Here is a 71,716-nt window from a genome sequence, read left to right on the forward strand (position 1 = left end):
TCATTCTCTCAAACTTGGGTCCTATCCTATTCCTTTACTGCTTTATGCTGATGATGCAGCTGTTCTATCATGCTCTCCAATGGAGCGCAAGCATCTCCTCTTTGCTTTCATTTCCTATTGTGATGCAAATTGTTTCTTGATATAGCAAATCCAAAATCATAATATTTTCAAAGTCTTGGAAACCAAAAATTGGTGTTTCAAAGGGAATAATATTGAATAGATGAAACCCTTTAGATACTTGGGGGGGGGGTGTCTCTTTTCAATATAACTACAGCTGGACAGCACAACACAAACAAGTGGTTACTTTGGCAAAGTGTAGCTCATCTGTGGTGGTCAGTTTTTTTAATGTGAAGGGAAACCAATTTGTTCCAGCTGCCATTCACATTTTTAATGCCAAAACAGTTTCCCAGGCATTAAATGAGATCCCCATTTGGATTAGTGCCTTTAACCATCAGCTTGAGCAAATCCAGGGAATGTTTTTATTATAAATCTCGGGAATTTCCCAATTGTGTTATTTGCACTGCAATGTGTCTAAAGACGGGAATGCACTTGATAGAGACTACGGCATCGGTGCTAACCTTAAAGTTTTGGCTGTGCCTGCATTTCAGGGCTGAGCCCACAAGCTACATTCATATGATGTTACCTGGCTCCTTTATTTCCAAATGAAATGCCAGATTCAGTGGAAAATACAATTCATAGATGTTTCCCTTGACTCCCTTTTTATGCTAAATAAAATGCAGGCATTCAGAATCTTGAAATGTAGGTCTTTAGGTATTTTTAGAAGTAGAGCCTTTGTTCTCTTGTACATAAAATATGCTCCCCACTAGCTTGTGGCGCAGAGTGGTAAAGCTGCAGTACTGCAGTCGGAGCCCTCTGCTCACGACGTGAGTTCAATCCCAGCGGAAGCTGGTTCAGGTAGCCGACTCAAGGTTGACTCAGCCTTCCATCCTTCCGAGGTCAGTCAAATGAGTGACCAGCTTGCTGGGGGGAAAGTGTAGATGACTGGGGAAGGCAATGGCAAACCACCCCATAAAAAGTCTGCCCTGAAAACGTTGAGAAAGCAACGTCACCCCAGAGTCGAAAATGACTGGTGCTTGCACAGGGGTCTACCTTTACCTTTTTAGCTTGTGATATTTTCCCAGTTTATGGGTTACCTGCTGTTTATTTTTCCCAGATTACTTTACCTCTGCTATGCTGCTCTTCTATGTTAGCAATATAATATCATATTAACCACCAGTAGGAGCAAACCATGGGTGGGAAAAACCCAAAAGCAATAGGGGCACACAAGAAACAAAAAAACGAGCATGAGGAATCACCCTAAAACAAAGCTGGTCAGGAAGTAAACTGTAATTCCTTTAAGAACTTTAGGTCTTCTGGAGTCAATAATCTGAGCAGTATTGATCTGACTGGCCAAAAATTAAAGTTCTCTTTTTATCATCACCCCGCTTTACCATATTAAGACAAGAATCGCTCATGGGCTATATGGGAGAACATAGGCTGACAAGGGGGAAGCCGCAGGGTACAGCGTTTTTCCCCCTGTAATAGAGTTCAAACCATCATCTGAATCACTAATTTGTAAGCTACCTTGCTCCTAAAAGAAATGTCGTACAAAGTTCCATATTCACTCATTGTGAACAAATTGAAGAAGAATAGTAGAGTTCCTTGTGGAGATATATGGACATGGATAATAATACACAGGCATCATTTTGTAGAAAAAGAGGTGCCGGATCTCATTAGCACAACTCATTTGCAAAACTCATTTGCATATGCCACACAACCCTGACATCTCCGGAAGGTGTACTAAATTAAGTCAGCTCAGCTTCTACTTTAAAAGGCTTCTTGAATTATAATTGTCATTTAAAAAAAAAAAAAAAAACGTTATTCCCATGCAATACTCCCTCTAAGCTGTGGAGTCTTGTGAGCAATAATTCTGCTACATGAACTTCTGCCATTAAAATTGTGAGCTATTGCACAAATTAGTTTTCTCGGGGATGATTTTTCCTAAGCTAAGACAAAAATGTGTGAGCTGGAGGCTAAGAAAACCTGTGAGCTAGCTCACACTAACTCATTTTAGAGGAAACATTGCTCTCATCATCATTAAAATTACTTTCACCTATGCGGCTACAGTGGCATGATGAAGACTTCCATCCGTCTACATTATATGTTTTGGTTATATTTCCTTTTTGTCTGAGTCTGGTAGGCTTGCCAATCCCCAGGTCCCAGTGGGGGTTCTTCCATTTTCCCAGGCTCAGCTGGCCAGCGGGGGGAAACCCCGCCCCCAGAGGACCATGTGCCTTTCTACCTCCGGAGGTTTCAGGATCTGATTGAAAGGCTTCCTCTTGGGATGGTGTGTCTGTGCTACTTTGAAGAATTTGGCAGCAACTCATAAGTTGAGAGGTCAATCCCTCACTTCAGAGTTGCCAGAAACAGGGGGGGGGGAGGGAAACATCTGCTGAGCACTTCATTATTCCCTATGTGGAGATCGATTCTCATAGGGTATAATAGGGAATTGATCTGGAGGTTTTTGGGGCTCTGGGGGAGCTGTTTTTTGAGGGAAAGGTACCAAATCTTCAGTATAGTATCTAGTGCATCTTCCAAAAGTACCCCCCCCCCCAAGTTTCTAAACAATTGGATTAGGGGATCCAATTCTATGAGCCCCCAAAGAAGGTGCCCCATCCTTCATTGTTTCCTATGGAAGGAAGACATTTAAAAAGGTGTGCTGTCCCTTTAAATGTGATGGCCACACCCTTGTTCCTGGCTCCACCCCCAATGTCTCTTGGCTCCACACCCAAAGTCTCCTGGCTCCACCCCCAAAGTTTCCAGATATTTCTTGAATTGGACTTGGCAACCGTAGTGTCTGGGGAAAAAATATTAGAAAGTTTGTCAAATCTCAAGGCACAGCAAAATTCTTATGTGGGGAGGTTGAACAATGGAGCCCAGAAGCAAGTATTTTTGAAAGGGTGGTGTTAAGAAAGGAAGAACAGAATAAAATTTGAAGTACCGGAGCTCTGCTCTTGTGAGCTCCTGCTCAAAATAAGGCCTGATTGTATATTGTTTTTTTAGCTTTCCCTACTAGTCTATATCTTCTGGCCATGCCTCATTATTACACGGTCCTTGCTATTTAGTTTAGGCCGCAGGATAATTATAAAACATTTAGGGGCAAAGATGCAACCTAACAATCCAGCACCAGAAGACAAAATGGAGAAGATCTCCACAGCTACCATATATTTGCCCTTGGTGCTCAGATAGGATGGAACAAATGATAGCCAAACACTACAAAAAACCAACATGCTGAAAGTGATAAATTTGGCTTCGTTAAAAGTGCTAGGCAAATGCCTTGCAAAGAAAGCAACAATGAAGCTCACCAAAGCCAACAATCCCAAGAAGCCCAGAACACAATAAAACATGACAACGGACCCTTTACTACACTCAACCACAATTTCCTGAGCCAGAGAGTTCATTTCAACATTTGGAAATGGAGGAGCAGTACATAGCCAGATGATACAAATAACTACTTGAATGAGGAAACCCGAAACAACAATGGGAAAGGCCAACCTTCTCCCCACCCATCTCTTCATGCTGGATCCTGGCTGGGTGGCCATGAAAGCCACAACCACAGTTATGGTTTTGGCCAAGATGCAACAGATAGCCACTGAGAAAATGAGACCAAAAGCCACTTGTCGAAGAGGGCAGATGACTGTCCCAGGCTGAATAAGGAATAATAATGATGAGAGGAAACAGAAGAAGAGAGAAATTAGTAGAATGTAAGAGAGATCGTGATTATTCGCTCTGACAATGGGAGTGTCTTGATGCTTGATAAAGATTCCAAGGGTCACCGCAGTGATCAGAGCCAAACAACAGGCCAAAAGACACAAAGTGATGCCCAACATTTCATAGAAAGAAAGAAAGTTTAAGCGTTTGCGAAGGCATTGATCCTGCACTTTATTTGGATACTGATCTTCTGGGCATTTGAAACAATCATCCATATCTGAAAAGTACAACAAAACCTATTTAAGTCAAGCATAACATCACTGTGCCTTAAATGCAATAGCAAGAAAAGAGCAAGTCTTAATATTATGGTTTGGATCCAGTAGTCTTTGTCACTGGGGGAAACGAAGAAGGGATTCCCCTTTGGCTATTCAGAAGACTATGCTGTCTTTCAAGGGACCTGCATAGACAACAGGCCTGTGTAATGGCAACTGCAATAAAGAGGCAGAGTAAGCAAGATTTAATGAAAAATTTGGTTGGCTGGATCAGCCTTTTGCAAAGCGTTTTTCTTAAATAAAATGAAATTATAGTCTCTCTATATACAAAACACTATCTTCTTGATTCTAGCAGAAGAGGGACAAGAATAAAGGTATTCAGAGTAGGATATTCTTAGCAGACCTGAAGTGATACGCTGCTAAAATGGAAGTGGGGGTGGGGGGGAGGCTACTGTTGAATAGGAGCAAGCAGTCAGGCCTAGTTAAGTCATGCCAGTCCAGTAGTATCAAGTCACCCAGGAGGGAAATGAGGAAAATGTAGGTGAGGCTCCAGTTGTTAGCTTTGACTATGAAAGTATCATGATTTTAATAAAAATTATCAATACAAACACTGTAGTCAGAGAAAAAGAAAGGATATATGACACTAGAATAATTCCCAAAGGTTCTTCATAAGTCAGAAAACTAATACTCTTGGGGAAACATTCATTCTGGGCCTTATTTGGATATTGGTCTTTGGAGAATTGGATACACCCATCCATGTCTGAGGAGAAAAAAACACAAGCACATCTCAGAAATAAAATTTTAAAAAATAGGCTAAAAATTGTTCTTTTGGATATGAGAGCAATCAAATCAGGGGTGTTTTATAGGGAAGAAGAAGAAGAAGAATTGCAGATTTATACCCCGCCCTTCTCTCTGAATCAGAGACTCAGAGCGGCTTACAATCTCCTATATCTTCTCCCCCCACAACAGACACCCTGTGAGGTGGGTGGGGCTGAGAGGGCTCTCACAGCAGCTGCCCCTTCAAGGACAACCTCTGCCAGAGCTATGGCTGACCCAAGGCCATTCCAGCAGGTGCAAGTGAAGGAGTGGGGAATCAAACCCGGTTCTCCCAGATAAGAGTCCACTCACTTAACCACTACACCAAACTGGCTCTCTCAAAAATAAAAGCGCGAACGCAGTCCCCCACTACCACAAATTATGCAGTCGAGTTTCCCGCATTTGGGGAAATCGCAGGGGTCAGCACACCTGGAGTGCAATGGATGAGCCTCACCCTGGGAAAACCTCCTTCGTGATCAAGGTGTCTCCCCTGCCAGGAAATGAATGCAAGTGATCTATGGGGGATAACCTCAAAGGGAAGGTGGAGGGACTACTTAGACCATTTTTATAGTTGCACTCACACCTCATCTGTGAACTTCCCCCTGCCACTGCTGTCTTTATTGCTGATAGTTGCAATTTATTTTATGTCCTTGAAAACCGTTGACTGAGAGGCAAAATATAAATGTTTTAGATGAATTATATTAAATATAGGGAACGTAATAGTTCGACCTGGAAGGAAGCTGGGCGACTCAGGTCAGAACTGCAAGGCCTTACTTTTGAAGCAGCCATTTGAGAAGAGATAATTCGGGGCAAAGGTGTTATACAAAGATGGGATAGGGTAGGTTTTAACTTCAGATTGGAATGAAACATGCAGAACGTTCTCAAAGATTCAATAGGCCGACACAGACATCCTTATTGCAGAACTTCCAGTAGCAGCTTATTTGAGATTTCTAGGTTATGCTTTGTTGGAAAGAAATGGTTAGTGCTGTCTTGTGACCATTTGCTGAGAATTTCTGTCTATTGTCCACCTAATCTACTGAGAGTGTCCATATCTGAAAAAATGCTCCCCTCCATCTGCTGGGATTGCCTGGAGATGCCTTTGACTTTGGTGCCTTTCATGTTTATATATATCTGTATTTTCCTACCTTTCTTATCAGAAATCTTCCCATGTGAACATGGAACACAATCATAGCAGCAAAACGGCTCTCCCTCTTTCTTTCTCTTCCTGTAACCTGGTTGACACTGGTCGTTGCAAAGAGAAAGAGGTAGAACCTGCCCATAAATATAAGAAGTGATACTCAGAAAAATGTCTGGAAAATTTAGAATGTTTGGCTGCTAAGCAAAATAGGCAAGGTGGATATCGAAATGATATAATGATGTTGCTAAGGTTGAAGCTTTCTTTATGAAAATATATATTTAGTAGTTTTTTAAATTCCACAGTTTCTGCCAATGAGGTGCATGATTAGCATATAAAATATATGTGGTTGTTCCCATTAAGTTCTGGGCAATTCAGTTACTTTTTCATGACATATTGAAGTTCAGCTGAGTAGTTGCCTGACTGTCGGGGCTTTGGCCACGTAAAATCCCTTCCTGAAAAGAATTGAACAAGTTTATTTTTGTGCCAAAGAGGGCTCATTGGCAAATGGTTGTCACTTATAAACTCTGCCACTTTGCAGTTTTGCCAGAGCATTTACAGAAACATTAAGTAACACAAATGATCTCGGACTCCTGTTATATTCCTTTTACCACTACATGCTTGTTCCAGGTGACAGTCAATAATGGGTCTTTCTTTTGTATCCTAAATTGTGAATTGCAGCAATTGCTTAGATGCCTTTGATAAGGGAATGTATGCCTCCTTATCCTTCTATAATTTATTTATTACGTTAAGCTTATATCCCGCCCTCTCCGCAAGCGGACTCAGGGCGGCTCACAACATCACATTAATTCCATTAAAAACCAATAAGACATATAAAACTTAATTACATATTTAAATTATTTAAAACATTTGATGGTGCTGTATTAATACAGTACAGTATAGCGGTTCTGAAAATTCGATGGTGACCATCAGTACTCTGCATGGAGCTCTATATAATGTCCAGTGGCAGCTCTCTCTCGGTTAAATGTCGAAGGCCCGTCGGAACAATTCGGTCTTACAGGCCCTGCGGAATGTAGACAAATCCCGCAGGGCCCTTATGGCCTCCGGGAGAGCATTCCAGAGTTCTGGCACTGCTACTGAGAAGGCCCTGGCTCGTGTTATAAGCCATTGAACAGTCAATGATCATGTGAACCTTGATGCCTGTTGCTCTGGGGTGATGGTTAAAATTAAATTTGCTAGCCCTCTCTGGGAGGACTGCAAGGGGAAGAAGGCAGAGAGTGCCAGGACATCATTTCCTGTTTCAGAACAGAAAATGGTATTATGACATTCTTGGAATTTTCAAGTCTCCGTGGTTAAATTCCTAGCATATCGTGATGTCACATCCTGTTATGAAGCAGCACATGATATTTCAGCGTTATTTGACACCATTCCACCCCAATATATTTCCTCCCACCCCATCAATCTAGAGAAGGGGATAAGGACATAATATATTTTCTCTCCTAAGACTGGATCAGTCCAAACTAATGCATTTTCCCCAAATGATTGATTTATGAAATTATTCAGCAGCTGATACCATCTTCACATAAGAAGACTTCACAAAAAGCTGGAAAAGCACAAAGATGATGGCAAAATTACAAACACCCCCCGAAATAAAAAAAAGGCAATCAATTTGGACTATGGCCAAAATTAAGAATTTAAAAATTTTTACCTTAATATTCTTTTTTAAATTGTCACTTTAACTAGATTCCAGTTAAAAAAAAATGAAATCCCAAAGATTGTTTTAAGGTCACTTGCCTTCTGTGCCAAAAGGCCTGCAGTTCTCTCTTACCTGGGAAAACCATTCATGCCACACTAGGTTCTCATCCTGAATTTTTAGCTCTTTGCCTGTCGGGGCATGAGGATCCACACTTCCCACTTTGACTCGAACAAAAGAGTTATTTGGGAAAGTGACCCAGTTTGTAACATCAAATTCTTCAATCAATTCTCCATTTTCATCAAAGCGTACAACATCTCCTACGCTGTTGTTGAATGAGATGCGCCTTAGAAAATAGTTCAGCTAGAAAACAAAGGAAACAGGGAGAACAAAAAGTGGGAAACCTCATGAATGTGTTGCCAAAGATCTCTTCTAGATGTCTCTCCAATGCTTATATATTTGTCAAGATCCAGCTGCAGTAGCAGAAGGCCCACCTAATCCCCTATGAACCTAACCAACCACTGCAGACATCTTCCTGCTTTGGGTGCCTGCTGGCAACTCTGGAGAGGGCCTTCTTGGGTTTGGCACCAAAACTCTGAAACTCTCTCCCCTTCTGTTACCATCATCCACCAGTGGTCGAAAGCTATTTTGTTTCATTTGACATTCTCTCACTAATCCTTCCTTCCTACCCTTTGCTATACCTGTTTTGTTATTTTTATGTCATGTACATTTTACTTTTGGATTAGTTTAAATGTTTTAATGTGATTTTATTATGTATGTTTTTATTGTGTTAGCTGCCTTGACGGTTCTGATGAAGGCGGAAAGGTGGGATATAGGATTTGTAAATAAATAAATAATCCATTCCCTACTTCCTTGTTAAATTGGCCCTTCAGTCAAATGTATTGCTTGACACATGTGAGAAGAAGGTGAAATTGAACCAGTAAAGTAAGCATTGGGTTGGATCTAACTAGCTTCTCCGCTGCTGAAAAGAAAAGAAGGGGTCCCCTTTGACTTCTAGACAGGCTATGATGAAGAGATCATGGGGCCTGCATGGATAAAAACCATTTCTGACAGGAGTGTACTAAGGAATGGAACTGAGTGATATTCAGTGGAAAATCTCATTGGCTCAAACCCATTGTCAGGGGTCATTTTGTAGAAAAATAGGTGGTGGAGCTCATCCAGGGATTGTTATGTAGCTGCACCTACTATTCAATGGACAAGGTAGGTAGGTGGTGGGGGAGGAGAGGGAACTATGAGAAAGGTTCAGGAGCTGCATTCCTGTGAGCTCCTGCTGAATGCAAGGCCTGCTCATTGCTAATTATTCATGTTTCAGAAATTGAGCTATTGATTCATAGTGAACAATGGAATAGATATACATATTTCGAAAAAGGTCACCGAGGCTTTGTGGGAAATCATTGTTACATTTTACATTTGCTTTCTTCTCTGAACAGTTATGATTTTTCTGCTTTTTGATGTCACCACTGTTGTATCGTTTCTATTCTCAATCTACATGTTGTACAGTTTCTGTTTCTCAGTTTACAGTTTAACTCAGTATTATTCATGTTCACTGGCCAGTGGATCCTTGTGATGTTGCACAGAGAAGTATCTTTCCCACTGTTGCTATCTGAGATCCAAGAAGGTAAACCTGGGGTCTTCCTGATCCAAAATATGTGGTTTGCTATCCACATAGACTGATTTTTTGCAATGCTAACCATGTGGAAAGAATCGTGTGCTTTATGTAGGAAAGCTGATGTCAGGAAACAAATGGTGAAAAATAAGTAGTCTGGTATTTGAACTGCACAAGAACATAAGAGAAGCCATGTTGGATTAGGCCAATGGCCCATCCCGTCCAACACTGTGTCACACAGTGGCCCAAAAAACAAGGAAGAAGAAATTTTGAAATGAGAATTTTTCAGACTAAAACAGCATGACAGAGACATTTGAAACCATCCTTCTGTAAAACTCTGCAAAGATTCAAAAGGCACTGACATGCTGTCTGAAACAAGAAAACAGAACTGGGATACAATTACCTTCCATGCTTTTAAATTCTGAGGCTTCAGCCTGAATTTTGAATGGGATTCAAATATAACATGTAAAGCATTTGCTATTGCATAGACAGCATTGTAGATATTGTAACTGTGGCCAATCATGCTCATTTCAAAGAAAGGCCCTGGAAGATTTTCCAGCTTTTCCTCCCCAGTGCAGGTTTCTCTGGGCTTTTCACTCTCACTGGCTTCTTTCAATAAGCAGTTAAATGCCCTTTCCCAGAAGTCCTTGATAAAGCTGTCTTTTTTTGCCCAGGAAGGACGAACACTCTGAAGAAATGTCCTGAAGCCTGCTGGCTGATTTGAATGAATCGAAAGGGAAATGGCACCATGGAAATGTCGTATATCCCAGTCTCTCTGATAGGTTTTTGATCCAAACTCCCAATGTGCAGTCACTACCCACACCTTGCCTTTTGGTGAATTTAGCTCTACAAGATGAAGATGCCAGCTTAACTCTTCCATTGATGGAGGTGCTCCATGGACAACAAACACATTGGCTTTGCTTTCCATCAAAGATTCAAATGTTTTCAACTTGCTTAAAAATAACTCAAACATTTCATCAGCGTAAGATAATTTTTGGGTTCTATTTATGAAAGCAAAACAAATGCCATTCTGGGAAAACAAAGGAATCAAAATCTGCAAGAACGTTTCCCCATTGACATCATCTAAAACAAAGAGTCCAACCCATATCCATTTAAAATGCACAAGCAACTGGACAATCCCTTTGTACTGATGGCTGTCATTGGGGACCATCTTGTACAATGAAGAGAAGAGTCTTTTATCATTCAATCCTGAGAGAACAGAGCCATAGGATAGCTATAATAAAATGTATAAGAAATTGTGAATGGTGTGTAAACTGTATTATAAGCACATCCAGTAGATTCCCACGTATATCTTTCTATGAATAAATAAGGTATATGCAGGGCTTTGTTGGTAGAAAAAGCCTGGCAGGAACTCATTTACATATTAGGCCACACCTCCTGACATCATCATTGTTTCACATAGGACTCTTTTGTAGAAAAAGCCCAGCAGGGGCTCATTTTCATATTAGGCCACACTCCCTGATGCCAAGTCAGCCGGAACTGCATTCCTGTGCGTTCCTGCTCAAAAAAAGCCCTGGGTATATGCTTCTAAAGTTTCACTCTGGTAAGATACACATTGAAACACATTAAAAAAGGGGGAATCTCATCCTGTTTCTTCTGCCTGAATAATATAGCCATGCAGGCATGAATACGGTGCATAAATTAAAACTATGCATTCTTTTTAATTGGAAGTGGAAAAATAATTTCAGGACAATGAGTTAATCGCAGTTCAATTAAAACCTGGTCTCAACATCTGATATGATGTGCAAGAGGCCTGTTTCTTACATCCAGCTGTTTCCAAGCTATAACTCAATTACAGAGACTTCAAAAGCTATGGTTTCTGTTATCTTGTGTCACAAGTGAAGTCGTGGAGAATTGGGAAGAATATTAGGCAGATGGCATCTATAAGCATCCCTGTTGAACATTTCTACCAAGGGGCAAAAACACTTCGAAGAATTCAAATGGTTTTATGTTGCGCACAGAGATGTTTACCTATCAGTGTTCATTAGATGAGAATGGAGTGTGATATTCTGTCACTCCCTCAACAAAATCTACCTGTGGAGTCTTGTAGATCTTTAAGAGGGTGGCCATGTAGATAGAGATCATGGAATCAAATCCGCCAATGACGGCTGCCAAAGTATTCTGAACATCACACTTGTAGTTGGGGACGAGTTCATGCTGTGAGGAAAGCAGATGTAGTGTAGCCTTAAAAGTGGTATGTGCATTGTAGTTGCTGTCATAGAGGTGGAACCCCAAAGTGATGTTTGGTAAGATCCTGGGATTGTGATTGATTTCCTTCACAGCAAATGCCAAAGCAAGGATGTGCTGATAGTGCTTTGTGTCCACGCTGTAATGAGAGATACATGAGTCGTAACATGTCTAAGGATGTAGCACCATAGAGAAAATTTCTTATAGCCTGGCATTTTACTACCAAAGAGATGTCTCCAAGACAAAAACAAAACAGTGACCACTCCTCTGAAAGACATGTAATGTCAGAACTCTGTAACTCTCTTCTCTTCTGGCAAGTCTACCTACAATGTGTGTTATTGTTTCAGGTCATCATTGTATATTAAGTTTCCAAAACATTAGGGAACAGTTATCACAAAGTCTGTTGTAGCCATTTCTGGAACAATGGATGAAAAGTAATTGGAACGGTGATGAAAAGCTTAGCATTTGCATAGCACTTCTGAAACAGTTTTTGTATGCATTACGATGTTATTGTACATCAGCATTTATCTTTGCATCAACTCTGTGAAGCAGAGAATGGTTATTTCCTCCATATGAAAGATGGTGGGCTAGGAAAGCAGGATATGGCTGAAGGAAGAAGTAACTGAGGCACATTTTGCTCAGTCTTATGCAGGCTCACTCAGACACAAGTTCAATGGAATTTATTTCCAATTAAACGCATAAGACTGGTAATTAAACAGGGCCTGCACTAATATAATATAATGAAAGTAAGGAACTTTGATAATTTCCACCAAGTTCATTCATATTAGTTCACATTCTGATACAAAGGAACAGGGTGTGGATGGGTAGAGTTGATTAATTAAATTCTGAATGCAAATGTCAAGTAGACAACATCCCAAGTATCTATACATCTATAAAACCAGAACATCCAATTTTCTTTTGTACTGAAATAGCATAACTATGTAAATTATTCATAACACAAAATGAAAAGTGTTTACTAGCATGATGCTTTACTGAAGTAGAAACTACTAGTCTGAAACCTTTTTTTCACACTTAATCTGTAATTATTATTATTATTATTATTATTATTATTTTCAACAGACAAAACAAAACCAAACAACAGAGAGACAGCAAGATCTCTCCAGAAGCATAAAAGCAAATACAAGATAAATTGGAAATATAGTGTGGTAGTTGTAAAGGAGATATGTACATACAGTCAGTATTTCAAACCAGATTACATTCCCAGGCATTCCCAGAAAGACATTAAAAAGGTAAAGGTAGTCTTCTGCGCAAGCACCAGTCATGTCCAACTCTGGGGTGACATTGCATCACAATGTTTTCATGGCAAACTTTTTATGGGGTGGTTTGCCATTGCCTTCCCCAGTCATCTACACTTTCCCCCCAGCAAGCTGGGTACTCATTTTACTGACCTCGGGAGGATGGAAGGCTGAGTCAAACTTGAGTCGGCTACCTGAACCCAGTTTCTGTCGGGATCGAACTCGGGTCATGAGCAGAGAGTTTTGACTACAGTACTGCAGCTTTACCACTCTGCACCACGGGGCTCCTGTACTCAGTGCTTATACACATCAGGCAAGACAAAAGTAAATAAGACCATGATAACATTTGTTTTTGGGAAGAACATCATGTTTAGTCAGATAACCTGCGTCTGAAACCTTGGTGGTGATGGAAAATGCAGGCCATTTATGTTAATTCCATGTAGTTGTCAAGACAAGAGACAGAGGGGTTTTGCCATTGACTGCCTCTGCAGAGCAACCTTGTTCTTTGTGGTCTCTCGTTCAAGTACTAAGCAGGGCTGACCCTGCTTAGTTTCCAAGATACGACAAAATCAAGCTAGCCTGGGACATCCAGGTCATGGCTAGAGAACCACAGAGAGAGTGAAGCATTTCCATTTTGAAAACGGTAATACTATTTTTAAAGGAAAGCACAGTGGTATTAGATGAGATACAGTTATCAATAGGGAACAAGAAAAATAAGGGATAATGGGAGAAAAACAGAGCAATATTTATTAATTAAACAAAGTATCCTGAAGGCAAAACAAATAATATGACTTAGCCATCTGTTTCCTGAAATCTGGTTGGCATATCAGATGGGATCCCATCCCCTGCCATTACTAAGAGCAGTCTGCTTACAAGAGTATCTTCCATTGGAAGCAACTCTTCAAAAACAAGTTAATACGTACTTCATGTTTTCTTTCCTTTTGCTGTAATTATGGCCTAAAGCGGAAAAGAAAGTTAAAACCTTTGAACAAGAAAAGGAATGGATCCTTACATTACTTCCTTGATCAACATCTGAGAGGGCTGCTCTCTAAAATGCACAGGGTTGTGGTGGAAGAAAATCTGAGAAGCAATCCCTCCGATGATAAGATCTCCTGGCTCATAAAATTCATGTGGAATAGGGATGGGGTCATTTCTGTTGCATTGAATTGAATGAGTCTTCAGGTTGGGAACATGAATGGAACATGCCTTCCACATGACAAGCATCAGCACAAGCAATGGCATCAGCGTCTTAAGTCTCAACAAGAAAGGTGGATGATAAACGAGGTAAGTAACTAAATTAAAAAATAGGAGCCAAATTCTGAGGCTAGAATATTCTCCGGTTTTCATTATCCTGGCTACAACCAGCTTTGAGGGGTACCTGATTTTGTCGATTTCCTAGTTTGAAACCTATTCCTGCACCACTGGTATCACTTTCCCTGCATGTGATGTAGGTTCACCCACCACAGAGTACAATTCAAGCTCTCTGGGTTGTTCCAGTGCCTGTGCACTGAGGTCTGATGGTAACTTTTGAACAGTGATTTAGAAGGAGGTCGCACTGTAGAAAACAAGTAGGACCAGATGAGGTTCTGACCAAGTCACTTATAGCATGTTCCATCTGGTACAAATCTCAGCACCCCCAATTAGTGAAGGTACAACTCCACAGCAATTCTATGCAGAGTTAATTTGGTCTAACTCTGCATAGAACTGCAGTCTCCAAGGTATGAATTTCAAACAGCTCAAATTGGCAAAGTCCAGCCTATCTTTGATCAAACTATTATTATTATTATTAAACAATTCTTCAGGGCTTTTTGTGTTGTTTATTATCCTGTGGTCTCTAGACATCTGATGGTTCTTGGCAAGGAGTTCAGAAAAGCATTAGTCAATATGGGAGAGAAAATAACCTCCAAGCCCAGAAACTACTAGGGTACCATAAGCAGAAAGCACCTTGTTAAAGGACTCCCCCCTGCTATTTTCATGAGATCTCACCAAGACTCTAATTTGATCGTTTGCATATTTTGAAGGAGCAGGTGGCAAATAGACAATTACATCAGGATTGTCCCCATCCCTAGCCAATGTATTGATGTTATAATTAATGCTAAGAAAATGTATAGAGAAGATTTTTCACAGACTGTCTCATGAGTGGTAATAACTGATCACCCTTGGACTTCATCTGAAATCACTTATTATGTTTGTTTGATGGACCCTTTGCTGTAAGTATATTATGTACATTATACATATTCAACAGTACTAAAGACATTCACTCTCCTGTGTCTCTCAATTCCAGTTCTCCTCTCTACCAATCCTTCTCTTGTCAAGCCGCCAGGGCTGGATCTACATATCTTTTTGAGGGGGGGCAAAAGTAAAAAATGGCACCCCTTGTGTGTGTGTGTGTGTGTGTGTGTGTGTATGTGTGTATATATATATATATATCACGTGGTACTGTTTCACAATGAAGTGCATGTTATACCATTCCCAAAGATCCCCCCCACTGGCTATATTTAGAACAAAGCTTGAGTTCAGCGACACCCTGAAGACCAACAAAATTCATTCAAGGTATGAGCATTCGTGTGCACATACAGTTCCTGCAAGCTGCATCCCAGCTGCCTTCTGTGCCCTTCCCTGGCTTCGGGTGAGGGATGGAGGGTAGTGTTGCTAGATAAATGTTGGGAAAGTCCTGGGGAATTTGGGGTGGAGCCTGGGGTGGACAGGGACTTCAGTAGGCTACAATGCCATAGAGCAGGGGTGTCAAACATGCAGCTCGGGGGCCGAATCAGGCCCTTGGAGGGCTCCTATGAGGCCCCCAAGCAAGTTGCTGTCATCTGCTTCCTTCTCCCTCTGTCTTGCTTCCTCTGAATAACAGCCTGCTTTGCAAGGCTTGCTCAATCTCACAAGAGCTACAGAGCAAAACCTCTGTTTTCTCCATTGGCTGAGGCTCCTCCCTTGGGGAGGAAAGGAGTAGGGAGAGCTTGCTTTGCCAGGCTCTCTCAGTCACACAGCAGAGCTATTAAGCCAAGCCTCTCTTCCTTCTATTGGCTGAGGCTCCTCCCCCTTCTGGTCCACTGGGGAAGGAAGGAAAGAGCCAGAGCTTCCTTTGCCCAGTTCCCTGGATCCCTTGAGATAGATACAAAGAAAACACCTTTAAGACCAACAAGTGCTAATGTTTTAAGCATGTTTTAAGTTTTTTTTTGTTTTTTTAAAAAAACCCTTTAATTGCATTTGTCTGTTCTCTTGTGAGCCACTCTGAGCCTGCTCTTGTGGGGAGGGCGGGATAGAAATACAATAAATTTAACTTAAAAAAAGTTTATATCTCTGCTACCTAATCTTAAATAGATACACATACGGCCCAGCCCAACATGGCTTGGCCCAACAAGGTCCCATTTATGTCAGATCCTGCCCTCATAACAAATGAGTTTGACACCCCTGCCATAGAGTCTTTCAAAATATCCATTTCTCCATGGGAGCTGATCTCTGTAGCGGAAGATGAGCTGTCATTCTGGGGAATCCCCATGTTCCACCTGGAGGCTGGCACCCCTAGTTTCCAATAAACAATGCCTTAGAACTACAATTACAGAATTGGAGAACAATGTAAACAAATGACTTGGTAAGATGCCGTGGCATAACAGAGTCCTGCCAAAAGTGAAGCCCTTTTCTTTGATTTCAGCAGGAAAGATAAGCACTCACTGAAATGATCCATTGAAATCAGTTGGATTCAATGAGCTTATTTTGACTGAAAAAGACCCTGTGGATTATGGTGCTTGGGGTGCAGCAGTATATTAAAGGTTAAGAACCACTGCAGATTATTCACTCTCCTGATATTCAACTACAAAAAGCCAATCTGAATACAAAAATCGAAGAGAGATTCCAGGTCATGTTTGAGCTCAATAATAAAGTTTCCTCAGTCCCTAGACAATTGCTACTTATTGTTAAAGGTAAAGGTAGTCCCCTGTGCAAGCACCAGTCGTTTCCAACTCTGGGGTGACGTTGCATCGCAACGTTTTTATGGTAGACTTTTTACAGGGTGGTTTGCCATTGCCTTCCCCAGTCATCTACACTTCTCCCCAGCAAGCTGGGTACTCATTTTACCGACCTTGGAAGGATAGAAGGCTGAGTCAATCTTGAGTCGGCTACCTGAACCCAGTATCTGCTGGGATTGAACTCAGGTCATGAGCAGAGTTTAGGACTGCAGTACTGCAGCTTTACCACTCTGCACCACAGGGCTCTTTTATTGTTGTTAGTCCCTGTTAAACTTACATTGAATATATTAATTCTGCACAAGCCTGTTTCCTGTTCCCAGGTATTAATGCGCTGTCACTTGCTACTCACTTGCAGCTGCCTTTATGCATTGGGACCCCAGTGGCAGCCTGACCAAAGGAGCTTGGAGGAGGGGCGTGGGGAAAAGAGGTGACATAAATGAGACCTTTTCTGGCTGGGCCATGTATGTAAAAAAATGTAATGCCAGGTAATGGAGATGTAAACTTTATAAAGGTCACAGACTAACACAAGCAAATATATTATAGAATCATAGAATTGGAAGGGACCTCCAGAGTCATCTACTGGGCATCAGTACTCCTTCTAAGCTGTAGAATCTTGTGAGCCACTACAGAATTTAGCTTGCTTGGAGAGCCAATTTGGTGTAGTGGTTAAGTGTGCCGACTCTTATCTGGGAGTACTGGGTTTGATTCCCCACTCCTCCACTTGCAGCTGCTGGAATGACCTTGGGTCAGCCATAGCTCTCATAGGAGTTGTCTTTGAAAGGGCAGCTGCTGTGAGTGCCCTCTCAGCCCCACCCACCTCACAGGGTGTCTGTTGTGGGAAGAGAAGATATAGACTGTAAGCCGCTCTGAGACTCTGATTCCAAGAGAAGGGCAGGGTATAAATCTGCAATCCTTCTTCATTTTTCCTGAGCTAAGAAAAAAGTATGTGAGCCACTGGAGGCTAAAAATCTGAGCTAGCTCACACTAACTCAGCTTAGAGGGAACACTGCTGGGCATATTTTTGCTAATAGGCACTCTGCTATCATAGAGCCCCGTGGTGCAGAGTGTTAGAACTGCAGTACTGCAGTCCTAAGCTCTGCTCATGACCTGAGTTCGATCCCTGGTGAAAGCTGGGTTTTCAGGTAGCCGGCTCGAGGTTGACTCAGCCTTCCATCCTTCCGAGGTTGGTAAAATGAGTACCCAGCTTGCTGTGGGGAAAGCATAGATGACTGGGGAAGGCAATGGCAAACCACCCCATAAAAAGTCTGCCGTGGAAACGTCGTGAAAGCAACGTCACCCCAGAGTCGGAAATAACTGGTGCTTGCACAGGGGACCTTTCCTTTTCTTTCCTATCATAGATCAGCACAGTATCAAGTTCTTTCCTATCATAGATCAGCACAGTATCAAGTTCTTAAAAGTTAGAAAGCAAAAGGGAGAAAAGATAATGATTTTCGGGGGTGGGGACTTACCTATTTCAGAAGACTCAGCCATCGGACACAGCTGCACCACCTGTTCTGTCTCAAGACCAAAGGAAGGGAGCTGAGCCAGGCAGCCTGAGGGGGACGGAGGGGAGCTAAGTGAGCAAGCTAGCAGAGATGATTCCTTGGTGCCCCCTTTTCCTCCCTTCCCCGATTCTGGCAATTCTGGCGTGGGAACTCACCCCCAAACAGAAAGATGAAGAAAGGTTGAAACGCTTGGGGCTCTTTAGCTTGGAGAAACGTCGACTGCGGGGTGACATGATAGAGGTTTACAAGATAATGCATGGGATGGAGAAAGTAGAGAAAGAAGTACTTTTCTCCCTTTCTCTCAATACAAGAACTCGTGGGCATTCGATGAAATTGCTGAGCAGACAGGTTAAAACGGATAAAAGGAAGTACTTCTTCACCCAAAGGGTGATTAACATGTGGAATTCACTGCCACAGGAGGTGGTGGCTGCCACAAGCATAGCCACCTTCAAGAGGGGTTAGATAAAAATATGGAGCAGAGGTCCATCAGTGGCTATTAGCCACAGTGTGTACATGTGTGTGTGTATAATTTTTTGGGGGGCACTTTGTGACACAGAGTTTTGGACTGGATGGGCCATTGGCCTGATCTAACATGGCTGTTCTTATGTTCTTAAACATGGATGGAGATTGGGGGGGGGGGGAGTCTGACGGAAGCCAATAAAGCACCTAATCCTGTTGTGAAGTGCTATTTGTAAAACCCTTCAAAGGGAGAAGGGGGAGAGAGGAAGGCCAGAATGTGTGTGTGTGTGTTTTAAAATAATTTTTAGTTTGTAATATGACTCATGTTATTTCTCCATCTTACATTCCTACAATATCTTACATTCATATTACAAATCCATCAATTACCTCCCTCCCTCCCTCTCTCCCCCTCCCTCCTCCCACCCCTCCCAAATCAACCATTATAGAACTCATTTATATTTTCAACCACATGCACACCCTTTGGAGCCTGAGCCTTATTTCATTATTGGCCCCTCCTCTGTGTGTTTGTTTGTTTTGAAACGAGTGGAAGGACACTGAGGTGCTGGAGTCTGCATTTGGATAATAAAGATTTTGGGCAGCTTCAGGTTCCAATTCGACAAATTAACAAGGGGGAGGGAGGTGAAAAATACAGTCCTTCCCCAGGCGGCTGCTTTGTGCAGCTGCAGGCTTTGATGGCTACTCTCCCTCAGGGCTGTAGGCAGAAAATTTCAGGTGTGTGTGTGTGTGGGGGGGGATCAGGGGGTGGGGCCATGGGACCCAAATGAAGGCAACTTTTAAATAAATGACAAGAGTTGCCAGCAGCAGGATTCCCCAGCCACGCTTCCTGAGCATCGGCAAGAACAGGGAGGTTGGAGCAGTGGGGGGAGGGGGGAGGTCAGAGGGAAGGCTGAGGAGACTGATGCCTAGAACAGGGAGACTTGAAGGAAGCAGCGTGGGCTCCCTCTCTCTATCTCTCACATGCACACACACGTACACACTTTGGGTGGAGCTGGCTTTGTTGGGGAGGGCAGGAGCGCCAGCAGCAGGCAGAATAGATGGCAAAGTGAAGGTTCCCTTCTCTGGTCACATGCCTTGCACCTTTGATGCTGCCCCCCCTTTCTCAGCACCCGGAGCAAGCCACACCATGTGCCCTCCCTGTCACGGCTGGGGCTGGGTCAGGCAAAGTCCAGGGGCAGTCCGAGGTCTGTAGCCAGTAAGCAGGAGGGTCCGAGGCACCAAATCCGAATCACTGTACAAGTATCGCAGGTCCGAGGTCCAGAAGTCACAAGCCAAAGTCAGGGAGTCCAGAAACCAAAGTCAAGCCGGAGTGGATGCTAGAACATCAGGAAGATGACTAGTTGCTTCCACAAAGCCTCCTCCCAAAGCCTACAGCTATATAGCCCTCTGCTGGCTGTTGCCCATTTGGGCTAATTGCTGGCTCAGAGAGGCAGCCAGGATCCTGTTGCAACTCAAGCATCCTTGCTCTTAGAAGGGCCAGTATCCTCTCAAAACTCAGGGCTCAGGGAGCATCTTGCTTGTGAGCGTGCCGCCCTCCTCCGATCCCTGAGGTCCTGGCAGAGGCGGTCACGCACACGAGCCACCCGAGAGGGCGAGGCAGGGGGGCTGGGATCTTCTCCAGCAGGAGGCAGGGGCACTGGTGCAGGTGGCAGGGGCACAGTTTCTTCTGCAGGCTCAACTTCCTCTGCAGGGTCCCCAGCACCCATGACACTCCCCTAAATTCGGCCCTGCAAGCCACAAACATGATTTTCCCAAACACTAGCCTATTTTACAGTATTAATATATCAATTGCTCATGGGCTAACTGGAGAATACAGGGAGACAAGGGGGAAGCCAATGTGTACATAAATTGGATCAAGAAGCTTTTCTTGTAAGAAAGTTCAAATCATCATCTAAAAATCAAATTTGTAAGCTATCTTGCTCCTCTATGAAATGTCACACAAAGTTTCATACTCACTCATGGAGAACAAACTGAACAAGAATCATAGAGTTCTGTATGGAGATATATGGACTGCCCAGATATAATTGGGAGTGTGGATAACTGAACGATTATTTTCTTACCTTTCCCTACTGATGCATGTCTCCTGGCAGTGTCTAGTTATTATATGATTCTTGCTATTTAGTTTAGGCTGCAGGAAAATTATAAAACATTTAGGGGCAAAGATGCAACCTAATAATGCAGTATCAGAAGACAGGATGGAGAAGATCTCCACAGCTACCATATATTTGCCCTTGGTGCTCAAATGAGTTGGAACAAATGATAACCAAACACTGCAAAAGACCAACATGCTGAAAGTGATAAATTTGGCTTCGTTAAAAGTGCTAGGCAAATGCCTCGCAAAGAAAGCGACAATAAAGCTCACCAGAGCCAAGAATCCTAAGAATCCCAGAACACAATAAAACATGACAATGGATCCTTTACTACACTCAATCACAATTTCCTGAGCCAGAGAGTTCATTTCAACATTTGGAAATGGAGGAGCAGTACATAACCAGATGATACAAATAATTACTTGTATGAGGGAGCCTGAAACAACAATAGGAAAGACAATAATAAAATTATTTAGAAAAAAGGGTCTGCTGTGGTTTGGTATGGAAGCAATTGGTCTTTTGTGAAGGTCTGTTATCTCAGCAATGGAAGATTCAGGAACAAAACCTGCTACCAAAGCTATAGTATTATGATGACTTTTCAAATCTGTATGGAATTGGCTGATCTTGAGTAGTGGACTTATTTTATTTGCCAAAATTCTTGCCAGTTTTGAATCTGCAGTGGATTGGATCATGAGTATTTTGTTTCCTATTGGTATATTTGAATTTTGGGTAAGCAGAGGAAGATATGTCCTTAGGGGGAAGTGGGAATCAAAATAAGGTCTTGCAGGGAATAGCTAATGATCTAGGAAGTTGAGTGAATTACCTGAATGTCAGACCAACTAGGGTCAGTTGAATAAAGACAGGCAGCCCAATCCAGACATATGTGATGGCTGGCCATGGCACACATCAGGTGGCACTTGTCAAGTCCCTAAGGGGATTGGCATGCGCAGGCATTGGGGCAAGGGGAGGAGAGGTGTAAGGCGGCTGCAGCTCTGGCAGCCACCATGGCAACCCTGCTGGAGCTTGCAGGCGAGGTGGACACAGGAGTTGGGGAGGGCCAGCCCTCCCTGATTGGCCAGGTGCCATGGCAGATGACAGGTGGGGGTGGAAAGAGGCCGCCCCAGAGAGGCTGATTGCCTTCCCCATCCCTTCTCCGCAGAGACCTGAGCCAGTCATGGCCAGATGGGCACAGTCAAGGGGGAGAAGTCCCACCAATGTGGCGAGGGGAAAGGGGTCGGGCTGGGCATGCACACAAGAGCGACAGAGAAGCCTGGCACGCTGCCACAATGGGGGCAGGTAAGGGAAAGTGTGAGCTACGAGATTAGCCAGTTCCACGGCTGTGCCCACCGTCAAAGACTCATGCCAATGGCAAGCAGGCGAGAGAAGTCATGCCCTCCCCCTTCAGCCATACACAAACAGGGGAAACTTGGTGCAGGAGTCTGCAGTCAGGGAAACCAGGCAAAATGTGTGTCCAGGACAAAGGAGACAGAGCCGTGGCATGTCCAAGTCCCACAGGAAAGTGCTGCCCAGCACGGACATAAAGTCTTGTGGCCCCCCATTGCGGGGAACCCTGTCCCCATTTGCAGCAGGATACAGAGTGCAAGGTGCCAGCCAGGTGCCCAGCTCATGCCCCCCCCCCGTGCCCCCCTCTGCTCTGTGTCATGGGATGAGGGGGGAAGAATCCACTGATGGAGGAAACACTTCACTCAGCACCCTTGAAAGGGGGTACGGCAGAGGGAATGTGCAGCAGGCACCACGCACACAAGACAAGGAACATGGCACATCTCAAGGCTTTATTGCTCAGGAACTGGGTGCAAGATTCCTAGGAACAACCCAGACATTCTTGCCAGCCACGGGGCTTCACTTCGAGAGGGGGGTGGGAACAGCTGATGGAGAAGGGGGGGAGTAAGTGCCCCGCATGGAAGCCTCTCTGTTGCATTCCCACCTGCAAAACAGAAACAGAGATCAAGAGCACCCGAAGGGGCGGTAGCTGCAGCATGTACATATGTTGTGCTGAGGGAATCTCTTAATGGGACAGTCTCTGACCCACCTCCCCATAGGCATCAAAGGAGCTGCCAACCCCCCCCTCCCCTGCCAGGGGTGGGAATGAGGAAGAGGACAGACCAAGGGGGGACCTCCAGCAACATGTGGGGGCTGCGGCAAGAGCCCCTGTTTAGGCTTGCAGCCTGGGACCAGTGCCGGAGACACTGTCACTGTGAATGAGGGGGGGGGGAGGTGAGTTTGGAGCATGCACTCACACTTACCCATTGGGGTGCAACCGGCTCTGCACACCAAGCCTCGGGCACCTGTTTGGACTCAAAAAAAGAGGTTGGCCACAGAAGAGAGCCCTTGCTCTCCTTCTCGCAAGCTGAAGTGCCCGCCCTATACTGTCTAAGCAAATTCGCTGTGCATGTTCTGTCACCAAAGTGCCCCCCTCTCTCTAAGTCCATGTGGTAGAGAGCTCCCCAGCAGAACTCCCTGCTGCACGGCTGGTCCTACCTAATGGGCGTGTGGGGCAGGACCGGCAGCCTTTGTAGGAGAGGGGGGGATGTGATTGGGTGCTGAACAGGGGGCTCACCCCATCCAGAGCGTGCGGGGATTGGTGTACCATTTAGTCAGCTCCCTGAGCATTTCTGAGGCTGAGCCGGGAGCATCGGGAACCTTTGTTTTTGGGGCACAGGGGTTTCTATGGGATCTGTGCTCTGCCTGCGGACTGGAATGGATGCACGCTGCGGTGTGCGCAGACTAGAGTAAACCCCGTTTGCGCCGGCAGGGAAAGGGTTAGACTGCCATAACTCCCATTCCCACCGGCGTAGCGGTAAGTCTGCCTCCAAAGCACTTTCAGCTCCCCCCCCCAGATTGCACTCTAACCCGTGGCTTGATGGCCATCCCTTGGCTTTTAGTGGAATCATGGGAGAGGGCTGCATTATGAAAGAGACTCTGGGGTCTTAATTCATTGTCTGATAAACTCAGGTAATTCCTTATGAGGAGGCCAGGAGGGAGCTCTGAGTCTGGAGGCTGAAACAAAAGCCTTGTTCTTTAGAATCATGATTCTTATTACTGCTATTTGGGCATTTACAGTCCACCTTTCACTCTGAGACAAAAGTCAGATTGCACAATGTAATTCAAGTACAGGGAACAGGATGGGGCATTCCATGCATAAGACAAGATGGTGGTACTGAGGGTGGGGCTTATTGAGATCAATGTCTCCTACCCATCTGGTTTGAAATTTTTCCATCTGGACATGAAATGCAATCGTAGCAGCAAAATGGTTTCCCCTCTTGCTTTTTCTTGCTGTATCCTGGGCGGCAATTCTCATTGCAGAGAGAAGAAGGTGCCACCTGAACAGAGAAAGGTAAAAGGAATTTAGGTGATGCTTAGTAAGTTAACTTCTCACTGGCTAGCATTAATTGGGGCTGAAATGACTGCTCATTAGAGTTATTATTAAAGCATAATCCCAAATTAACAGAAAAAAGCCGCCCTGAGCCTGCTTTGGCGGGGAGGGCGGGATATAAATCAAATAAAGTAAGTAAGTACCTGAATGACAAATATAACACTAGGAAAATAGTCCAATTTTTAAAAATCTGTATTATTATAGCAGTATTAAAGTAATAGGTCTTTTTTTTAGTAGGAATGCACAGGAACACAGTGTTAAGGGGTGTGGTGTAATACGCAAATGATTTCCTGCTGGATGTTTTGCTTGAAGCAGTGGTTACATCGGGGGGGGTGTGGCCTAATATGCACGAAAAAGCCCTGATTAAGAGGTTTCATATTCTTCCAAACTAGACCATAGTGAGAAGGGAAACATTCTAAAGTGGACTCTACCAAAATCCAGATCTCTCTGTAGTACTGCTTATATTCATAGCCTTCCGCTAACAATTAGCTTATGTTTTGGCACCATCAAAAGATATAATATCAGTAATCTGATGGAAGTTTGGTACTTTCCCTTAGCAAATTTTAAAGAATTTAAAAGTGGATTCTGAGATTGAACAGTAACATTGGAATCATGGTCATGTTTCAGTTTTTAAATCACAACGTCTGAGACAGAAATCACGTTCGTTATTGTTGATATCAGGGTTTCTTTAAAAAAAATAGTGTTGGGGAGTATTTGTCAATTTCTTTAATAATGTAGGACAGAATTTGTTTGTTTAACCAGACAATGTCAGTTAAAACCAGAACTAATATTGTGCTCCCTTGAAAATTAGGCTCCACACATTCACATTTTGCTTCGATGCCAGATTTCAGCTTTGTTTATTTAATTGAAACACTTCTGTACTGTTTTTCCAATGAACCAGGGCCCACGAAATGGTGAACATAAAAAAGATGATAATTAAAAATATGGTTCAATTATAAAATAATTTAACTAGAAGCACATAAACAGAATGAAAACACTAGAAGGTGAGTCAGTAACCCTTATTGGACTATGCCCCATGAAACAAACAAACAAAAATGTTCATTTGCTGGTGAAAGACACCAAAAGGTTGAGGCAGACAAATCAACTCAAGTAAGGGAGTTCCAACATTTTGGTACTGAGAAGACCCTTTATTCAGTTGCCACTCATCTAGCTTCAGGTGGCAGGGATAAATGTAGTAGTCTATCTAGAGTATACAGGCAGGTTCACTTGGGATGAGGCTGTTCTTAGGGTATTTTGGCCCCAGGCAATAGAGAGCACCAAAAGTCAATCCTAGTACTTTGAAATGAGTCCAAAAGCAAACTGAAAACCAGAGTGGATAGAACAAGACTGGTTTAATATGGTCCCTACAAGCTATTACAGTCAACTCTCTGGCTGCAACGTTTTGTACCAACAGTAGCTTTTGGACAGTCTTCAAGGTCAGCCTCACACAGACCTATTAAAAAAAGAAATCTAACCTGAGTGTTATGAGGACAAGCACCACAGCGGCAAAATCTTTTCTGTCCAGAAAGGGACACAGCTGGATCACCAGCTAAAAATGATCAAAGGCACCCCTTGTCACCACTGCCACCTCTTTATCCAACAGAAGATCCAGGAACATCCCCACAACAAACTTGCTCTTCTGCTGGGAGTACAGCCTTTTTCATAACAGGAGGTAGCCCATTTCCTAGGGCAGACTGTCCCCCCTCTAGAAGCACCTCCATTTTGTCAGGATTACATTTCAGATTATTAGTCTTTATCCATTCCAAAACTGTCTCTGTATACTTGTTCATGGTTTCCACAGCCTCCCTGGGATCTGCTGGGAGCTCATGATAGAATTGATTGTTATCTGCATACTGTTGGTAACTCAGCCCAAATCTCTGGATGGCTTCTTCCAGCAGCTTTACACAGATGCTGAGCGTGGGGACAAGATGGGCACATGGGGAACCCTACAGTCCAAAGTCCAAGGGGCAGAGCAACTGTCCCCCAGCACTACCCCCAGAACCATTGCAGAACAGTTTCTCCCAGTCCCGGTCATAGCAGGCATTCCAGTATTTGACTGAAGGGAATAGGTGCATAAACAATATACATGGTAGATAGATCCAGGTGGTCAGCCGTGTTGGTCTGAAGCAATGGAACAAAGTAGGAGACCAGTAGCACCTTTAAGACCAACAGTTTTTTATTCATGGTACTTTACAGAATAAACGCTAGTAAAAATGTGCAATCCTAACCTGAAGAGGAATGACTTGGTTGGGAAAGAGAGCAGCTCTATGTCAGAAGGTCCAAAGAACTGACAATGAAGCCTCCTGCAGCCCATTGCATCGCAGCGTGGCTGAAGGGGAAGTTTTGCCTCCCCCTGGAAGGAGAGCGGAATCTTCGGCGCGCTTCTAAGCGTGTCCTGAGGGGGCGGGGATTCAGCGCTGTTGCTGAAGCCCCGTTTGATGCCGCGGCAGTCTTCCTGGCATTTTTGGCCCACCCGCCCGCCCTGTTTGTTATGCAGGCAATTGCTGGTCGCTTCTGTTTGGAGGGGCCGGGTAGGAATTTTTTACTCCCCGGCTATTTGGCACGTGACTGGGGGGTTTTTTGCCTACCCTGCATAGCATTTCAGTGGATTGAGGAATTTGCTTGGGGCTGGTGCCTTGGTAGAGTTTGGTCACTTTTTAGGGCAGGTTTTACGGGGTTTATGGCACCATGCGGCCTGGGGAGGACCGGTTAACCTCCCCCTTTTGGGGAGTTAGGGGTCTGGCAGAATCAACCTTGGGTGTGACCCGAGGTATGTGAATGCAGACTGTCCTGGAGACTCGATTGGATGGGTGCCTTTCGCTGAGACTCGCGTCTGGTGTTTGGGCCCTCCGGTGCGAGCCTCCCTGCTGGGCCTGCCTAACGGGAGCTGTGGCTCACAGCTCCGGCTGGGGGGCCGGGTCTCTTGCCCGCTGGAAAAGGCAGGGGAGCGGTCTGAGGAGACCCCTGGCCCTGACCTGGCCGCAGTTCGGTTGCCCTTGCCGTTGCTGGTTATTTTAATAAAAGTGGCCCATAGTTTCACCAATCTAATTGTGTCCGTCTCTTTATTCCGACTTGGGGGGCAACACCATCCTAAACTGATTAAAGAACACTAAGCAGATTTAGAACACTTCTGAATACCTCCCATGGTTGTGGGGATTTAATTCTGTCGTTCTCTGCCATTGCTCTATGTCTCGCTTCTGCTGAATGCCTGGTGTGTAAAGCATATGCTAATGCATAGACAGCAATGTAGATGGTGTAACTTGGGACAAAGTTGGAGTGCGGTAGTGCCTTTACCACCAACAAAGTTTTGTTCAGAATGGAAGCATTCGTCTGCTAAAAGCACACTTCATCAGAAAGTAGTATGGGATGGAATTAACATATATAGAGAGGGAGCAGTGAATTAGTATGAAAAATAATGAAAATGTTTTTAGCAGATTAAAAGAATAGCAAGTTGGGGTCAGGTAATCATGGGTTTGGGTTCACTGTGTAGAAAAAAAAACAGCAAAGACAATACGTGTCAGAAGTGGAGATTTATGTCTTTCATTCGGTTTCTTGATTAGAGTCTGTTGTAATGTTCCATTGGTCACCTTTAAAGCATGCGTTAAAAATAACAACATTTTTCTGTAGAATGAAGCTGGAGTCTACTCTGTCCAAACGCTAATACAAAAATACATTAGAATATAGTGGATATGTACCTCCAAGTATGGGTTAAACTCACAACATCCTTTTATAAAAGTAGTTCTGTCAGAGAGATTTCTACTCCATTATATTGCATAATATCACGGACATTATTCTGATACATTATGCTAAAAGAAAAATGCATTGGAATACAGTGGATGTATAATCAGTGAGAATGGGTTTAGCATATGTAATAAGACAAGAAACTAATACTCTGCTCAGTCCCATTTCAAAAAGAACTCCTTGAATGTTCTTAGGATTCTTCATCTATGAACAAAATCCCTTGTTTTTCTGAACACAATTGAAATGCTGTAATAAACACTTGAATATTTGCTTCCAGTAGATCTTGAGCTGGCCATTTTGTCATGTAAAGCAGGTATTTAGAAGGTGCAGAAAAAGGTGGGAAAAATCTGAAAATGGCAATGCACCGTGGAAGGTTGCTATTTCAAAAGCCATTGTCCCATTGTCATGATCCAAACCTTTCTTATAGCTATCTTTGCCATCTCTGCCACTTGTACTATATACAGCAAAAATATCATGGTTGGACAGTTAAAATATGTAACCAATACATGGTCTTTGGTTGTGTTTCAAATGAATGGCATTCTCAAAATATCTAGCTTTAGACCTAGCAAGCTTTCCAACAACATAATGTTCTCTTTTAAAAATTCTTTCTGTGAAAATAGTATAGACAGGGCTTCTTTGGGGGGTGGGGCAGAAAAAGCCCAGCAGGAACTCATTGGGATATTAGGCCACACCCCCTGACATCACCATTGTTTCACACAGGGCTACAAAAAAGCCCATCCGGAAGTCATGTGAATATTAGGCCATACCCCATGATTCCTGCATGTTCCTGCTAAAAAAAAAAAAAGGCCCTGAGTACAGATGCCCATCTTTGAAAGCACTGGGAAATTCCCGTATAAAACTTTCTCCTTTATTATCATCTGAGACAATTGTTGTGACCCATTCTGAATGAAAATGCAGGAATAACTGTGGAATCACATTCTAATGATCTGTTGCACTGAGAATTGAGCAGAAGATGAAAGGGATCATGACTATATCATGTTTTTTCATCACAAATAATCAATAATTGATCTAAGGAAGAAAAGTTCATTTTTGCAAAAAAGGACAAGATTATTTTTAGCATAACTTTCTGTGGAAAATTTGCTGGGTAACCTTCAAGGGTTTTTTTTTTTTTTTACTTACTTCTCCGTATCAGCTGCCCTTGGCTATTTAGATGAGGTCGCAGGACAATTATATAGCATTTGGGGGCAAAAATACATCCAAGTAAGCCAGCGCTGGAAGTCAAGATCGAAAAGATCTCCACAGCCACCATATATCTCCCTTTGCAACTCAAGTAAGTTGGAATAAATGATATCCAAACACTGCAAAACACCAACATGCTGAAAGTGATGAACTTGGCTTCATTAAAGGTGTCAGGCAACTTCCTGGCAAAGAAAGCCACAATGAAGCTGACCATTGCCATCAATGCTGTATATCCCAGGACCAAATAAAACATGGCAACTGACCCTTTGTTACACTCTACAACAATTTCTTCAGCCAAAGACTGCATGTCAACATCTGGAAATGGAGGAGCAACACCTAGCCAAATGGTACAAATAACAACTTGAATAATGGAGGCAAAAAGAACAACTAAGTTTGTCAATCTTTTGCCTATCCAAAGTCTCATTCTGGAATCTGGCTTGGTGGCCATGAAGGCCAGAATCACGTTGATGGTTTTTGCCAAGACACAAGAAACAGCCACTGAGAAGATGATGCCAAAGGCTATTTGTCGGAGAGGGCAGGTTACTGTTCCAGGGCGGCCGATGTATAACAATGAGGAGAGGAAGCAAAGAATTAATGAAATGAGGAGCATGTATGTGAGATCCCGATTGTTGGCTTTAACAATGGGAGTGCTTCGATGTTCAATAAAAATGCCAAGAACCAGAGCTGTGATCAGAGCAAGGGAACCAGCCAGGATAGCTAAGGTGATGCCCAAATTTTCATCATAAGAAAGGAAGTTCAAAACTTTGGGGAAACATTGGTCTCGGTCTTTGTTTGCATACTGATCTTCTGGGCATGGGAAGCAATTGTCCGTATCTGAAAAAAATAAAACATGTTTTTTTCCCCCAAGTAGATAGATCCAAGTGGGCAGCCGTGTTGATCTGAAGCAATAGAACAAAGTAGGAGTCTAGTAGCACCTTTAAGACCAACAACATTTTATTTAGAATGTAAGCTTTTGTGTGTTTAACCACTATCCACAACCTATATGTAGCACTGCTCACTGTACCCCATTTCATTGTCTGATGAAGTGTGCTTCCATTCTGAATACAACTTTGTTGGTCTTAAAGGTGCTACTAGACTCCTACTTTGTTTTATATTATTTCAGGTTAATTGTTATGATCCAAGATTAGAATTTAGGTCAACATGTACAATAATATATAATAAATACATTAATTAGGTATTTAAACATGTCTAGGCATTGAGTACAACTATATACATATATATATTTTAAAATATATATTTAAAATTTCTTGAAAGAATTTGTAATCTTCTTTCTGAGTAGACTAGCCAGTACGCAGGATCTTGCTATCGTAGCAGAAATTTCATTGTCATCATCTGCTAAAAGCAGACTGGACTAAAATGGGTCAAATCTGCTTGAATAGGCCACGATGATGATGATGATGATGATGATGATGATGATGATGATGATGATGATAATAATAATAATAATAATAATAATAATAATAATAATAATAATAATAATAATAATAATAATAATAATTTTATTTGTATCCCGCCCTCCCCGCCGGAGCAGGCTCAGGGCGGCTAACAACATTAAATTGATACATTGAGTACAATAATATTCAAAGCAATAACTAATTTAACAAATTCATTAAAATTCTAAAATTAATAAAATTAGTAAAATTAATAAAATTGACATCCTGGTGCTATTAGATAGATGGTAAGTTTTTAATTTTCCTTAGCAGTCTCTCTCTTTAATTGGTGTGGTAGGCTTTATTTGGATCTTCAGACAATGCTGGCACTATAAAAAAAAATGTGCTCAATTGTCTCTACCAGTCCAGATTGACAACAGCAGAGATTATTTACATATGAGTGTATCTCCCCACACACACAAAAAGAAAAAAGAGCAGAGGGGAGAATGCTAAGTCATGCTAAAGTAAAAGTTCTGCAGTATTTTGGAAATTCCAAGGCTTTTTTTCTGAGCAGGAACACAGTTTAGGCTGGCTTGGTATCAGGTGGTGTGGCCTAATATGCAATGAGCTCCTGCTGGGCTATTTCTACAAAAAAAGTCCTGGGAAGTTCTAATGAGAACAGATAACGGAACGGGGCAAAGTTTTGTTTTATATTCCCCTCATGCTATTTCAGAAGCTCCTTAACATAAGACAATGATTTCTTCCCAGTTGTTTACTCCTCAACACTAGGAAATGACTGGTCAAGATGAAGTATTTCTAAAGTTTAAAGGAGAAGTAACAGAAATGTATTCTAAACTGACAAAGATATGTATCGAGTTCTTCATAATTAGAAGCCAGATGTTGCTCCCTCTCACACAAAAAGAATGTCATGCCCCCAGTGAACTCAGTTCGGCACAGGTACGTTTGTGTGTGTTGAGACAGTGGATGTTGTCTCTTACCCTTCTGGTCTGAAATCCTTCCTTCGGGACAAAGAGCACAATCATAGCAACAAAATGGCTTCCCCTCCTGTGTTTTCATGCTGTAACCTTCAGGGCAGTTCTCGTTGCACAATGAAGAAGGCGGTACCTGATTATAAAGAGAAGAGTGTAATAAATCTCCCTGTGTTTAGTACTATGATCTCTCATGGCCTGGTCTAGACCTGATTTGGAACTAATTTTTTTTCACATTAAACCTGAATAAATTGTATGATGAATTTTAATCTAATTTTTGTATTGCCAAAACCAACACTTCTATTTAGGCTTCCCAATCCCCAGGTCCCAGCGGGGGACCCCCCCATTTTACAGACTTCCCCCCGCCCCCAGCCAGCTGACCAGGGGGGGAAGCCCTGCCCCTACAGCCACCATGCAGCTCTATATCTCTGGCATGTTTAGAAACCTGCAAACAGGTCTGTTTCAAAATGTGTATGTGTGTGCCTTTAAATTGGAGTAGGAAGTACTTCATGGGAAGGGTCAGCAATACAGTCCTTCGGTTTGTTTTGCTTTCATTTCAGAGGAACTAAGTATGTGTGTGGGTGTGGGTGTGAGAGAGAGAGCAGCATAGGCCCTGTCATTGTGGAGGAACCAACCGGTAAGTGTGTGTGTGTGAGAGAGAGGGGGTTGCCAATCCCCAGATTTGGAGGCCCTCCCCCACCTTAGGGTCATCAGAAAGCAGCAGGGGGGGGGAGGGAAATGTCTACTGGGCAATTATTCCCTATGGAGAATGATTCCCATAGGGAATAATGGGGAATTGATCCACGGGTATCATGGGCTCGGGGGGGGGGATTTTTTCTGAGGTAGAGGCACCAAATTTTCAGTATAGCATCTAGTGCCTCCCCAAAAATACTCCCCAAGTTTCAAAACGATTGGACCAGAAGGTCCAATTCTATGAGCCATAAAAGAAGGTGCCCCTATCCTACATTATTTCCTATGGAAGGAAGGCATTTAAAAAGATATGGTGTTCCTTTAAATGTGATGGCCAGAATTTGGAGTTCAATTATGCTTGTCACACCCTTGCTCCTGGCTCCACCCCCAAAGTCTCCAGATATTTCTTGAATTGGACTTGGCAACCCTACTTCTATTACACATCTGAAAATATTCAAATTGGATCATGCCTATTGCTGGGCATATGTTTAAGACTAGAATTCAGATTTTGGAAGCAAATTAGAACATTTGGCTTGGTAATTTCTCCATGATTTCTTTCCCTAAAGTTATATCAGTTCTCATCTACAATAAAGGACAGGCCATTCAGGTGTTATTGCATCTTTTTAAACCTAAGAGGAAAAACATCATATATGGTGGAATGAGAGAAAATGCTTGGTGGCCCAGACACTCAGCCCCACTGATTTCCAGAGGATATCAAGGATTATGTGAGCTGGCAATTTTAGTTTCAGCATATGCATGGCTAGGGAGCTGGTCAAATTCATAGCAGGACTGAAAGCATTTGCACAGCAAGGTTTTAAAGAGTGCATTGTGTTGAGAACCATGTCCCCCGTGAAATAAGACAATTAGTCTCACTATTTCTTTTGGCAGCAAAACATCTAATTGCTTTGCAATGGACGAATACTACACCTCCTACCATTGATCAATGGTATATAAAAGTCTGGGACTATTTTATATTTGATAAAATCGCTGAAAATATTAATGAATTAGAAAGCAGACATGCCTCCTACGTAGAAAAATAGCTTCCATTTTTGGAGAAAGAACAAACCATCTCATTGTTGAGCCAATCTAGACAATCACATCCTTCATTCAATGTTTTAGCCCACTTCTGATTTGATAATTATTATTCATAGATTTTAAACTGGTTGTATATTTTAATTATATATACATATATACACATTTATTTAAAAAGAATACATTGTGTTTATTTAACCCAAGAAAACTCCTATGTCATCAGAGTTTCATATAATGCACTATTTTGGTTTACAGAGTGACCAATCGGTAGCTCTAGAAAGCAAACAAACCAGGCACAGAGATTATGATGCTGCCTCCTAGCACTCGTTTTAAGGAGTTTAATGTAAGCATGGTGTCATTGATTTAAGTGTCCAACTAGGATCTGGGAAACCCAGTTTGAATCCCATTCTACCACGGAAGCTTGCTGGGTGCCCTGGATTAAAACACATAGAAATCTTTCACGTGAAATAATTTAAAGAATATGATAGTGTAAGGGACCAAGCGGAAACCAAGCTCTTTGCTGTGTGCAGTTTTAGTCAACAAGTGCTCAACCACAACCTGACATGGGCCCAGACTGTGTTACAGAGAAGGGTTCTATAATTAGCGCTTTTGCCTGGCCTCCCACTATCAGAAAGTTGCCGGGGAGCGAGGGGTCAGTTGGCTTTCCAGGTCCTGTTCCGTGGGACTAGGGTCATCACCCTGCCCTCTGTAGTCCTCAGGAATCTTCTTGTCTGCTTCCAGCCTCTCCTTCTTAAATCCCTCCTTTCCCCACCTGCTGCCTCCCAGCTCAGCTGCCTCTCCTTATCTCTTAACTGCAGCTGAGAAGCTACTGACCATGCAGTACACACTGCCTCCTTACACATAGTAATATTCATCAGTTCTTCACAGATGCATATGACTATGTAAATGCATGAAATGTTCCTTATCCAAAAGCAAGCAAGTCACAATGCAAGGAGCCCCTTCCAAGAAAACATTGATAAAGAATTCAGAATCCAATGTTTATGATTTCAAAATGATCTTCTAACAATAGCTAACTGTCCCATTTGATAGGGTCTACATTCTTGGTTAATTATCTTCAAACATTAAATAAAGTTATCTCTGCTAAGACTATAAAAATGCAGGATTAGGATGTTCTTGATAATTTTAATCATAACAAAGAATATAAACATATCAATTACAAGTTTCTCAAACATGATTATCTGCTGGAACACCAGCTAATACGGCCCATCTTTGAACATTTCTGTCTTCTAGACCTTATACTGAGATCTCACCTGACTAAATGAGCTATGCCAGGTGATGATGTCTTCATTAATAGTGAGCTGACTGCCTGGTGAAGCCTGTGGATCCATCTGCCCTACTTTCACTCTTAAGAAGGATTTGTTTGGAAAGCGAACCCAGTTTGTTATGTCAAATCCACTTCTGATTTCACCACTCCGATCGAAAATCACTTCATCTCCAGCACTGTTGTTAAATGAGATGCGCCTCAGGAAATAGTGAAGCTGGAAGAAGAAGAAGAAGAAGAAGAAGATGATAATAATAATAATAATAATAATAATAATAATAATAATAATAATAATAATAATAATAATAATAATAATAATAAAAAAAAAACTTTTTATAAAATGGTCAATAATGGTGTCGTTGGATAATACAAATTGTGATTCTGTGAATGGAAGATTTTGAGAGATAAAAGACTTTGTTGATAAATTTAGCTATGTGAAGCAGATTTCTTAGCAATATTTTTTCAGGTAAACATGAAGGGGAAACATTCGGTCATGGCAGTCTTGCATCTCAAATATGTTGATGTGACTTTGTCAACATTTGAGATGATTCCCTGCTCATTCTCTGTTCTGGATTCTTTATGCTGTGATTATCTATTCCCCCACACACAAATAGTGAACTACAGCTAGGGGCATTTTAAAGTATGATATAGAAGGAAAGTGCTAAAAATTCTCCCACCCAGCAAGCCTTCTGTTTTCTTCAAAACATCCTGCATGCTGCTAATTGGCTTTTAAATACATTAAAAATATTAAATAAAGAAAATGGCTTAGGACAGAGACATTCGTTACCTTCCAAGGTGAAAAATCGATAGACTTCCATTTGTGGCCATTCATTGTTGGTCTGGACCGGAGTGCGGTTGTGTACATGATGTGCAAAGCATGTGCTATAGCATAGACAGCATTGTAAATGCTGTACCTTCGGCCAGCTGAGCCCATTTCAAAATGAGTGCCAGGAAGGCTCTTCTGTTCCTCTTCCCCAGGACAGCTGATCTTGACCGCCTCAAAATCTGGCAACAAACAGTTGGATGCCTCTTTCCAAAAGACTCTTAAAATTTTGGACCAATTTGGCCAATGAGCACTTAAGAGCTGAATGAAATTCTGGAACCCAGGAACCTCACGGGACTGAACTGCAAAGGATAATGATCCCTGGAAAATTTGTCTTATGAAAGGCCATTGCAATGTCTCCACCAGTTCCAAATCATCATGGGCTGTCATGATCCACACTTTACCTATTGGTATCTCTGCAAATCGCAACATGTGGAATAACACTGTTAAAGTTGTCATGGCCTGCATATCTGCATAAAGGACAAGCACTTGGGCTTGGGCTTTATTTAAAAATAGTGACAGATCTGTAAAGCGTTCTTTAATATTTGGAACATGGAAAGAAAAATCCCTGCTTATTATTCTTTCTGCAAAGGCTGTACAGATGCCATTCTGGGTAAGCATTCTTGTCAATATTTGTATGAAACGCTCTCCTTTATCATCATCAGGTGCAAAGATCCCAACCCACTTCCATGAGAAATGCCGAAGTAACTGGACTATTCCGTTATATTGATGTCTTTCATTAGGAACCATCAGGTAGAAGGAAGGGAACTTCACGGTGTCATGTTTCTCTGAAGCGGATAAGGTAAAAGCAACCTGGAAAAAAAAGGGGGGGGGGATATCACATATGGAGATTTATTAATTTTGTAAATTCATTTATCTACGTATCACATGGGTTGCATATGTATGTGTGTGTGTGTATCAGGAACTCCTTTGCATATTAGGGCACAACCCTGTGATAGCCAGTCCTCCAACAGCTTACAGGGCTCTTAGTGCAGGGTTACTGTAAACTCCAGGAGGTACTAAGAACCCTGTAAGCTGTTGAAGGATTGGCTACATCACAATAAAGAAAGGGAAATACACTGTAAGAACTTCATACCCCACATGCATTCTGTACCTGTGGAATCTTATAAATTGGTAAGATGTTAGTCATTGAGAGAGATGTTTCTGAGTCCAGCCCCCCAATTACTGCTGCCAGATTCTTCTGGGTCTCACAGTTGTAGTTTGGGATAGATGAATCCTGCACAGCAGTAAGGCTCAAGATGCTCTTATAAGTTATCCTTTCATCATAGTAGCTATGATAGATGTGGAATCCCAGAGTGATATTTGCTAAGATATCGGGGTTCTTATTGATCTCTTTTACAGCATATACCAAGGAGAGCACATACAGATTTTTCTCTGGCCGGTCCCTGGAATAGGAAATTATATGTCTTTGTAAGCTGTTCACGTATTAAAACAGGAACTGAACATTCAGCAATAAGAGCAACCACAGTCTGAGGCAAAAATTGGAAATCAAAGACAGGTGGAATGAGAAAGGGATGGAATATCAACAAGTTGAGGACAAAGACTACATGCAGAAAGGTCTAAATTGATATACCGTAGTGAAATCTAAATGAAAAGTCTAAATGAATATGATACATTGAAGTGTATATATAGAGTTTGAAAGTAAGAGTATGTTGATCCTTGAACAATACATTTCATAAAGTATCAACCCAATGTAGAATGATGCAGGAGAATATTCCATCTCACATTATGGGATTGACTTCTGAGCAACCCACATAAGAATTGACTATAAACCTATATTCTGAAGAGGGAAATATTCTTACATCTGGTTTCAAGGCAAGTAAAGGTAATGATAAAATCTGTATATGTTCAAAAATCCCTCAGAACACCAATATTATTAGAAATGACGTGACAATGAACCCATAGAGAATATATTCATCTTTACTAAAACTTGCACTAGGGAAAAATATCCTTACACAGCTGGCTGACGAAACCATGGATTAATATGTTGTTTGAAGTCTACAAGACAAAAGAAGTTTGAAATCAGAGAAGTAATTCCACCAATGATCAAGTCTCCTTTCTGATAATACTCATGTGGAATCTGAAAGGGACTATTCATGTGGCATATAGCAGGGTGAGCAATGCAACGGGCTTGAAGCAACAGCAATAAGAGCAGCAACGGAAATGACATGGCCATCATAGAAGTATTTCTCCCCCCCCCCCCTTTCTGGATACTAAGACCTGTAGCTTTTAACTCAGCAGCAATACATGTGCTCAGTGGGTCACAGTACGCTGCCTTCTCTGACTTTTGTACCCCACTGATAAGTTCATTTAACACCTGGAATGTAAAACTGAAAAAACACCAGCTTGTCAGAACATGTCCTGTTTCCAATTCCTAAAAGTGTTAACAAGGAAGTGGATTTATATCACTTTTCCATTTTAACTATAGATAATGTTTGTAATCGCTGCACATCTGTATGCTCTTTGAAGACAAGGACAACAAATTGTAGTGTTTTCAGATAATGACAGGTTTCATAATCACCCTCATAATGAACTGTGCACTATGTGTAGTGTGAATTAGAACAACATGTTCAAAGAAACATGGTTGTCAGTTTAATTTTTTTTAAAAATCGTTATATTCTTTAGAGGAGATCACTGGCAGTCTTCAACTAGCAGCTGGACAAATATTGACAAGAATGATTTAGGCTGATGCTGTATTGAGGAGGGGGTTGGGTGAGATGGTCTGTATGGCCCCTTCCAACTCCATGATTCTATGCTGGAACAGCAACAAAATATGCATTAATGGAGGGCTTTGCCCTATGTTGTCCCATTCTGAAGAAAAAGTGTACTGGGAATTTTGTAATAAGTTACAAATTAATAAATTCACCACTTGCTGTTCCCCAAGAGAGGTCTGGTGTATATGAATAAAGGGGGGGGGGGGAAATGGCAGTTTTCGTAAACTCCTAGTTAGTCTGTCCATTTGATGATGTCTATATAGATGTACATTCTTTTTCATATGAGGGAGAAAGGTACTGAAATGTGGACTCATGTTTTAGCTGTATCTGAAGATGTGAGCAATGACTCATGAAAGCTCAAAGCCGGACACAAATTTTGTTAGTATTGTGAGTACTTGGCTCAATTCCGCAGGGCCTGTAAGATGACCCTCTTCCGGCTAGCTTACACCTAGCTGGGATGGAAACCTGACGTAACTGGCCAGCCATCTGTTCACATAAAATGACATGTTATTGGTTTTAAGCTGCATTGTTTTTATGAATTGAAATGTTATTGGTTTTAATGTTTAAATGTCAAGTATTTAATTGTTTTATACTTAAATTGTTAAATTGTTAATTGTTGGAAGCCGCCCTGAGCCACTTGTGGGAAGGGCGGGATACAAATCCCGAATAAATAAATAAATAAATAAATAAATTTAAGGTGCTACTGGACTCTTGCTCTTTTCTACTGCTATAAACAGATGAAAATGACTTCCCATCTCAACAGGATCAGGTTAGCCTAGCCTATTAGTGTAACAAAAATGAATACGTGAATGAAATATGTGAAAGAGACAGACCTTGGAGTCATGGTAGATAACTCACTGAAAATGTTGAGCCACTGTGTGACTGCAATAAAAAAGGCCAACATTACGCTGGGAATTATTAGGAAGGGAATTGAAAACAAATCAGCCAGTATCATAATGCCCCTGTATAAATTGATGGTGTAGCCTCATTTGGAGTAATATATACAGTTATGGTCACCATACCTCAGAAAGAATGTATTATAGCATTGGGAAAAGTGCAGAAAAAGGCAACTAGAATGATTAAAGGGTTAGAACACTTTCTCTATGAAGAAAGGTTAAAATGCTTGAGGTTCTTTAGCTTGGAGAAACATCGATTCAGGGGTGTCATGATAGAGGTTTATAAGATTATGCATGGGATAGAGAAGGTAGAGAAAGAAGTACTTTTCTCCCTTTTTCACAATACAAGAACCCATGGACACTCAATGAAATTGCTGAGCAATTGGGTTAGAATGAATAAAAGGAAGTACTTCTTCACCCAAAGGGTGATTAACACGTGGAATTCACTGTCACAGGAGCCAGCGGCTGCTCAAGCATAGACAGCTTCAAGGGGGGATTGGATAAACATCTGGAGCAGAGGTCCATTGGTGGCTATTAACCACAGAGTATAGATGGAACTCTGTCTGGGGCAGTAATGCTCTCTACTCTTGGTGCTGGGGTGGGGGGGCAACAGTGGAAGGGTTTCTAGTGTCCTGGCCCCACTGATGGACCTCCTGATGGCACCTGGGTTTTTGGCCACTCAGTGACACAGTGTTGGACTGGATGGGCCATTGGCCTCTCTTATATCTTTATGTAAATTCTCTCCTTTTTATACCAATGTGGACTTCAGGTGGTTGAAGATTTTATGTTTCTGGAACTACTTAACTTTTTAAAAACAAACTTCCCAGATCTTTTCCCCCCCCAGAATTCCAGGTTTATTTTTTTCCCAGAATTCCAGGTTTATTTCTTTTATGCCCCCATTTTATGCCTTCCAGAGGCAGGAAGAACGGGAGGGGGGGGAAGGAAGTATGCCCAGCAAATTGCTGTTTGACAGCGATGGCTGCAGGAATAAACCACTTGAAAGAAGGATTAGCTAGATTGATGGATGATAAGTTTGTCTCTATCAGCCATGATGACTAAGGGAAACTTCTACATTCTGAGGCATTAAGCTTCTGAATCCCAGAGCCAGGAGGCAACATTGGGCATGGCCTCAGCCTCTTTGCCCAGTTGCTGGCATTTCTAAGGAATGGTTTGGCTGCTGTGTGAGACAGGATGCTGAACTAGATGTACTATTGGTCTGATCCAGAAGGGTCTTCTTATATTCTTCATATATTTCATACTACTACTAATGTTTTGTTAGCACTTTCTCTTGCTTCATAATACTTAACATAAGTTTCAAAGGTAGATTAATATTATTATTATTATTATGGATCTGAGAGATATCAGTGTTTATAAGGTTGCTTATCCTCTCATGGATTGCTGCCTTGACATGGCGAGAGGGCTTGCGTAGTTCAGTGAGGCTGTGGGCTATGCCATGCAGAGCCACCCAAGATGAACAGGTCACAGCTGAGAACCCAGACAAAACACAATCCACTGGAGAAGGAAATGGCAACCCACTCCAGTATCCTTGCCAAGAAAACCCCATGGACAGTAACAAAAGGTTAAAAGATATGGCGCTGGAAGATGAGCACCTCAGGTTAGAAGGTGCCCAATATGCTACTGGGGAAGAGCGTTCAAGTAACTACAGAAAGATTGAAGTGGCTGGGCCAAAGCCAAAAGGACGCTCAGCTGTGGATGTGTCTGATGGTGAAAGAACAGTCCGATGCTGCAAAGAACAATACTGCATTGGAACATGGAATGTAAGATCTATGAATCAAAGTAAGCTGGATGTAGTCAAACAAAAGATGGCAAGACTGAACATCGACATCTTGGGAATCAGTGAACTGAAATGGACAGGAATGGGTGAATTTAACTCAGAGGATCAGTACATCTATTATCGTGGGCAAGAGTCCTGTAGAAGAAATGGCATGGTCTTTATAGGTAGAAGAAATGGCGTGGTCTTTGAGGGATGGTGGCTCAGTGGTAGAGCATCTGCTTGGGAAGCAGAAGGTCCCAGGTTCAATCCCTGGCATCTCCAAAAAAGGGTCCAGGCAAATAGGTGTGGAAAACCTCAGCTTGAGACCCTGGAGAGCCGCTGCCAGTCTGAGAAGACAATACTGACTTTGATGGACCAAGGGTCTGATTCAGTATAAGGCAGCTTCATATGTTCATAGGTAACAAGAGAGTGAGGAAGGCAGTAATGGGATACAATCTCAAAAATGACAGAATGATCTCAGTCCGTATCCAAGGCAAACCGTTATATATCACAGTAATCCAAGTCTATGCCCCAACCACTGATGCAGAAGAGCTGATGTGAACCAGCTCTATGAAGATCTACAACATCCTCTAGAATTAACACCAAAAAAAAGATGTTCTCCTCATCATAGGGGACTGGAATGCCAAAGTAGGAAGTCAAAAGGTAACTGGAACAACTGACAAGTTTGGCCTTGGAGAACAAAATGAAGCCAGGCAAAGGCTAATAGAGTTCTGTCAAGAGAACAAGCTGGTCATAGCGAACACCCTCTTCCAACAACCTAAAAAGCGACTCTACACATGCACATCACCTGATGGACAACACAGAAATCTGATTGATTATATACTCTGAAGTCAAAGATGGACAAGCTCCTTACAGTCAGCAAAAACAAGACCTGGAGCTGACTGCGGCTCAGCTCATGAGCTACTCATTGCAAAATTCAGGCTTCAACTGAAGAAAACTGGGGAAGCCATTAGGTCATTCAGGTTTGACCTTGATCACATCCCTTATGAATATACAGTAGAGGTGAAGAATAGGTTTAAGGAACTAGAGTTGGTTTAAAGGTGAAGAATAGGTTTATAGAGTTTGGTTGATTTATAGAGTTAGAGGTGAAGAATAGATTTAAGGAACTAGACAGAGTGCCTGAAGAACTACGGAAGGAGGTTCATGGCATTGTACAGAAGGCAGCAATAAGCACCATCCCAAAGAAAAAGCAAGAAAGCAAAGTAGCTATCTGATGAGGCTTTACAAATAGATGAGGAAAGAAGGAAAGCGAAAGACAAGGGTGAAAAGGAAAAATTCACCCAACAATGCAGATTTCCAGAGAACAGCAAGGAGAGATAAGGAGGTCTTCCTGAAGGAACAATGCAAAGCAATAGAGGAAAATAATAGAATGGGAAGGACAAGAGATCTCTTCAAGAAAATTGGAGAAATCAAGGGAATGTTTCATGCAAAGATGGCCATGATAAAGGACGAAAACTGTAGGGACCTAACAGAAGCAGAAGAGATCAGGAAGAGGTGGCAAGAATACACAGAAGAATTATACAAGAAGGAACTCAATGTCCTGGACAATCATGACAGTGAAGTCACTGACCTTGACCCAGACATCCTGGAGTGTGAAGTCAAATGGGCCTTAGAAAGGATTACTAACAACAAAGCGAGCGAAGATGACAGTATCCCAGTTGAGCTATTCAAAGTCCTAAAAGATGATGCTGTTAAAGTTATGCACACATTATGTCAACAAATTTGGAAAATGCAACAGTGGCCACAGGATTGGAAAAGATCAGTTTATATTCCAATCCCAAAGAAGGGTAATGCCAAAGAATGTTCAAACTGTTGCACCATTGCACTCATTTCACATGCCAGCAAGGTTATGTTAAAGATCCTACAAGCTAGGCTTCAGCAGTATGTAGATCGGGAACTGCCAGAAGTTCAAGCTGGGTTTTGGAGAGGTAGAGGAATTAGATATCAAATTGCAAACATTCAGTGGTCTATGGAGAAAGCAGGGGAGTATCAGAAAAACGTCAATTTCTGTTTCATTGACAATGCTAAAGCCTTTGATTGTGTGGATCACAACAAACTGTGGCAATTTCTTAAAGAGATGGAAGTACCAGACCACCTCACATGTATCCTAAGAAACCTGTATAAGGGTCAAGAAGCAACTGTCAGAGCAGGATATGGAACAACTGATTGGTTTAGAATAGGAAAAGGAGTTCGACAAGGATGTATATTGTCACCCTGCTTATTTAATTTATATGCAGAGTACATCATGCAGAATGCTGGCCTGGATGAAGCACAAGCTGGAATTAAGATTGCTGGGGAAAAAGATCAACAAACTGAGACACCACTCTAATGGCAGAAAGTGCGGAGGACCTGAAGAACCTCTTGTTGAGGGTGAAAGAGGAGAGCACAAAAGTAGGCTTGAAACTCAACATCAAAAAAACTAAGATCATGGCATCCGACCCCATCACACCTTGGCAAATAGAAGGGGAAGACGTGGAAGTAGTGACAGACTTCTCTTTTCTGGGTTCCAAAATCACTGCAGATGGTGACTGTAGCCATGAAATTAAAAGATGTTTGCTCCTTGGGAGGACAGCTATGGCGAACCTGGGCAGTATAATAAAAAATAGAGACATCAGCCTGCCTACAAAAGTCCGTACAGTCAAAGTGATGGTATTTCCAGTAGTAATGTATGGCGGTGAGAGCTGGACCATAAGGAAGGCCGAGCGCAGAAGAATAGATGCTTTTGAGATGTGGTGCTGGAGAAGAATCTTGAGAGTCCCTTGGACTGCAAGAAGATCCAATCAGCCAGTCCTAAGGGAAATCAACCTATTTTACTTTAAAATAGATCACGGCAGCATTTGTTTCATAGAGTAGGGCAGTATTTCTTTGTTTAACCAGAAAATATCAGTTACAAACAGCACTCATATGATGCTCTCTTGAAAATTAGGCTCACATATTCGCCTTTTGATTTGATGTTGGAGATCAGCATTTATTTATTTCTTTGAAACACTTCTATGCTGCCTTTCCAACCGACCAGGGCCCACAAGGTGCTGAACATATTAAAAATCTTGCAATTAAAATACAATTAAAATTATAAAATAATTTAACTAAAAGCACATGAAGTAAGCCAACAACAAAACACTAGAAGGCTCGTAAGTAACCTTCATTAGGTTATGGCCCTTGGCGGGGGTTAGATGAAGAATACCAAAAGAATTCCTCACATATTTCACTGGGGAGGGAATTCCAGAATTTTGAGGCCACAACTGAGAAGGCCCTTTATAGGGTGGCCACCCATCTAGCTTCAGATGGTGGGGTAAGTGAAACAGGTCCTCCAGAGTACACAGGCAGGTTCACAAAGGAGGAGGCTGTCTTTAGGGTATGTTGATCCCAGGCTATACAGGGCACCAAATCTAGTTTAATTTATGGGAAAATTGAGTAGATTAGAATATTTTTGTCTGTCCTTTAGCTCTTACTTCTCCGTATCAGCTGCCCTTGGCTATTTAGATGAGGTTGCAGGACAATTATATAACATTTGGGGGCAAAAATGCATCCAAGTAAGCCAGCACTGGAGGCCAAGATGGAAAAGATCTCCACAGCCACCATATATCTCCCTTTGCAACTCAGGTAAGTTGGAATAAATGATATCCAAACACTGCAAAACACCAACATGCTGAAAGTGATGAACTTGGCTTCGTTAAAGGTGTCCGGCAACTTCCTGGCAAAGAAAGCTACAATAAAGCTGACCATTGCCATCAATGTTGTATATCCCAGAACCAAATAAAACATGGCCACTGATCCTTTGTTACACTCTACAACAAGTTCTTCAGCCAAAGATTGCATGTCGACATCTGGAAATGGAGGAGCAATACCTAGCCAAATGGTACAGATAACAACTTGAACAGTAGAGCCAAAAAGAACCACCAAGTTTGTTAATCTTTTGCCTATCCAAAGCCTTTTTCTGGATCCTGGCTTGGTGGCCATGAAGGCTAGAATCACGTTGATGGTTTTTGCCAAGACACAAGAAACAGCCACTGAGAAGATGATGCCAAAGGCTATTTGTCGGAGAGGGCAGGTCACTGTTCCAGGGCGGCCGATGTATAACAATGAGGAGAGGAAGCAAAGAATTAATGAAATGAGGAGTATGTATGTGAGATCCCGATTGCTGGCTTTAACAATGGGAGTGCTTTGATGTTCAATAAAAATGCCAAGAACCACAGCTGTGATCACAGCAAGGAAACAAGCCAGGAAAGCTAAGCTGATGCCCAGATTTTCATCATAAGAAAGGAAGTTCAAAGCTTTGGGAAGACATTGGTCTCGGTCTTTGTTTGCATACTGATCGTCTGGGCATAGGAAACAATCGTCCATGTCTGAAAAATAAAACATGTTCTTTCAAGTTTATTGTTATCATCCAAGATTAGTATTTAGGTCAACATGTACAATAATATAGAACAAAAACATGAATTAGGTATCTAAACATATCTAGGCCTTGAGTACAACTATATGCTTCTATAAATAAAATTGTTAAATATATATTTAACAATTTCTGAAAAGAAACTGTGATCTCCCATCTAAGTGGACAAACCAGAGCACAGAATCTTGCTACCATGGCAGAAATTTCATTGCAGCCACCCAGGAGAGGAGAGCGAACTAAAATTGCTCAGATCTGCCTGGATAGGTGGCAATAGCTGGCGTGATATGCTTCATTTTGATAAGTTTTGTTTTCTATACTGCACAAGTTATTTCAAAAGATCCTTAGCATAATAGTTTCTCTCTCGCCGTTTTTATCCTCAGCACTACGAAACGATGCGTAAATGTATAAAGATGAAGGATTTCTGAAGTTCAAAAGAGAATTAATGTAATTGTATTCTAAGGTGAGAAAAAAATATGTAGTGAGCACTAGGCAATTAGCAGGCAGATGCTACTCCTTCTCGCACAAAACGAACATCATGCCCCCAGTGAACTCAATAGGACACAGTTACATTTGTGTGTGTTGAGACAGGGTATGTTGTCTCTTACCCTTCTGGTCTGAAATCCTTCCATCAGGACAAAGAGTGCAATCATAGCAACAAAATGGCTTCCCCTCCTGGGTTTTCCTGCTGTAACCTGCAGGGCAGTTCTCATTGCATAATGAAGAAGGTGGCACCTGTTCATAAAGAGAAAAGTGGGAGAATATTCCCTGTGTCTAGTAAAGTCTTCTCTCATGTCCTGGTCTAAGTCTGATTTGAATCAAGTTTTTGCATTACTCCTGAGTATATTTTTACAATGACTTTCTAATTGTAATTGCCAAACTCAATACTCTTACACATCTGAAAATATTCAAATTGGACAATGTCTATTGTTGGGCATATTGTAAAACATGTTTCAGGCTGCTGGAAGGGAATAAAGAAAGAAATAAAGAACATTTGGTTCAGCAGGTTTCCCACACTTCTCTCCCTAAAGTTATGTCAGTTTTCACCTACAGTAAAGGACAGGTAATTCAGGTGGTGTTGTGTCTTCCTAAACCAAAGAGAAGAAAACAATTATTAGCACCAGTTATTTTAAACTGTCTAATGCTGTTAATGTAAATGTTTTATTGCAAGTTATGTGTTGTGAGCCACCCTGAGCCTGCTTCGGTGGGGAGGGCGGGATATAAACCCAATAATATAATAGACAGACAGACAGAAGATAGATAGATAGATAGATAGATAGATAGATAGATAGATAGATAGATAGATAGATAGATAGATAGATAGATAGATAGATAGATATTCACACTACACTTCCAGTTAGCTCCAATACATCATTTTCAGTTAGGCTAAATTCTTATATAGGTAAAGTCCAGTTAATACAATTAGAAAACTTCCCAGTTTCAGTAATTAGCAATTTCAGTAGTTAAACTTATTCTATGTCTTAATTAATACACTTCTTATATAACCATATACCTGCTCTCTACATTTTCTAACAATTCTAAAAATGCTCAATATCTGTTAAAGATCTTTAACCCAGTTTTGTGGCTGACTTGACTAGAGACACCATTTTAGTTCTCTGACTCAAGCCATCATCTAGTGTGAGAACTGTAAACCTTATATAGTTTTCTAGCCTGTGAATCTAAATTCTTAATCCCTAATAAAATCATTTCCCACAGTCTGCTACCAGCGGGACACACAGATGATGCTGGCTTGTGCCCATGGACCCTCTTATCCATATTTCCATCAACTCCAGTTCAGCAAAATCCTGTCCTGGTTACCTTCCTTTCTACTAAACTAATTTTCTGTTTCAGCAACTAAAATCTAGGAGCTTCTAAGCATTAGTGTAACTTCTAGATGTTCTGAACAATATAAAGACATAAATTGTGAAAAAGTGAACCAATTTTAATTTTTTCTGCAACAGTTACAAGTTTCTCAAACATACAATTATCTGCTGGAACACAAGCTAATATGGCTCATCTTTGAAAATTTCTATCTCACCCGAGTAAATGTGCTATGCCAGGTGATAATTTCTTCATTAATGGTGAACTGACTGCCAGGTGAAGCCTGTGGATCCATCTGCCCTACTTTCACTCTTGAGTAGGACTGGTTTGGAAAGATAACCCAGTTTGTAATATCAAATGCACTTTTTATTTCACCATTCTTATCGAAAGTCACTTCATCCCCCACACTGTTGTTAAATGAGATGCCCCTCAGGAAATAGCGAAGCTGAAAGAAGTAAAAACTTTTATAAAATGGTAAAAAATTGTGTCATTGTTGGATAATACACATGGGGATTTGGTGAATGGAAGATTTTGAGACATAAAAAACTTTATTTATTTGACAAATTTAACTATCTGAAGGAGATAGGAATACTTTCTCAGGTAAACATGAAGGGAGGACATCTAGGAATGACGGTCTTCTATCTCAAATACATGGGTGTGACTTGGCCAACATTTGAGATGATTCCCTGCTCATTTTCTGTTCTGGATTCCTCATTCTGTGATTTTTCTATTCCCTCCCACAAACATAGTGAACTACAACTAGAAGCACTGTAAATTATGATATGGGAGGAAAGTGTTAAAAATCCTCTCAACCAGCAACCCTTTTATTTGCCCCCCCAGTCAGAATGAAGAGGCTGACACAGTGCATTGGATAAAAAAAACCCGGGCTGCTTTATTGAAACATAACTTGAACGAATAAGGACGGCAAGAGGTATAGGCCTACAAGAACAAGCCCTGGGGTCAAAACACAGGACCCCGCCTTGTCCTAGAAGGGCGAGCCACCCTGCCCCCAGCACGAGCCCAATATCATCTGACTGGTGCTGAGCGGCCAGGCCCAAACTCCACCTCCACCTCTGTCGGCATCAATCACTCAGGAAAGATCCGCCACAGTGACGCTTTGTCGTGATCTGCACTCCCAGCATTGAGCCGTAAAGCCCATCTGCCATTCATACAGACCACCTGCACCCACTGGTGCAGAGCCATAGGTGCTCCCCTGAAAAGACTGTAGCCAATACCTCATCCTGCCAAGTGACCAAATCGACCAAACTTCTCCCAAACTCCCTACACTATCAAGCAGTACAAGGTAGGCAAAAAACAAATTCACACAGGCCAATTCTGTGAAAATGAAAAAAAAATTCCTACCTGGCCCCTAATAAGGCGACTGGTAAAAACCTGTACTGCATAGGGCGGGCGGGTGGGCCGAGAGTCACGAGAGAACTGAGACCCATGGGCAGGGGCCGGGGCTTTATAGCCCCAACACCACGTCCCATCCTCTAACTCCCAGATGGCCGGGAAGCTGGATTCAACCTCCCTCCTTCCGGGAGAGCAAAGTGCGGCCCCCAGCCTATAACTGGCATTGCCAGTGCAGCTGGGAAGGGGGCGATTTTCTTCCAAACAGCCTTTTAATGTAGCTATCAAATACATTCAAATATTAAACACAGAAAATGGCTTGTTGGGACTGAGACATTATTACCTTCCAAGGTGAAAAATAGAGAGCTTTCCTTTTGTGTCCATTCATTGTTGACCCGAGTGTGGTTGTGTACATGATGTGCAAAGCATGTGCTATAGCGTAGACAGCATTGTAAATGCTGTAGCTTCGGCCAGCTGAGCCCTTTTCAAAATGAGTGCCAGGAAGGCTCTTCTGTTCCTCTTCCCCAGGACAGCTGATCTTGACCTCCACAAAATCTGGCAACAAACAATTTATTGCCTCTTTCCAAAAGACTCTGAAAACAATGGGCCGATTTGGCCAATGAACACTTAAGAGCTGAATGAAATTCGGGATCCCCGGAACCTCATGGGAGTGAACTGCAAAGGATAATGATCCTTGTAACATTTGTCTTACGAAAAGCCATTGCAAAGTCTCTAGTTCCAAATCATCATGAGCTGTCATGATCCACACTTTATCTATTGGTACCACTGCAGTTCTAAACAGGTATAATCCTAGTGTTAAAGTTGTCATGGCCTGCATTTCTGCATATATGACAACCACTTGGGCTTGGAATTTATTTAAAAATAGTGATAGATCCTTAAAGTGTTCTTTAATATTTGGAACATGGAAAGAGAAATCCCTGCTTATTATCGTTTCTGCAAAAGCTGTACAGATGCTGTTCTGGGTAAGCATTCTTGTCAATATTTGTATGAAATGCTCTCCTTTATCACCATCTGGTGCAAGGATCCCAACCCACTTCCATGAGAAATGCCGAAGTAACTGGACTATTCCAATATATTGATGTGTTTCATTGGGAACCATCTGGTAGAAGGAAGGGAGCTTCACTGTGTCATGTTTCTCTGAAGCAAATAAGGTAAAAGCAATCTGAAGTGGGGGGAAAGATCACAGATGGAGATTTTTAAAATTTTGTATATGCATTTATCTACAAATCACATGACTCCCATATATTTGTGCTACGTTGTCTTCATTACTGGAGAACAATATTCTGAGGTAAAGTTCACATCTTTTCTGTAGGAGTAGTTAGACCATTTTAGAGAAATATATGCTAAAAATATTGGAACCTACAGTATATATTTCCTAAACCTTTATTTCAAACATAATATTTGTTCATAATAATACTTAGTGCTTGTTAAACACCATTTTGTGCTGAAATACTGATTCTCATTCACTACACCGGGAGAGGAGAGGCTATGTATTGCGCATACACTTTCCCTGGGGGGGCAGGATACCCAAGAGGGAGCCCACCCCTCCCCTGCCCCCCAACAGGTCACTGTCCAGCTATGCCTGGCAGATGGTCACTGCAATGGCCTCTCCTGCATTACTGCATCCGTGGCAACACCTTCCCGCTGGTCCCCCCCGTTTCTCACAGAGTTTGCCACGTCATGGTGCGACCGAATGTCCGGTGGTATTGTCAGGACCCGGACCTGCAGGTAGAGACGGGCGACTGCTGTTGCCCTGGCAATCGGCCAGGACGCTGGCAGCCGGCTGCGGTGCTTTCAAGGAGTAGCTCAAGTGTTATCTAGCAGTCCTAATTAGTCTCTACCGTAAATCAGTCCAGCCGAAGGGAGAAGCAGGGCACGTCGTCACAGGAATGCAGTGGGTCAGAAGCCAGAGGAAGCAAGCCGAATATATTCAAAGTACCGAAAGCCAGTCCACAGAGCAAAAGCAGAGTCCAGTTCCAAGTCCAAGATTCAAGCCGGGTCAGGAGCAAACGGGTTCTCTTAGCAGGCAAGAGGGTGCAGGGCGTGGTCACGTCCGAGGAGGATCGTTCATTGCCAGCACAGTTTGCCCTAAGGCTAGGACTACAGATATACTGTGCTGGCTTGTTAACTAGTTAGTACTCCGGGCTTAGATCTCTCCTCCCACGCATGCGTGCTTCTTTTCGTCTGTCTTTGAACTCCTGCCGTCTCCTTTCACGGAGCCGGCTCACAGGTGGCGGGGATTCAGGAGGTGATGCACTAGGGCCCGGTGTGGCCTGATCAGTTTCAGGAGGGGATGAGCTAGGGCCTGGTGTGGCCTGATCAGTTTCAGGTGGCTCCTGCTCTGGGTTAGCAAGGGCTGGGTCTGGTGCAGGCATGACAGGTATAACCGGATGGGCAGGCTGGGCTCACCAACCTTGCCAGCCAATAGAAGGAAAACTCTAACATCAAACCCGGGCAGATAGAGCTCGTTAATGTAACACCTACCACCTGGAGGACTCACTGCCGGTGTCCCGGGTTACTGGGAGATGGCAGATGACCCCAAGGTGAAAGGGTGGAGCCAGTACCGCGCACACTGTGCTTCACCTAAAAATTCCACTGCGCAGGCCTAAAGGGCATATCCACATCCACAACCCACAACACACCAAGTCCTGCAGCGATGGGCAAGGGGCGAAACGGCAGGTGGAATATGCCACTGGAAGCCGCAGTCCCGATCCTGCATGTAGGCGGTTCAGGGTATTGGTCGCCTGATGCTGACCCGGAGATGAAAGCATTTTTCAGCAGCACCCTGAATGACCAAGCAGCCTTATCTAGGGACAGCACTGCTTGCTCCACACGGAGAGGGCCCTAGAAAAGGTGGCCTAAACAAAGTTCGTCTCCCCCACCCCAGTTGGCTAGCCGTGGTCAACGGGCATCCTTACTTGCGGTCAAAAAGTAACAACAAAGAAAAGGCATGCACCTGCCTCACAAATTGTGCAAAGACTAAAGCTTGCGTGTTGGAAAATCAGAACCATGCTTGACACAGTAGACAGTGGTTGCCCTGAACGACGCTCTGCTCTAGTTGCCCACGAACTTCTCAGGTTGAATATCGACATAGCAGCTCTCAGTGAGGTCCGTTTCCTTGAGGAAGGTAGACTTCAAGAACATGGTGCTGGCTATACCCTCTACTGGTTGGGTAAGTCAAAGGCTGAGAGCCGCCTTTCTGGTGTTGGCTTCATGGTCAGGAACTCCATTGTCTCCAAACTCGAAAACCTGCCAACAGGTCACTCAGATCGCATCATGTCCATGCACCTCCCACTTCAAAACAAGCAGCATGCAACACTCTTCAGTGTGTATGCCCCAACCCTTCAAGCAGATCCTGCAGAAAAGAACAAGTTCTATGCTGATCTACGCAACCTCGTACAGAAGACCCCTACAGAGGACAAGGTGATCATCCTTGGTGACTTCAATGCCAGAGTAGGTAAAGACTCGGAAGCCTGGAAAGGAGTACTTGGCAAACATGGCATTGGCAACTGCAAGGATAACGGGCGCGTCCTGCTAGAATTCTGCACGGAGCACCAGCTCACCATCAGAAACACGATCTTTCAGCAGAAGAACAGCCTGAAGACAACCTGGATGCACCCACGGTCCAAGCACTGGAACCTTATCGACTACATTCTGGTGTGCCAGAGAGACCTTCGAGATGTCTTACACACCCGAGTAATGGCCAGTGCAGAATGTCATACGGATCATCATCTTGTACGCTGCAATCTCCGTCTTCACTTTAAACCCACACCCAGGAGAGGAGGTATCCCTTGAATGAAGCTTCAGGTTGGCAGCCTTCAGTCAGCCGAAGTTAAAGCTGCCTTCCAGGCAAAACTCCAGTCAAGAATTGAGGACCCCAGTTGCCCCACAGACCCTTCTCCAGAAGCACTCTGGAAACACCTAAAAACTACCATCCTGTCGATCTCTGAAGAAGTCCTTGAGTTCTCCACAAGGAAGAACAAGGACTGGTTTGATGAGAACAATCAAGAGATCCAAGAATTACTAGTGAAAAAGAGATCTGCCTACCAAGCACATCTTGCTCAGCCCTCCTGTCACGGGAAAAAAGCAATCTTTCGCGCTGCATGTAGCAACCTCCAGCACAAGCTTTGAGACATTCAGAACGAGTGGTGGACCAAGCTTGCAGAGAGAACCCAGCTGTGTGCAGACACTGGTGATTTAAGAGGGTTCTACGAAGTCCTGAAGGCAGTATATGGCCCATCATATCAGGCTCAGAGTCCCTTGCGTAGTGCAGACGGCCAAGTGCTCCTCACAGACAAGGCATCCATACTGAACCGGTGGTCGAAGTATTTTCAGGTTCTCTTCAGTGCCAACCGTGTCGTTCAAGATTCAGCAATCCACCTGACTCCACTTCAACCAGTGAAAACAGAGTTGGATGAGATCCCCACCCTAGAAGAGACTGTTAAAGCCATCAAGCAACTGAAAAGTGGCAAGGCAGAGGGAGTTGATGGAATCCCACCAGAGATCTGGAAGCATGGGGGCACAGTACTACATAGCACACTTCACAAAGTACTTGTCACCTGCTGGGAACAAGGCAAACTACCACAGGACTTTCGTGATGCAATCATGATCACTCTACACAAGAACAAAGGGGAAAAGTCAGACTGCTCCAACTACCGGGGGATAACCCTGCTCTCCATCTCAGGCAAAATCCTTGCCAGAATACTCCTGAACAGACTGGTGCCCACCATTGCAGAAGAACTCCTCCCAGAGAGCCAGAGCGGCTTCAGAGCTAACAAGAGCACCACCGACATGGTATTTGTTCTCAGGCAGCTCCAAGAGAAATGCAGGGAACAGCTCTGCAGCATATGACGTCCTGCTTTGCAGAGGCTGCCGAACTATTCGGCCTAGAAGTTAGTCTGAAGAAGACAGAAGTTCTCCACCAGCCTGTACCCCAGGAAGATTATCACCTCCCTGCATCACTGTGGGTGAATCAGTTCTGATGACAGTCCAGCAGTTCAGCTACCTGGGGTGCATCATCTCCTCAGATGCCAAGATCGACAAGGAGATTGACAACAGGCTGGCAAAGGCAAACCGTGCATTTGGCCGACTGCACAAAAGAGTGTGGAGCAATAAGCATCTGAAAAAAGGCACAAAGATCAATGTTTACAAAGCGGTTGTGATGACAACCCTCATCTACGGCTCCGAATCGTGGGTTTTATACCGTCATCACCTGCGACTCCTTGAGTGCTTTCATCAGCACTGCCTTCGCACCATCCTCAACATCCACTGGAGTGACTTTGTGACCAACACTGAAGTCCTCAAGAGGGCCGAGGTTACAAGCATCGAGGCACTGCTGTTGAAGACGCAGCTGCGCTGGGCAGGGCATATTTCTAGGATGGAAAACCACCACCTTCCCAAGATTGCTCTGTATGGCGAACTTTCCAGGGCAGGGACGGTGGCTCAGTGGTAGAGCATCTGCTTGGGAAGCAGAAGGTCCCAGGTTCAATCCCTGGCATCTCCAAAAAAGGGTCCAGGCAAATAGGTGTGAAAAACCTCAGCTTGAGACCCTTGAGAGCTGCTGCCAGTCTGAGAAGACAATACTGACTTTGATGGACCAAGGGTCTGATTCAGTATAAGGCAGCTTCATATGTTCATATGTTCATATATGTTCCACCGGCCATCGAAATAGAGGGGCACCAAAGAAGAGGTACAAGGACTCCTTGAAGAAATCCCTTGGCACCTGTCGCATCAACCATCACCAGTGGTCTGACCTAGCCTCAGATCGCAAAGCATGGAGGCACACCATCCACCAGGCTGTCTCTTCCTTTGAGAATGCACGCATAGCTGGTCTTGAGGACAAAAGGAGATTGAGGAAGAATCGCACTGCTACAGCACCAACCCCAAATCAGACTTTTCCCTGCAGCCACTGTGGCCAGATCTGCCTGTCCCGCATTGGTCTTGTCAGCCACCAGCGAACCTGCAGCAGATGTGGACTACTGCACCCTTCTTAAATCTTCGTTCGCGAAGTCAAGCCGAGAGAGAGACTGATTCTCATAGATTATGCTACTGGACTTTAACCTAGCTCTCACAAAGTATGCTGGCTGAACATATGGTGAGTGTATGCTTTTGGTTACTTTCTACTAGGGATTTGAAGTCCACTGAATTTCATAGATCCATAGAGTCTACAAGTTTGAAGTTGATTAGTTTAATTTTTAAAGAATCCTCTGTAATAGTAAAAGAGAAGGCCCATACTGACCTGTAAATCCACTCATGAAAGAGATTTCAATATGTTGAGTGTGGATAGAGCCATCTGGCATGTTTTGCAGCTCAGAAAATTAAGAACGTAAGAATGTCAGCATGTTGTACATATTTTATGCACCCTAAATTTTTGCTTTAGAAACAAACATTTTTTACTCCCATGTATATTAATATCCATAATTCAAACCGTAACATAACAATTTCTCTGGGAGTACAGTTTATTTCCACACAAAAAAATGTGGGGTTTTTTGTTTTGTTTTGTTTGGCATGAGTCAAATTTGGTCTTCATTTGTTCTTCTGATCTTCCTGAAAGGGCTCTTGAAAAATAAAGTAAGAGAGGAAAATACACTGCAAGAACTTCATACCCCACATACATTTTGTACCTGTGGAATCTTATAAATGGATAAGATGTTAGTCATTGAGAGAGATGTTTCTGCGTCCAGCCCTCCAATTACTGCTGCCAGGTTCTTCCGGATCTGACAGTTGTAGTTTGGAATGGACGAATCCTGCGCAGCAGTAAGGCTCAAGATGCTCTTATAAGTCATCCTTTCATCATAGTAGCTATGATAGATGTGGAATCCCAGAGTGATATTTGCTAAGATATCGGGGTTCTTATTGATCTCTTTTACAGCATATACCAAGGAGAGCACATACAGATTTTTCTCTGGCCGGTCCCTGAAATAGGAAATTATATGTCTTTGTAAGCTGGTCACATATTAAAAAGGAAACTGAACATTCAGTCTGAGGCAAAAGTTGGAAATCTAAGGCAGATGGCATGTGAGAGAGATGGAAAATAAACAAGTTGAGGACAAAAGTCTAAATGAAGAAAGGTCTAAATTGAATAGTGAAATCTAAATGAAAAGTCTAAATTAATATAATACAGCAAAGTGCATATATTGAATTTGAAAGTAAGAGTACATGGGTCTTTGGACGACATGTTTCATAATAAAGTATCAATTCAATGTAGAATGATGCTGGAGAACATCCCATTGCACAATGTGAGATTGACTTCTGAACAAACATGCATAAGAATTTACTATAAACCTAAACAAGAAAATATTCTTATTTATTCTTATCCACCTGGTTTCAAGGTTAGTAATGGGAATAATAAAAACTGTATATGTTCAGAAATCCCTCTAAACACCAGTATTATTAGAAATGATAATGAGAGAGTGAACCTTTAGCAAATATATTCATCGTTACTAAGACCTGCAATGGGGAGAAATGTCCTTACACAGCTGGCTGACCAAACCATGGATCAATATGTTGTTTGAAGTCTACAAGTTGAAAAAAGTTTGAAATGAGAGAAGTAATTCCACCAATGATGAAGTCACCTTTCTGATAATACACATTTGGGATCTGAAAGGGGCTGTTCATTTGACACATAGCAGGGTGAGCAGTGCATGGTGCTTGAAGCAGCAACAATAAGAGCAGCAAAAGAAATGACATGGACGTCATAGAAGCATTCCCCCCCCCCCTCTTTCTCTGTGAATACTAAGTCCTGTCGTTTTTAACTCATGAGCAACAAATGTTCAGCAGGGTCAGAGTATGCTGCCTTCTACAACTTTCAGACTCCACTGATAAGTCCATTTAACACCTGGCGTGTAAATCTGAAAAGATCCAGCTTGCCAAAGCACATCCTGTTTACAATTCCTAAAAGTGTTAGCAAGGAAGTGGGTTTATATCACTTTTCCAATTTAGCTCTAGATAATGTTTGTAATTTCTGCACATCTGTATGCTCTTTGAAGACAAGGACATCAAATTGTAGCGTTTTCAGATAATGACAGGGTTCATAATGACTCTCATAAGGTACTGTCCCCTTTATGTAGCATGAAGCAAAATAACAAATTAAAAGGAACATGGTTGTCAGTCTCATCAAAATTTGTTATATTCCTTAGAGGAAGCATCATCCCACTGACTAGGGAGGTGGCGAGCTTCCACTCCTTGGCAAATTTCAAGTAGCAGCTGGAAAAAAAAACTTGAGAAGAATGATACAGGCTGATCCTGCATTGAGGAGGGGGTTGGGGGAGATGGCCTGTACGGCCCTTTCCACCTCCATGATTCTAGGCTGGAACAGTGGCAAAGTAGGCATCAGTGGATAGCTTTGCCCATTGTGTCCTGTTCTGAAGAAAAAGTACACTGGGAATATTGGAAATAAATTACATTTTAAGTTCATCTTCTTGTGCCTCCCCAAGCACTGGGTGGTTACTTTCGTTTCGGAGAGCCAGTTTGGTGTAGTGGTTAAGTGTGCGGACTCTTATCTGGAAGAACCAGGTTTGATTCCCCACTCCTGCACTTGCAACTGCTAGCATGGCCTTGGGTCAGCCATAGCCCTGGCAGAGGTTGTCCTTAAAAGGGCAGCTGCTGTGAGAGCCCTCTCCAGCCCCACCCACCTCACAGGGTGTCTGTTGTGGGGGAGGAAGATTGTGAGCCACTCTGAGACTCTTCGGAGTGGAGGGCGGGATATAAATCCAATATCTTCATCTACCTCACAGGGTGTCTGTTGTGGGGGAAGAAGGTAAAGGAGATTGTGTGCCGCTCTGAGACTCTCTGGAGTGGAGGGCGGGATATAAATCCAATATCTTATCTACCTCACAGGGTGTCTGTTGTGGGGGAGGAAGGTAAAGGAGATTGTGAGCCGCTCTGAGACTCTTCGGAGTGGAGGGCGGGATATAAATCCAATATCTTCTTCTTCTTCTTCATTCGGTGCCTATGAATAAAGAAAACAAAATGGCAGTTTTAGTTAACTCCTAGTTAGCCTGTCCATACGATGATGTCTACAGAGATGTACATTGTTTTTTCAAATGAGGGTGAAAGGCGCTGAAGTGCGGACTCGACTGTCTCTGGCGAAGTGAGCCATGACTCACAAAAGCTTATATTCTGACACAGATTTTGTTAGTCTTTAAGGTGCAACTGGACTCTTGCTCTCTTCTTCTTTTTTTAGACAGGCTAGAATGGCTTCCCATCTTGATGAGATTAGGTAAAGCCTGGACTATTAGTGTAACCGTGTACAATTCTCCATAATACGAAGTCAGAAATCCAGTTAATCGTTGTTGTAACAGGTTTATTTTTAAACAGAGCAGGGCAGCATTTGTTTAATAGAGTCGGGCAGTATTTATTTGTTTAACCAGACATTTATTTATTTCTTTGAAACGCTTCTATGCTGCTTTCCATCTGAGCAGGACTCACAAGGTGGTGAACATTTTTTTTTAAAAGATCACACTTAAAATATAAACTAATTTAACTAAAAAAAAAAAACAAGCAAACACTGGAAGGTGAATCAGTAGCCCTTATTGGGCTATGCTGCAACAAACAAACAAAAAAGCTGGTGAAAGGCTCCAATAGAGTGAGGCAGACAAATTTCCCTGAGGAGGGAGTTCCAAAATTTTGGTGCCACAACTCTGAAGGCCCTTTGTTGGGTGGCCAGCCATCTAGCTTCAGATGGCAGGGGTAAGTGAAGCAGACCCTCTAGAGTACACAGGCTGGTTCATATGGCAGGAGGCTATCTTTAGGGTGCCAGGCTCTAAGGGCAAAAAAAAAATCAATCCTAGCTCTATAAACTGGGTCCAAAAGCAAATTGAAAACCAGTTTACATAGTTCAAGACTGGCTTGATATTGTCCCTAATTCCTATTACAATCAGCTCTCTGGACACAATATTCTGTACCAATGGTAGTTTCTGGACTGTCTTCAAAGTCAGCCTTGGACAAAACTATCGCAGTAGTCTAATCTAAGTGTTATGAGGTCAAGCACTACAATGGCGAGATACTTTCTGTCTAGGAAGGGCTAAAGTTGGCTCACCAACCCAACTGGCCACCACTGTCATCTTTTTATCCAACAGGAGGCAAAGCTTCAGGAACACCCCACAATGAACTAGCTCAACTAGGGGGAGTATAACCTTATTCATAACAGGAGATAATCCATTTCCTTGGTCAGACAGGCCCCGTACCAGTAGCACCTCCATATTGTCTAGCTTGTTAGTCCTTGTCCTTTCCAGAAGATCGGCCCCTTCCCAGCTGCGCCGGCATCGCTGGCTAGAGGCTGGGGGCTGCTGTTGCCTTCCCGGAAGGAGGGAAGGCTGGCCCCGCCTCATACGGTAGCTGAGAAGGCTCATCGGGCGTGGCGTCGGGGCTATAAAGGCCCTGGCCCCGCCCTGCGTGTCACACTTGCTTTTCTGCTCTCGGGAGGAGAGCAGCATTGGAGCTCCATGGGATCGGGCGGCGTCAGAGGCGCGGCGGCGTGTGTGAGGGGCAGTGAATTAGTGCATCGCGAGGCCTATTAGTGCTCCTTGCGCAAGCGGCGGCATCAGTTTCTGGCTTCCAGCTGGTTGCAGACGCTTGGTGGAGGCTGAGGCTGAGTGGGGAAAAGAGGGCTCATAGGGCGTTGGGGCCAGGCAGGGGCTTGTGCACCCCCACCCCTGTCTATTAAGAAGAAGAAGATATTGGATTTATATCCCGCCCTCCACTCCGAAGAGTCTCAGAGCGGCTCACAATCTCCTTTCCCTTCCTCCCCCACAACAGACACCCTGTGAGGTGGGTGGGGCTGGAGAGGGCTCTCACAGCAGCTGCCCTTTCAAGGACAACCTCTGCCAGAGCTCTGGCTGACCCAAGGCCATGCTAGCAGGTGCAAGTGGAGGAGTGGGGAATCAAACCCAGTTCTCCCAGATAAGAGTCCGTACACTTAACCACTACACCAAACTGTAGAATTTCACTGCAAGGTCCGGCCCCTACCCAGCCGAGCCTGCTTGCAGTAGCATAGGCTGGGGGCCGTTTTTGCCCCTCCCGGAAGGAGGGAGGAGCAGCGTCACCCGACATACGGGTGTTTGCTTGGGCGGGAAGTCGGGGCTTTATAAGCCCCGGCTCCCGCCCTCCGCCACGCAGTTTGTTTTGGCTCTCTGCCCACCCACCCTCCCTTTGGCAGTACAGGCATTAGCCGGTCGCCGTATTTTGGGGCCAGGTAGGAATTTTTTCGCTTCCACACAATTGGCTCATGTGGGGGTGTTTTTCGCCTACCTTGTACTGCCTTGTAGGTTAGGAATTGTTAATGGTATTTGTTTGGTCGCAGGCTAGAGGAGGTTGGCCACAGGGTTTTCCAGGGGAGCACCTATGGCCTAGCACCGTCGGTGCGGTGGTCTGTATGAACCGTAGATGGGCTAAATGGCTCAGTGCGGGGATTGCAGACCACAGGGAGCCTCACCTGGGCGGATCTTTCCATGGGGATTGATGCCGGCCCGGATGGTGGTGGCTCGAGGCCTGGCCGCTCAGCTACAACCCGAATTTGGCGGGCTTGTGCTGGGGGCAGGGTGGCTCGCCCTTTGGACAAGGCGGGGTCCGGGGTTGACCCCAGGGCTTGTCTGGTCAGGTTTTCACCCCCCTGCTAGTTGCTGTTATTTAATGTTCAATAAAGCGGCCCGGTTTTAAACCCAACACTTGTGTCTGCTTCTTCATTCCGACTGGGGGGGCAATGATTTGCTTCATTGGCGATCATGCAGTAGATGAAAGAGATCTTGGCTTTATCATGATTTGCCAACACAAAAGCAAAACTGATCTAAGGAAGAAAAGTTCATTTTTGCAAGAAAGGACAGAGTAATTTTTTGTATATCTTTCTGGAAAAAATGTTCGGCATATCCTTCAAAGTTGTTTGAGTGGGGAAAGGATGAGGGATGAGGAGACAAATCTAAGCTGATCTCATTTCTCATACACAAAACTTTAAAGACTTCAAATATTTTGCTTCTGTTGAGAATGACCTCTCCTTTGCAGCTTAATGGAATAACTGTTTTTCGAATGGGGCACAGTGCATGAGAATGATTGTGAGTGTCAAACGAGGTCAATTCATCTGTGAAATGGTTTTGCTGAGAAATTAGCAACATCTCTAGTCATAAAGTGAAAAGAATGCAGAGGATTGTGAAGAAAAGATTAAGCAAATTCCTATTAACCTTTGCTTACAAGTATGTCTGAAACGCTTTCTAGATTTTTAATCTCTCTCTTCTAACTCACTTCTTCGCTAATATTCTCACTACATCCATAGTCTCTTTCTGTACATAAAGTATTGCGTAATCATTTGATAGTTGGAATAGGGCTGAAGAGGTGGGTCCTGATTGCCAATGAAATTTACTGGATTACCTTTGGTCAGCTATTCTCTTTTTCACCAATTTGCCTTTTTGTTTGTTTTTGTTAGAATAAATGGAAGTTACCTTGAAGTGTACATGCCAATCAAATAAATAAATACACAGGGTATCATCCAGCCACCTTAGCCATCAACATTTGCTGAATTTGCCCTCCTTACTGCAGTCTCTTTTACCACAAATTCTGTCTATACACGTCTCCTGCTTTGCAGCATAGACTTTGAGTTTAGCAACAGAGATCAACCACTCTTTTTTAGCAGTAAGATATATGGCTGGATCTACCCTAGAGTTTTTAATATGAATGTATCTAGTTTATTTTCTGGGGAAACAGGGAGCAGATTAGAATATTTTGATGTGTCCTTCAACTCTTACTTTTCCGTATCAGCTGCCCTTGGCTATTTAGATGAGGTTGCAGGACAATTATATAACATTTGGGAGCAAAAATACATCCAAGTAAGCCAGTGCTGGAAGCCAACATGGAAAAGATCTCCACAGCCACCATATATCTCCCTTTGCAACTCAGGTAAGTTGGAATAAATGATATCCAAACACTGCAAAACACCAACATGCTGAAAGTGATGAACTTGGCTTCGTTAAAGGTGTCAGGCAACTTCCTGGCAAAGAAAGCCACAATGAAGCTGACCATTGCCATCAATGCTGTATATCCCAGATCCAAATAAAACATGGCAACTGATCCTTTGTTACACTCTACAACAATTTCTTCAGCCAAAGACTGCATGTCAACATCTGGAAATGGAGGAGCAACACCTAGCCAAATGGTACAAATAACAACTTGAATAATGGAGCCAAAAAGAACAACTAAGTTTGTCAATCTTTTGCCTATCCAAAGTCTCATTCTGGATCCTGGCTTGGTGGCCATGAAGGCCAGAATCACATTGATGGTTTTTGCCAAGACACAAGAAACAGCCACTGAGAAGATGATGCCAAAGGCTATTTGTCGGAGAGGGCAGGTCACTGTTCCAGGGCGGCCGATGTATAACAAAGAGGAGAGGAAGCAAAGAATTAATGAAATGAGGAGCATGTATGTGAGATCCCGATTGTTGGCTTTGACAATGGGGGTGCTTTGATGCTGAATAAAAATGCCAAGAACCACAGCTGTGATCAGAGCAAGGGAACCAGCCAGGATAGCTAAGGTGATTCCCAGATTTTCATCATAAGAAAGGAAGTTCAAAACTTTGGGAAGACATTGGTCTCGGTCTTGGTTTGCATACTGATCTTCTGGGCATGGGAAGCAATTGTCCATATCTGAAAAATAAAACATGTTATGTCAAGTTTATTGTTATGATCCACGATTACCATTTTTAGGGCAACACATACAATGCAATATAACAAATGCATTATTTATATGTCTAGCCATGTCTAGGCCTGGAATACAAGAATATACTTATGTACATAAAATTGTTAAAATCAGGGCTTTTTTACAGCAGGAACTCCTTTGCATATTAGGCTACCCCCCCACCCGTCCCGATGTAGCCAATTCACCAAGAGCTTACAGAAGGTCCTATCATAGGAGCCCTGTAATCTGTTAGGGAAAGAAAAGGTCCCCTGTGCAAGCACCAGTCGTTTCTGACTCTGGGGTGATGTTGCTTTCAGAACATTTTCACGGCAGACTTTTTACAGGGTGGTTTGCCATTGCCTTCCCCAGTCATCTACACTGGGTACTCATTTTACCGACTTTGGAAGGATGGGAGGCTGAGTCAACCTGGAGCTGGCTACCTGAAAAACCAGCTTCCACTGGGGATTGAACTCAGGTCATGAGCAGAGCTTAGGACAGCAGTACTGCAGCTTTAACACTCTGCGCCACAGGGTTCTGATAGAGGATTAGCTATATCAGAGAGTCATAGCTTAATATGCAATGGAGTTCATGCTACAAAAAAAAAAGGCCTGGTTAAAATATATTTGAAATTTCTGAAAAATTAGTTGTAATCTTCTATTTTAGGCTAGCCAGAGCACAGAACTTGCTACCATAGCAGAAATTCCATTTCATCCATCAGCTAGAAGGATAATAATCAGATCGACCTGGATAGGTGGCAAGAATTAGTTTGATATACTTTATTTGGATCTCCTGATAATACTGTTGATGATCCTTTCAATTTTCTCTACTAGTTCAGAGACTATTTACACATGGGATATGATCATATCTCCCCTCCAAAACAGCACACAGGAGAATGTTAAGTCATGCTAAAGGAAAAGCATCATTTGGTTTTCTATATGCTGTCAAAGGCTTTCACGGCCTGAGTCCATAGGTTGTGTAGATTTTCCATGCTATGTGGCCGTGGTCTTGACATTGTGAGACCTGACATTTTGCCAGCAGTTTTGTTTTCTATTCCCCAGATGTTATTTCAGAAGCTCCTTAACACAATAATTTATCACTCAATGTTTTAATCCTGTTTTAATGATGACTGGGTCAAGATGAAGTATTTCCAAAATCCAAAGGAGAATTAACATAGTTATATTTTAAACCAACACAGATATCTATTGAGCTCTTGGCAATTAGAAGCCAGAAGTTGCTCCCTCTCACACAAAAAGAACTTCATGCCCCCCAGTGAACTAGGTTGGGCACAGATATGTTTGTGTGCATTTAAACAGGGTATATTGACTCTTACCCTTCTGGTCTGAAATCCTTCCTTCGGGACAAAGAGAGCAATCATAGCAACAAAATGGCTTCCCCTCTTGCATTTTCCTGCTGTAACCATCAGGGCAGTTTTCATTGCACAACGAAGAAGGTGGCACCTGTTCATAAAGAGAAGAGTGGAAGAAATCTCCCTGTGCATGGCAAAATGGTCTCTTGTGTCCTGGCTGAAGCCTGATTTGAAACAAATTTTCACATTACTCCTGATCAGGGCTTTTTTGTAGCAGGAACTGCTGATGTGGCCAATCCTCCAAGAGCTTACAGGGCTCTTAGTACAGAACATATTGTAAGCTCCAGGAGGATTGGCTACATCAGCGGTGTGGACCTAATATGTAAAAGAGCTCCTGCTATAAAAAAAGCCCTGTAAAACGTGCTTAAGAAAAGAATTCAGACTGTTGGAAGGGGATAAAAACATTTGGCTTGGCAAAACCTCCATGCTTTCTTTCCATAAAGTTATGTCAGTTCTCATCTACAGTAAAAGACAGGTGATTCAGGTGTTGCTGTGCCTTCCTAAACCTGAGAGGAAAAACACCATATATGGTGGAATGGGAGAAAGTGCTTGGTGGCCCAGGAGCTTAGCCCCACTGCTTTCCAGAAGATATCAAGAATTATATCAGCTGGCAATTTCAGTTTCAGCATATGTATGGTTAGGGAGCTGGTCAAATCTATAGCAGGACTGAAAGCATTGTGTTGCATATTTAAAACATGAAATAACTTAAAATAATATTCTTTAAATCTTCATAAATGCATAAGATTATATGAAAATGCATTCAATGTTTCTTACCCAAGCGCAAACAGGTTTTGATGCAAGAAGTCCCTTCCCAAAATATGTTGATAATGAATTCAGAATCCAATATTTATGTTTTCAAAATCATCTTCTAAAAACAGCTGACTGCCCCACTTGATAGGGTGAAAATTCTGGACTAATTATCTCACTACTTCAAACACCATATAAAATTATCTATATCCATTGATCCTTTAAGACTATTTAAATGCTGAGTCAGAGTGTTCTTGATACTTTTAATCAGACAAATAATATAAAATAGAACAGATTTTGAGTCCATTGGCACCTTTAAGACCAAATAAAGTTTATTCCAGTTACGAGCTTTCATTTGCAAGCACACTTCTTTAGATACATAGAAATGGAAACTAACATTTCAGTTAGATAGATAGATAGATCATTGATAGACAGATAGACAAATAGATAGATGAGAGAGAGAGAGATGAAACATTAGCTTCCATTTATATGTATCTAAGAAGTGTTCCTGCACACAAAAGCTCAAAAGCTTGAATGAACTTTTCTTGGTCTTAAAGGTACCACTGGACTAAAAATCTGTTCCCCTGCTTCAAACCAACATGGCTGCCTACCTGGATCTACAGAGTATAAGAATACTTATTGTAAGTTTCTCAAACATGTTTATCTGCTAGAACACCAGATAAGTCAAATCAAGTCAAGTTTATTCACAGCAGAATAGGCTGTTATTGGGGCTGCCCAAATGGGAGCACATACAGCCAGTGCTGCAGGAACTGCACTGGCTACCAATAGCGTACCGGATTCATTACAAGGTGCTGGTTATTACCTTTAAGGCCCTAAATGGCCAAGGACCCGTTTACCTGAGGGACCATCTGTCCCCACACGTTCCCCAGAGAGTACTAAGATCTGGATCTCAACATCTCCTAGTGATCCCTGGGCTGAAGGAGGCAAGACTGTCGACCACCAGGGATCGGGCCTTCTCAGTGGCAGCCCCTTCCTGGTGGAATCAATTGCTGGAAGAGGTTAGGGCCTTGTGGGACCTTGCTCAGTTTTGCAAAGCCTGTAAAACCAGTCTCTGAATTATCCTTCAGTCGACTGTAGGATAATTCTGGAACAATTGTCGTCCTGAGAATATGAGTAACATCTAATTTGTTAGCATCAACTGTATATTGTTTTAACTTATATCATTCAATGGTTTTATTGATTTTATGATTGTGATCATTGTATAATAAGATAAGCCACTCTGAGCCTGCCTTGGTGGGGAGGGCAGGGTATAAATCGAATTAAACATAAACAAAAGCCAGCAAAAACAATACAGATAAAACCAATGTCCGTTACAGTAACCTATATAAATCGTGTTAAGAGAATAGAAGTAAAATTGCTACATTCAATTATAAAACATACATACAGTTTATAATAGGGTTAAGCAGTGGTCAGGGACCTCAAAAACATAGATCTCTCTTTCATAAATCATGGTTCGATTTGGAGTGCAGAAAGGCAAAGAACTCTCTTAACGAAAATTATTCCAAATACAGAAGTAATCCTGAGGCTATTCTTTTCAAGGATTTAAAATTTCGAAAAGCTCAGTACAAGGCCCTTATTAAGCGAAAGAAGCGGGAAAGTGTCAAGGCATCTTGGGAAGAACTATGGAAAGCAGTGAATACAAAGGATTCTGTTCTGTTCTGGAAACTAGTTTCAGCTACATCAAATAGACCATCAAACATTTGCAATATCCCCATCTCACCTGACTCTTGGGTACTACACTTCAAGACATTGTATGGTGACAGTATTATAAGTTGTCCCAAATTGGGGATCCCTTCTAATTTTCCTGTATGGTCCCCAGTGAGCTGCCGGGAAGTGAAAGCGTTCATTAACACCTTAAAGCCAGGAAAAGCCCCTGGAATTGATCTAATTCCTCCAGAATTGATTAAGAGGAACGCTGACTGGTGGGCACATATACTGGCATCCTTATTTACTCAAATTGACCAGTCTGGTAAAGATATCCAAGGACTGGGGGACAGCCATCATTATCCTTCTGTATATAAAGGGTAACAAGGAGGATCCCAATAATTACAGACCAATTAGTTTGCTTAGTATAGTGAGCAAACTTTATACAAGACATCTACTGTGGAAATTTAGAGACTGGCTAGAAAATGATTTTGGTCTGGCCCAGGAACAGGTAGGTTTCAGAGAAGGCAGATCAGCAATGGACCATTGCATGCTTTTAGACTCTCTCGGCTTGGCTTCGCGAACGAAGATTTAAGAAGGGTGCAATAGTCCACGTCTGCTGCAGGCTCGCTGGTGGCTGACAAGACCAATGCGGGACCAGACCATGGTGGTGGCTGACAAGACCATGCTTTTAGACTATTTAATTGTTAAATATGCTTCCAATGCAACAATATCTTTATAGCGGGCCTTCCTAGACCTCGTTAGCCTTTGACTCCGTTTCCAGAACACCAGATAATATGGCTGGTGTTCTTTGAAAATTTATTTGAAATTTTCTGTTTTGTAAACCTTATACTGGGATCTCACCTGACTAAATGTGCTATGCCAGGTGATGATTTCTTCATTAATGGTGAGTTGACTGCCAGGTGAAGCCTGTGGATCCATCTGCCCTACTTTCACTCTTAAGAAGGAGTTGTTCAGAAAGGTAACCCAATTTGTAATGTCAAATCCACTTTTTAGTTCACTGCGCTGATCGAAAGTCACTTCCTCTCCAGCACTGTTGTTAAATGAGATGCCCCTCAGGAAATAGTGAAGCTGGAAGAAGTAAGAACTTCTATAAAATGGTGAATAATAGTGTCGTTGGATAATAAAATTTGTGGTTAGGTAAACAGGAGATTTTAAGAGATAAAAGACTTAATTTCTTTGTTGATGGATTTAACAGCACACAGGAGATTTCTCAGCAATACTTCCTCAGGTATTCATGCAGAGGAAACGAAATGTCATGATGGTCTTCCATCCCAAATATGTGGATTTGATTTTGCCAACATTTGAGATGATTCCCTGCACATTCTCTGTCCTGTAATCCTCAATCTAAGAATATCCATTCCTCCTCCCACGCACATATATAATGAACTGCAGGTAGGGTCATTTTAAAGTATGTCATGGAAAAACCTTCTCACTTAGCAGCCATTCTATTTTCTTCAAAGCAGCCTCCATTCTCTTAATTGGCTTTTAAATACATTCTAATATCAAATACAGAAAATGGCTTTTTGGAACTGAGATGTTATTACCTTCCAAGGTGAAAAATAGTGAGCTTTCCTTTTGTGTCCAACCATTGCTCGTCTGGTCCTGAGTGTAGTTGTGTACATGATGTGCAAAGCATGTGCTATAGCATAGACAGCATTGTAAATGCTGTAGCTTCGGCCAGCTGAGCCCATTTCAAAATGAGTGCCAGGAAGGCTCTTCTGTTCCTCTCCCTCAGGACAGCTGATCTTGACTGCCTCAAAATCTGGCAACAAACAGCTGGATGCCTCTTTCCAAAAGACTCTGAAAACACCGGGCCAATTGGGCCAATGAACACCTAAGAGCTGAATGAAATTCTGGAACCCAGGGACCTCATGGAAGTGAACTGCAAAGGATAATGATCCTTGGAAAGTTTGTCTGATGAAAGGCCATTGCAATGCCTCCAGTTCCAAATCATCATGAGCTGTTACAACCCACACCTTACCTATTGATATCTCTGCTGTTTTAGACATATGTAATAACACTGTTAAAGTTGTCATGGCCTGTATTTCTGCATATATGACAAGCACTTGGGCTTGGGATTTACTTAAATAAAGCAATAGATTCTTAGAGTATTCTTTCAAATTGGGAACACGGAAAGAGAAATCCCTGCTTATTATTCTTTCTGCAAAGGCTGTACAGATGCCATTCTGGGTAAGCATTCTGGGAAATATTTGTATGAAACTCTCTCCTTTATCATTATCTGGTGCAAGGATCCCAATCCACTTCCATGAGAAATGCTGAAGTAACTGGACTATCCCATTATATTGATGTCTTTCATTGGGAACCATCTGGTAGAAGGAAGGGAAGTTCACTGTGTCATGTTCCTCTGAAGCAAATAAGGTAAAAGCAACCTGAAAGCGGGGTGGGGGGGGGGGAGATATATGTATACACATTGATTTAGATATAATATGTCTATTTTCAGTCTTTCTAATCATCATTAACAACACTTTACTCCATTTTCTTCATTACTGGGGGGGGGGGGGATTGAGGTAAAGTTCACATATAGGCTGGAGGAGAAATGAGAACATTTTACGGAAATTTATGGTAACAACATTGGAACCTACAGCATTAATTCCTCAGCCTTGACTTCAAACATCAGATTTGTTCATAAACGATACTTAGAGCTTATTGAACATAATTTTGTACTGAACTACATATCCTCATGAACTATGCTATTGGCCTCTAATCTAGTTTTATTGGACTCTGATCTAGTGTATGGTTTTGGTGACTTTCCACTAGGGATTTGAAGTCCATTAAATTCCATAGATCTACATAGCCTACAAGTTTGGACCTTATTTATTTAATTGTTTTTTTTAAAAAAAAAAATCTTCTGTAACAATAAAAGAGAAGGCCAATAAAGACCCCCTGTAAAGTCACTCATGAAAGAGATTTCAATATATTGAGTGGGAGTGAAGACATCTGGCATGTTTTTCAGCTTAGAACTTTAATAATGTAGGAACATCAGCATGTCATGCATATCTTATGTGCTCTGAATTTTTGCTTTAGAAACAAACATTTCATACTCCCATGTATAGCACCATCCATAAATCAAAGCATACCATAACAACTTCTCTGGGAGTATTAAGTTTATTTCCACAAAGAATAATTATGATATGGTTTGTTTGTTTGGCCTATTGAAGAATACAGAAAGAGAGGGAAATACACTGTAAAAACTTCATACCCGACACGCATTTTGTACCTGTGGAATCTTATAAATGGGTAAGATGTTAGTCATTGAAAATGATGTTTCTGAGTCTAGTCCTCCAACTACTGCTGCCAGGTTCTTCTGGGTCTCACAGTTGTAATTTGGGATGGACAAATCCTGCACAGCAGTGAAGCTGAAGATGCTCTTATAAGTCAACCTTTCATCATAGTAGCTATGATAGATGTGGAATCCCAGAGTGATATTTGCTAAGATATCGGGGTTCTTATTGATCTCTTTTACAGCATATACCAAGGAGAGGACATACAAATTTTTCTCTGGTCTGTCGCTGAAATAAGAAATTATATGTTTTTGTAAGCTGGTCACATTTTAAAAAGGAAACTGAACATTCAGTCTGAGGGGGAAAGGTGGAAATCTAAGACAGATGGCATGTGAAAGGGATGGAATATAAACAAGTTGAGGGCAAAGACTAAATGAAGAAAGGGCAAGTATGATATAGTGAAGTGTATTTATACAATTTGAAAATTACAGTATGCGCATCCATGAACAATACGTTCCATAACAAAGTATCAACCCAACATACGCTGATGCAGGAGAACACCCCATTGCACCTATTGGGACTAACTTCTGAGGAAACACACATAAGAATGGACTATAAATCTATCTTCTAAACTGAAGAGCATTCATATTCATTCATTCCTTCATTCTCCACAACTGGTCTCAAGATGAGTAATGGTAATAATAAAAACACTATGTGCTCAAAATTTTTCTCAAAACTTCAATATTATTAGAAACAATCAGGTGGCAGTGAGCCAGAGAATATATTCCTCTTTACTAAGACTTGGAATGAAGAAATACCCTTACACAGGTTGCTGATAAAACCATGGATCAAGATGTTGTTTGAAGTCTACAAGACGAAAGTAGTTTGAAAGCAGAGAAGTAATTCCACCAATGATAAAGTCACCTTTCTGATAATACTCATGTGGGATCTGAAAGGGGCTATTCATGTGGCACATAGCAAGGTGAGCAATGCAACGTGCTTGAAGAAGCAGCAGTAACAACAGCAACAGAAACGACATGGCCATCATGGTTGCAATTTTTCCCTCTTTTTCTCTGAATACTAAGTTCTGTAGTTTTTAATTTATCACCAACAAATGTCCAGCGAGTCACAATACATTGTCTTCGATGACTTGGACTCCACTGATAAGTTCATTTAACACCTGGCCTGTAAATTTGAAAAAAGACCAGGTTGTCAGAGCATGTCCTATTTACAGTTCCTAAAAGGATGTGGGTTTATATCATTTTTCGAATTTAGCTATAGATAATTTTTGTAATCTCTGCACTTCTGTATACTCTTTGAAGACAAGGACAACAAATTGTAGTGTTTTCAGATAATGATAAGGTTCATAATCACCCTCATAAGGTACTGTCCCTTTTAAGTAGTGTGAAGCAGAACAACAAGTTAAAAAAACATGGTTGTCAGTCTCATCAAAATTTGTTATATTCCTTAGAGGAAGCACCATCCCACTGCCTAGGGAGGTGGTGACCTCCCAGTCACTGGCAGACTTCAAGTAGCAGCTGGACAAACATTTGAGAAGAATGACTTAGACAGATCCTGCATTGAGGAGGGTGTTGGGTGAGATGGCCCTTTTCATCTCCACGATTCTATGCTGGAAAAATGGCAAAATGTGCATTAGTGGGTGGCTTTGTCCTACTTTATCTCATTCTGAAGAAGTGTATTGGATATATTTAAAATAAATTGCATTTTTAAATTCACCCACCTTGTGGCTCCCCAAGCACAGAGAGGGTTACATTCGTTCAGTTGGTGTCTTTTAGTTAACTCTTAGTTAGCCTGTCAATATGATGATGTCTACAGGGATGTACATTTTTTTTTCAAATGAGGGTGAAAGGCGCTGAAGTGTTGGACTCAGCTGTCTCTGCAGAAGTGAGCAATGACTCACAAAAGCTCATATTCTGACACAAATGTTGTTAGTCCTTTAAGGTGCTACTGGACTCTTGCTCTCTTCTTTTATAGACAGACTAAAAACGGCCTCCCATCTTGACAAGATTAGGTAAAGCCTGAACCAATAATGTGACAATGTAGAGTTAGTCAGAAATCCAGTTAATCATTTTTGTAACATTTTTTTTTTTAAATATAGTAGGGCAGTATTTGTTTTTTGTTTTTGTTTTTAACCAAACATTAATTTATTTCTTTAAAACATTTTTATGCTGCCTTTCCAATTGACCAGGACCCACAAGGTGGTGAACGTAAAAAAAAGATCACAATTAAAAGTACAGTTAAAATACAGAATAATTTAACTAGAAAACATATAAAGCAAGCAAAACAAAAACACTAGACGGTGAGCTACTAACCCTTAAGACTATAAGAGAAGTCATGTTGGATCAGGCCAATGGCATATCCAGTCCAACACTCTGTGTCACACAGTGGCCAGAAAAACCAGGTGCCATCAGGAGGTCCACCAGTGGGGCCAGAATACTAGAAGCCCTCCCACTGTGCCCCCCCAAGCACTAAGAATATAGAGCATCACTGCTCCACACAGAGAGTTCCAACAATATGCTGTGGCTAACAGCCACTGATGGACATCTGTTCCATATGCTTATCCAATCCCCTCTTGAAGCTGTCTGTGCCTACAGCCACCACCACCTCCTGTGATAAGAAACAAACAAACAAACAAACAAACAAACAAAAATGTTTCCTGCCCTCACAGCAGTTTTTCGGCACCCACTCTCCCCCACTCCGAGGCTTACTGCCTTCGCAAG

At 42.5% G+C, this 71,716-nt stretch overlaps 3 protein-coding genes, 1 non-coding gene and 1 pseudogene across 4 annotated transcripts; all 5 read right to left on the bottom strand.

Annotated features, from left to right (window-relative positions):
• Window positions 1–3,077: 3,077 nt before the first annotated feature.
• Window positions 3,078–25,909, bottom strand: LOC132583120 (vomeronasal type-2 receptor 26-like). The gene is made up of 9 exons (XM_060254791.1): window positions 25,751–25,909; window positions 23,940–24,066; window positions 20,998–21,161; window positions 20,696–20,763; window positions 11,271–11,562; window positions 9,619–10,449; window positions 7,724–7,951; window positions 5,945–6,071; window positions 3,078–3,988 (listed from the first exon to the last, which is right to left on the bottom strand). Exons 1-9 carry the CDS (start codon window positions 25,907–25,909, stop codon window positions 3,078–3,080), a joined length of 2,907 nt encoding a protein of 968 aa, XP_060110774.1.
• Window positions 5,141–5,304, bottom strand: LOC132584899 (U1 spliceosomal RNA). Its single transcript, XR_009556277.1, has one exon. It is a non-coding gene; the product is annotated as a U1 spliceosomal RNA (small nuclear RNA).
• Window positions 25,910–28,992: 3,083 nt separating the features above from the next.
• On the bottom strand, window positions 28,993–37,464 carry LOC132583121 (vomeronasal type-2 receptor 26-like; annotated as a pseudogene).
• Window positions 37,465–44,134: 6,670 nt separating this feature from the next.
• Window positions 44,135–60,535, bottom strand: LOC132583122 (vomeronasal type-2 receptor 26-like). Its single transcript, XM_060254792.1, has 5 exons — window positions 60,507–60,535; window positions 54,896–55,187; window positions 47,119–47,346; window positions 45,689–45,815; window positions 44,135–45,039 (listed from the first exon to the last, which is right to left on the bottom strand). Exons 1-5 carry the CDS (start codon window positions 60,533–60,535, stop codon window positions 44,135–44,137), a joined length of 1,581 nt encoding a protein of 526 aa, XP_060110775.1.
• Window positions 60,536–60,995: 460 nt separating this feature from the next.
• LOC132583123 (vomeronasal type-2 receptor 26-like) lies at window positions 60,996–70,014 on the bottom strand. Its single transcript, XM_060254793.1, has 5 exons — window positions 69,800–70,014; window positions 68,972–69,263; window positions 66,574–66,801; window positions 63,262–63,388; window positions 60,996–61,900 (listed from the first exon to the last, which is right to left on the bottom strand). The coding sequence occupies exons 1-5, from the start codon at window positions 70,012–70,014 to the stop codon at window positions 60,996–60,998; spliced, it is 1,767 nt and encodes a 588-aa protein (XP_060110776.1).
• Between the last annotated feature and the right edge of the window lie 1,702 nt (window positions 70,015–71,716).

Source organism: Heteronotia binoei, chromosome 15, assembly GCF_032191835.1.
Source record: "Heteronotia binoei isolate CCM8104 ecotype False Entrance Well chromosome 15, APGP_CSIRO_Hbin_v1, whole genome shotgun sequence".
NCBI classification, from domain to species: domain Eukaryota; kingdom Metazoa; phylum Chordata; class Lepidosauria; order Squamata; family Gekkonidae; genus Heteronotia; species Heteronotia binoei.

Coding starts and splice junctions, on each gene's coding strand:
- LOC132583122 (XM_060254792.1), bottom strand. CDS start 60,535: ATGGATGTAGTGAGAATATTAGCGAAGAA. Junction 47,347..54,895: donor CCATTTATAAGATTCCACAG/GTACAAAATGTA, acceptor TACTTCTTTCAG/CTTCGCTATTTCCTGAGGGG. Junction 45,816..47,118: donor GGCATAGCACATTTACTCGG/GTGAGATAGAAA, acceptor CTTTATGAACAG/GTGCCACCTTCTTCATTATG.
- LOC132583123 (XM_060254793.1), bottom strand. CDS start 70,014: ATGTCGTTTCTGTTGCTGTTGTTACTGCTGCTTCTTCAAGCACGTTGC. Junction 69,264..69,799: donor TGGTTTTATCAGCAACCTGT/GTAAGGGTATTT, acceptor TTCTTATTTCAG/CGACAGACCAGAGAAAAATT. Junction 63,389..66,573: donor GGCATAGCACATTTAGTCAG/GTGAGATCCCAG, acceptor CTTTATGAACAG/GTGCCACCTTCTTCGTTGTG.
- LOC132583120 (XM_060254791.1), bottom strand. CDS start 25,909: ATGAACAAGTATACAGAGACAGTTTTGGAATGGATAAAGACTAATAAT. Junction 11,563..20,695: donor ACATGCATCAGTAGGGAAAG/GTAAGAAAATAA, acceptor CTCTCATTACAG/CGTGGACACAAAGCACTATC. Junction 7,952..9,618: donor AGAATTTAAAAGCATGGAAG/GTAATTGTATCC, acceptor TTTGTTTTCTAG/CTGAACTATTTTCTAAGGCG.